The sequence below is a fragment of the Arachis duranensis genome, chromosome 6 (assembly GCF_000817695.3).
Source record: "Arachis duranensis cultivar V14167 chromosome 6, aradu.V14167.gnm2.J7QH, whole genome shotgun sequence".
Taxonomy (NCBI): domain Eukaryota; kingdom Viridiplantae; phylum Streptophyta; class Magnoliopsida; order Fabales; family Fabaceae; genus Arachis; species Arachis duranensis.
Window position 1 is genome coordinate 15,544,176 of NC_029777.3, and position 68,944 is coordinate 15,613,119.

General features: G+C 32.5%; 7 protein-coding genes, 1 non-coding gene and 1 pseudogene across 11 annotated transcripts in view; 2 read left to right on the forward strand and 7 right to left on the reverse strand.

Annotated features, from left to right (window-relative positions):
• LOC107493089 (lysine histidine transporter 2-like) overlaps positions 1-1,796 on the reverse strand; it is a 1,839-nt pseudogene extending 43 nt beyond the window's left edge.
• Positions 1,797-3,406: 1,610 nt separating this feature from the next.
• Positions 3,407-5,210, reverse strand: LOC107493088 (lysine histidine transporter-like 2). Of its 3 annotated transcripts, none has more exons than XM_052262825.1 (6): positions 5,143-5,210; positions 4,303-5,064; positions 4,102-4,207; positions 3,766-3,864; positions 3,607-3,702; positions 3,407-3,505 (listed from the first exon to the last, which is right to left on the reverse strand). In XM_052262825.1, the coding sequence occupies exons 1-6, from the start codon at positions 5,193-5,195 to the stop codon at positions 3,407-3,409; spliced, it is 1,215 nt and encodes a 404-aa protein (XP_052118785.1). In that variant the 5' UTR covers positions 5,196-5,210. The 3 variants fall into 3 exon arrangements, with proteins under 3 accessions (XP_052118785.1, XP_052118786.1, XP_052118787.1); XM_052262826.1 differs by having other exon boundaries at positions 3,766-3,839; positions 4,098-4,207; XM_052262827.1 differs by having other exon boundaries at positions 3,607-3,674; positions 3,765-3,839; positions 4,098-4,207.
• Positions 5,211-6,855: 1,645 nt separating this feature from the next.
• LOC107493087 (lysine histidine transporter 2-like) lies at positions 6,856-9,101 on the reverse strand. Its single transcript, XM_052262829.1, has 8 exons — positions 9,084-9,101; positions 8,656-8,792; positions 7,956-8,577; positions 7,770-7,924; positions 7,565-7,674; positions 7,215-7,306; positions 7,056-7,124; positions 6,856-6,954 (listed from the first exon to the last, which is right to left on the reverse strand). Exons 2-8 carry the CDS (start codon positions 8,706-8,708, stop codon positions 6,856-6,858), a joined length of 1,200 nt encoding a protein of 399 aa, XP_052118789.1. The 5' UTR covers positions 8,709-8,792; positions 9,084-9,101.
• An 8,058-nt stretch (positions 9,102-17,159) lies between these two features.
• On the reverse strand, positions 17,160-18,070 carry LOC127748438 (uncharacterized). The gene is made up of 3 exons (XM_052262966.1): positions 17,914-18,070; positions 17,472-17,542; positions 17,160-17,237 (listed from the first exon to the last, which is right to left on the reverse strand). The coding sequence occupies exons 1-3, from the start codon at positions 18,068-18,070 to the stop codon at positions 17,160-17,162; spliced, it is 306 nt and encodes a 101-aa protein (XP_052118926.1).
• A 3,559-nt stretch (positions 18,071-21,629) lies between these two features.
• On the reverse strand, positions 21,630-23,468 carry LOC107493151 (lysine histidine transporter 2-like). The gene is made up of 6 exons (XM_052262828.1): positions 23,401-23,468; positions 22,546-23,322; positions 22,341-22,450; positions 21,991-22,082; positions 21,830-21,898; positions 21,630-21,728 (listed from the first exon to the last, which is right to left on the reverse strand). Exons 1-6 carry the CDS (start codon positions 23,451-23,453, stop codon positions 21,630-21,632), a joined length of 1,200 nt encoding a protein of 399 aa, XP_052118788.1. The 5' UTR covers positions 23,454-23,468.
• Positions 23,469-31,201: 7,733 nt separating this feature from the next.
• Positions 31,202-35,692, reverse strand: LOC107493150 (putative uridine kinase C227.14). 2 transcript variants are annotated; one of them, XM_016114238.3, is made up of 12 exons: positions 35,581-35,692; positions 35,293-35,426; positions 35,021-35,064; positions 34,816-34,893; positions 34,163-34,355; positions 33,733-33,763; positions 33,595-33,653; positions 33,425-33,498; positions 32,742-32,828; positions 31,793-31,854; positions 31,642-31,670; positions 31,209-31,503 (listed from the first exon to the last, which is right to left on the reverse strand). In XM_016114238.3, exons 1-12 carry the CDS (start codon positions 35,624-35,626, stop codon positions 31,417-31,419), a joined length of 924 nt encoding a protein of 307 aa, XP_015969724.1. In that variant the 5' UTR covers positions 35,627-35,692; the 3' UTR covers positions 31,209-31,416. The 2 variants fall into 2 exon arrangements, with proteins under 2 accessions (XP_052118784.1, XP_015969724.1); XM_052262824.1 differs by lacking the exon at positions 31,642-31,670 and having other exon boundaries at positions 31,202-31,503.
• A 45-nt stretch (positions 35,693-35,737) lies between these two features.
• Positions 35,738-35,809, forward strand: TRNAD-GUC (transfer RNA aspartic acid (anticodon GUC)). Its single transcript has one exon. It is a non-coding gene; the product is annotated as a tRNA-Asp (tRNA).
• A 13,238-nt stretch (positions 35,810-49,047) lies between these two features.
• Positions 49,048-53,577, reverse strand: LOC107493149 (F-box/LRR-repeat protein 17). Its single transcript, XM_016114237.2, has 11 exons — positions 52,877-53,577; positions 52,400-52,501; positions 52,007-52,151; positions 51,705-51,889; positions 50,899-51,003; positions 50,580-50,677; positions 50,277-50,494; positions 50,121-50,187; positions 49,916-50,001; positions 49,609-49,710; positions 49,048-49,353 (listed from the first exon to the last, which is right to left on the reverse strand). The coding sequence occupies exons 1-11, from the start codon at positions 53,488-53,490 to the stop codon at positions 49,288-49,290; spliced, it is 1,788 nt and encodes a 595-aa protein (XP_015969723.1). The 5' UTR covers positions 53,491-53,577; the 3' UTR covers positions 49,048-49,287.
• Positions 53,578-67,266: 13,689 nt separating this feature from the next.
• LOC107493059 (disease resistance protein RUN1-like) overlaps positions 67,267-68,944 on the forward strand; it is a 3,816-nt gene continuing 2,138 nt past the window's right edge. The window contains exon 1 of the mRNA XM_016114137.1: positions 67,267-67,336. Coding sequence (XP_015969623.1) covers positions 67,267-67,336 — 70 coding nt within the window. The remainder of the gene's footprint in view (positions 67,337-68,944) is intronic.

Genomic DNA, 68,944 nt, shown 5'->3' on the forward strand with positions numbered 1-68,944 from the left:
CTCAAAGCACCAATAGGTGATAGTGTCATTATCAATACTCCAATAACAATGCAAATCTGAAATTCAAGGATGGAGGAAAAAAATTGGCTAGTATCCTCATTGATAATTTGCAAAACTGAAGATGAACTTATTAGTAGTTGAATCCAAATGAACTTACCCAATTAATTGTCCAAGACAAGCCATATTTTCTAGGTTTCTTGAGCTTAAGCCATATGATGCATGGAAGCTGCAAGTAGCCATAAAATAAGACCAACTAAGCATGTATATACATATATAGTGGTTTGGATAAATATTTATAGTTACTTATATATAACTTACAAAGTATGAGGTGGGAGCAAAGTCAAATCCACCAAGAAATCCAAGAAGAGAACCTAAAAATAGGATGCTGATTCCTATTCACATTGTGATTCCTGCAAAACAGGATTTAAAATTTGGCTAGAAATCAATCGAAACCACTAGTGGTATGAACTAAGATTACTAAACTAAATGATCATGGCAGGGTTAAATGGTAGCTACTACATACACAAATCTTAAAATTATGTACCCGCAATGATTTACATTAAAAAATTATAACAAGAATTTATTTAAGACAATATAATAATAAGAGGTCTGTTTAATTTATTTTATTTGAGTAAAAAATCATAATAATAATCATAATAATCACATACCAACAAATAGAGTGCGAGTTATGACACATAAGGTGGAAGAAGGTGAGAAGTTCAATCGTGTTACCAAATAAGTTTCAATCATATCAAAGACTGGCATTGCAAACACTTGAGTCATAAAAAAATGGAGTTATGAAATGGTCATTCCTTGAGAGTAGGTCTAATAACGGGTGAAACTAAATAATAGGAAGAAAAAGTAGTGACCTGATAGCCTCCAACGACGTGGATGACAACAAAGAGATTAGCTATGGCAATAAGCTAAGCAGGGTGTTCGAGTGTGATGAGGATATTATCATCCACCATGTTTCCAAACATGTAGTAGCCAACAAATGCAACAGGGAAGTAACATATTACAACTCCAATGTATGCCCAAATACACCCTTTCCACATTGGTACCTTGGAAGGCTTCTCTGCCGTTGAAGGCATTGTTGCTTGAATCTCTAGCACCACATTGTGTCCTGCATATGCAAATGCCACATCTCCCAATGCAGAGAAGAAATTGAGCACACCATCACTCGTGCTTTTCATCTTCACGTTATAGGACACGTCTGGTGTAATCCCTTTCTTGATGGATGCACCCCAAGCGATGAACGAATAAGTCAGAGACATCACTGCTGCACCGAGAGAGATGGAAAAAATAGAGTTGAAGTTGGGGAGCTGGGCAAGAACGAAATTGACGGAAGCAAAGACCATGATCCAATAACTGGTCTTGATTGGCGTGCATTTAGGGCAAAAGATTTCGTGAACCTTTTTTATTGACTTGCCTCCGGTCACCATGTAGACGATGCATGTTCCAACTTCAACCAGCAGTTGTTGGGGAACCACAATCCACAGACCAAGCTTTTCCCCAAATGCTTCTTGACCTAGTTCATGGTACCTATCAAGTCTCTTCCCTCCCGGTACCATCTCATGCATCTCAACCATTTGCCAGAGCATGTACAGCATGATAACCCATGACAAGATCATCACCGTGATTCCAAGACCCCTGCATTCATGCATCTTCAATCAATTTCTTATTCGTATATTTACTACAATAAATATAGTGTGTTAAGAATCTACGTACCATCCCATATGTGCCATTGCATACGGAAGGCTCAGAACACCGGCGCCCACCATGGCTATCAGATTGTGAAATACAGAATACCACCATTTTGCATTTCTTGAAGCAGTGATCGAAAGCCATTCTTCAAGGCTCTTTTGCTTTGATGCGGATGCTGATGATGCTGAACCTTCACCACTTCCTTCTTTGTCGAAACCCATCTCTTTTTAGTTTCCAAGTAAATGTCACCACCTTAACCAGTTATAAATAGCTCGCGGAAAAATGGTTAACCCAATTTCAGCGTTGAAACTATTATTTCCATAGACATTTACGGACAATCTAAGACTAAGATTAGCTTGAAATTAGCTATATATTATTACTGTTGCTTTCTTTAGAATATTATAGTTGTAAAAACCGTTGCAATTTAATTTGAGAACAACAAAAGTAAACGCTCGTTTGTCAACTTCATCTATTTTTGTACTTTTAAGAGATATGATATAAACATATTAATAAGGTACAAACAAAATAATGGTGAACAAATAAAGAATATAGCGAAGTGTATTATAACTCATGTTTGGATTAGTAGATTAAAAAAAGGTTATTAATTAGAATGAATATTGTTTGGTTAAGTTAATAATAATAAATTCCAAATTCCCTTTGAATGTATAATTACTAAAATTGAATACAATATTGCACCTTTAGTCCATTTTTATTTTTAAAATATGTTAATAAATTATGCGAGTATTGTTATAAACAAACGGTCTAAACTTTTACATGTGTTACATAAATGTTATATATAAGAGGCTATTTATAAACTAGCCAAAAAAAGAAAAATTACAAAAAAAAACTATTTGTAAAATTTCTTAAAAAAATTTTAAACTCACAAATTGCGCTCTATTTTGTTTAAGAAAACTTATTCTCTTCAATTTTAGTGATCATATATGGAAACTAAAATTGAGAAGCTCTCTTTTTAGTTTGAAGTCTACTATTGAAAAACCTAACAAATAAGCAACATTTTCTTGTTTTGAGTTTTCACATGAATTTTGTTAAAAAAAATGTAAGAGAGCAATAGAAAAAGAATTTTGTATGTATTCAAGTTGTATGAAATAATATAATATAAAAGAGTATTTAAAACAAGTGACAGCATTCTCAACTCCCTTATCAATGGTATAAACAAAAATTTGGGTAGCTTGTTTAATATCTATTATACAAATAGGAAAAAGAGAGTTTACTTTCAATGCCTCTAGCCCACTATCAGTCGGAGAATGTCATTTTCTCTAAAAGAAAAGAAATGCTTATTTACAATCATTTATATCAGCTGCAAAACAATAATTAAGGAAGCCAAATATACATGGCCGATTATGCAGATTGTATAGTTCTAACAAACATAATCATCACCCAAATTTTTTAAAAACAAAATAATGAAACCAACATTGTTCAATACAAAGCAAACATGATCCAAAACATATAATTAAACATTATCCAAGTCTCTAATCAACCAAACATTGTCCAAATTATAACTTAAAGTACAACAAACAACCATTCTAAACACAAACACAAAAATAACATTCTGAATTCAATCATAATCTTTAAGGCAAAAACCCACTCGACAAGCCCGCCTCAAAAGTGCTTAATTCCATTCTTGTTGTGCATTCCCATCAACCAACATTGAGCACAACAAAAAATTAATGATTGCATAAGCTCATGAAAAAAACTTGTAGTTCTTGGCTGAGACAATGATATTCCTCAAAGCACCAATAGGTGATTGTGTCATTATCAATACTCCAATAACAATGCAAATCTGAAATTCAAGGATGGTGGAAAAAAATTGGCAAGTATCCTCATTGATAATTTGCAAAACTGAGCATGAACTTATTAGTAGTTGAATCCAAATGAACTTACCCAATTAATTGTCCAAGACAAGCCATATTTTCTAGGTTTCTTGAGCTTAAGCCATATGAAGCATGGAAGTTGCAAGTAGGTATAAAATAAGACCAACTAAGCATGTATATACATATATAGTGGTTTGGATAAATATTTATAGTTACATATATAACTTACAAAGTATAAGGTGGGAGAAAAGGCAAATCCACAAAGAAATCCAAGTAGAGAACCAAAAAATAGGATGCTGATTCCTGCAAAACAGGATTTGAAATTTGGCTAGAAATCAATCGAAACCACTAGTGGTATGAACTAAGATTACTAAACTAAATGATCATGGAAGGGTTAAATGGTAGCTACTACATACACAAATCTTAAAATTATGTACCCGCAATGATTTACATTAAAAAATTATAACAAGAATTTATTTAAGACAATATAATAATAAGAGGTCTGTTTAATTTATTTTATTTGAGTAAAAATTCATAATAATAATCATAATAATCACATACCAACAAATAGAGTGCGAGTCATGACACGTAAGGTGGAAGAAGGTGAGAAGTTCAATCGTGTTACCAAATAAGTTTCAATCATATCAAAAACTGGCATTGCAAACACTTGAGTCATAAAAAAATAGAGTTATGAAATGGTCATTCCTTGAGAGTAGGTCTAATAACGGGTGAAACTAAATAATAGGAAGAAAAAGTAGTGACCTGATAGCCTCCAACGACGTGGATGACAACAAAGAGATTAGCTATGGCAATAAGCCAAGCAGGGTGTTCGAGTGTGATGAGGATATTATCATCCACCATGTTTCCAAACATGTAGTAGCCAACAAAGGCAACAGGGAAGTAACATATTGCAACTCCAACGTATGCCCAAATACACCCTTTCCACATTGGTACCTTGGAAGGCTTCTCTGCCGTTGAAGGCATTGTTGCTTGAATCTCTAGTACCACATTGTGTCCTGCATATGCAAATGCCACATCTCCCAATGCAGAGAAGAAATTGAGCACACCATCACTCGTGCTTTTCATCTTCACGTTATAGGACACGTCTGGTGTAATCCCTTTCTTGATGGATGCACCCCAAGCGATGAACGAATAAGTCAGAGACATCACTGCTGCACCGAGAGAGATGGCAGAAATAGAGTTGAAGTTGGGGAGCTGGGTAAGAACGAAGTTGACGGAAGCAAAGACCATGATCCAATAACTGGTCTTGATTGGCGTGCATTCATGGCAAAAGGTTTCGTGAACCTTTTTTATTGACTTGCCTCCGGTCACCATGTAGACGATGACCAGCAGTTGTTGGGGAACCACAATCCACAGACCAAGCTTTTCCCCAAATGCTTCTTGACCTAGTTCGTGGTACCTATCAAGTCTCTTCCCTCCCGGTACCATCTCATGCATCTCAACCATTTTCCAGAGCGTGTACAGCGTGATAACCCATGACAAGATCATCACCGTGATTCCAAGACCCCTGCATTCATGCATCTTCAATCAATTTCTTATTCGTATATTTACTACAATAAACATAGTGTGTTAAGAATCTACGTACCATCCCATATGTGCCATTGCATACGGAAGGCTCAGAACACCGGCGCCCACCATGGCTGTCAGATTGTGAAATACAGAATACCACCATTTTGCATTTCTTGAAGCAGTGATCGGAAGCCATTCTTCAAGGCTCTTTTGCTTTGATGCGGATGCTGATGATGCTGAACCTTCACCACTTCCTTCTTTGTCGAAACCCGTCTCTTTTTAGTTTCCAAGTAAATGTCACCACCTTAACCAGTTATAAATAGCTCGCGAAAAAATGGTTAACCCAATTTCAGCGTTGAAACTATTATTTCCATAGACATTTACGGACAATCTAAGACTAAGATTAGCTTGAAATTAGCTATATATTATTACTGTTGCTTTCTTTAGAATATTATAGTTGTAAAAACCGTTGCAATTTAATTTGAGAACAACAAAAGTAAATGCTCGTTTGTCAACTTCATCTATTTTTGTACTTTTAAGAAATATGATATAAACATATTAATAAGGTACAAACAAAAAAATGGTGAACAAATAAAGAAGAGGTACAAACAAAATAATGGTGAACAAATAAAGAATATAGCAAAGTGTATTATAACTCATGTTTGGATTAGTAGATTAAAAAAAGGTTATTAATTAGAATGAATATTGTTTGGTTAAGTTAATAATAATAAATTCAAAATTCCCTTTGAATGTATAATTACTAAAATTGAATACAATATTGCACCTTTAGTCCATTTTTATTTTTAAAATATGTTAATAAATTATGCGAGTATTGTTATAAACAAACGGTCTAAACTTTTACGTGTGTTACATAAATGTTATATATAAGAGGCAATTTATAAACTAGCCAAAAAAAGAAAAATTACAAAAAAAAACTCTTTGTAAAATTTCTTAAAAAATTTTTAAACTCACAAATTGCGCTCTATTTTGTTTAAGAAAACTTATTCTCTTCAATTTTAGTGATCATATATGGAAACTAAAATTGAGAAGCTCTCTTTTAGTTTGAAGTCTACTATTGAAAAACCTAACAAATAAGCAACATTTTCTTGTTTTGAGTTTTCACATGAATTTTGTTAAAAAAAATGTAAGAGCGGAGTAGAAAAAGAATTTTGTATGTATTCAAGTTGTATGAAATAATATAATATAAAAGAGTATTTAAAACAAGTGACGGCATTCTCAACTCCCTTATCAATGGTATAAACAAAAATTTGGGTAACTTGTTTAATATCTATTAAACAAATAGGAAAAAGAGAGTTTACTTTCAATGCCTCTAGCCCACTATCAGTCGGAGAATGTCATTTTCTCTAAAAGAAAAGAAATGCTTATTTACAATCATTTATATCAGCTGCAAAACAATAATTAAGGAAGCCAAATATACATGGCCGATTATGCAGATTGTATAGTTCTAACAAACATAATCATCACCCAAATTTTTTAAAAACAAAATAATGAAATCAACATTGTTCAATATAAAGCAAACATGATCCAAAACATATAATTAAACATTATCCAATTCTCTAATCAACCAAACATTGTCTAAATTATAACTTAAAGTACAACCAACAACCATTCTAAACACAAACACAAAAGTAACATTCTGAATTCAATCATAATCTTTAAGGCAAAAGCCCACTCGACAAGCTCGCCTCAAAAGTGCTTAATTCCATTCTTGTTGTGCATTCCCATCAACCAACATTGAGCACAACAAAAAATTAATGATTGCATAAGCTCATGAAAAAAACTTGTAGTTCTTGGCTAAGACAATGATATTCCTCAAAGCACCAATAGGTGATAGTGTCATTATCAATACTCCAATAACAATGCAAATCTGAAATTCAAGGATGGAGGAAAAAAATTGGCTAGTATCCTCATTGATAATTTGCAAAACTGAAGATGAACTTATTAGTAGTTGAATCCAAATGAACTTACCCAATTAATTGTCCAAGACAAGCCATATTTTCTAGGTTTCTTGATCTTAAGCCATATGATGCATGGAAACTGCAAGTAGGCATAAAATAAGACCAACTAAGCATGTATATACATATATAGTGGTTTGGATAAATATTTATAGTTACATATATAACTTACAAAGTATAAGGTGGGAGCAAAGGCAAATCCACCAAGAAATCCAAGAAGAGAACCAAAAAATAGGATGCGGATTCCTATTAACATTGTGATTCCTGCAAAACAGGATTTGAAATTTGGCTAGAAATCAATCGAAACAACTGGTGCTATGAACTAAGATTACTAAACTAAATGATCATGGCAGGGTTAAATGGTAGCTACTACATACACAAATCTTAAAATTATGTACCCGCAATGATTTACATTAAAAAATTATAACAAAAATTTATTTACGACAATATAATAATAAGAGGTCTGTTTAATTTATTTTATTTGAGTAAAAAATCATAATAATAATCATAATAATCACATACCAACAAATAGAGTGCGACTTATGACACGTAAGGTGAAAAAAGGTGAGAAGTTCAATCGTGTTACCAAATAAGTTTCAATCATATCAAAGACTGGCATTGCAAACACTTGAGTCATAAAAAAATGGGGTTATGAAATGGCCATTCCTTGTGAGTAGGTCTAATAACGGGTGAAACTAAATAATAGGAAGAAAAAGTAGTGACCTGATAGCCTCCAACGACGTGGATGACAACAAAGAGATTAGCTATGACAAAAAACCAAGCAGGGTGTTCGAGTGTGATGAGGATGTTATCATCCACCATGTTTCCAAACATGTAGTAGCCAACAAAGGCAACAGGAAAGTAACATATTACAACTCCATTGTATGCCCAAATACACCCTTTCTACTCCAATGTATGCCCAAATACACCCTTTCCACATTGGTACCTTGGAAGGCTTCTCTGCCGTTGAAGGCATTGTTGCTTGAATCTCTAGCACCACATTGTGTCCTGCATATGCAAATGCCACATCTCCCAATGCAGAGAAGAAATTGAGCACACCATCACTCGTGCTTTTCATCTTCACGTTATAGGACACGTCTGGTGTAATCCCTTTCTTGATGGATGCACCCCAAGCGATGAACGAATAAGTCAGAGACATCACTGCTGCACCGAGAGAGATGGCAAAAATAGAGTTGAAGTTGGGGAGCTGGGCAAGAACGAAGTTGACAGAAGCAAAGACCATGATCCAATAACTGGTCTTGATTTGCATGCATTCAGGGCAAAAGGTTTCGTGAACCTTTTTTATTGACTTGCCTCCGGTCACCATGTAGACGATGCATGTTCCAACTTCAACCAGCAGTTGTTGGGGAACCACAATCCACAGGGCAAGCTTTTCCCCAAATGCTTCTTGACCTAGTTCGTGGTACCTATCAAGTCTCTTCCCTCCCGGTACCATCTCATGCATCTCAACCATTTGCCAGAGCATGTACAGCGTGATAACCCATAACAAGATCATCACCGTGATTCCAAGACCCCTGCATTCATGCATCTTCAATCCATTTCTTATTCGTATATTTACTACAATAAACATAGTGTGTTAAGAATCTACGTACCATCCCATATGTGCCATTGCATACGGAAGGCTCAGAACACCGGCGCCCACCATGGCAGTCAGATTGTGAAATGCAGAATACCATCATTTTGCATTTCTTGAAGCAGTGATTGGAAGCCATTCTTCAAGGCTCTTTTGCTTTGATGCGGATGCTGATGATGCTGAACCTTTACCACTTCCTTCTTTGTCGAAACCCGTCTCTTTTTAGTTTCCAAGTAAATATCACCACCTTAACCAGTTATAAATAGCTCGCGGAAAAATGGTTAACCCAATTTCAGCGTTGAAACTATTATTTCCATAGACATTTACGGACAATCTAAGACTAAGATTAGCTTGAAATTAGCTATATATTATTACTGTTCCTTTCTTTAGAATATTATAGTTGTAAAAACCGTTGCAATTTAATTTGAGAACAACAAAAGTAAATGCTCGTTTGTCAACTTCATCTATTTTTGTACTTTTAAGAGATATGATATAAACATATTAATAAGGTACAAACAAAATAATGGTGAACAAATAAAGAATATAGCGAAGTGTATTATAACTCATGTTTGGATTAGTAGATTAAAAAAAGGTTATTAATTAGAATGAATATTGTTTGGTTAAGTTAATAATAATAAATTCAAAATTCCCTTTGAATGTATAATTACTAAAATTGAATACAATATTGCACCTTTAGTCCATTTTTATTTTTAAAATATGTTAATAAATTATGCGAGTATTGTTATAAACAAACGGTCTAAACTTTTACGTGTGTTACATAAATGTTATATATAAGAGGCTATTTATAAACTAGCCAAAAAAAGAAAAATTACAAAAAAAAAACTCTTTGTAAAATTTCTTAAAAAAAGTTTAAACTCACAAATTGCGCTCTATTTTGTTTAAGAAAACTTATTCTCTTCAATTTTAGTGATCATATATGGAAACTAAAATTGAGAAGCTCTCTTTTAGTTTGAAGTCTACTATTGAAAAACCTAACAAATAAGCAACATTTTCTTGTTTTGAGTTTTCACATGAATTTTGTTAAAAAAAATGTAAGAGAGCAGTAGAAAAAGAATTTTGTATGTATTCAAGTTGTATGAAATAATATAATATAAAAGAGTATTTAAAACAAGTGACGGCATTCTCAACTCCCTTATCAATGGTATAAACAAAAATTTGGGTAACTTGTTTAATATCTATTAAACAAATAGGAAAAAGAGAGTTTACTTTCAATGCCTCTAGCCCACTATCAGTCGGAGAATGTCATTTTCTCTAAAAGAAAAGAAATGCTTATTTACAATCATTTATATCAGCTGCAAAACAATAATTAAGGAAGCCAAATATACATGGCCGATTATGCAGATTATATAGTTCTAACAAACATAATCATCACCCAAATTTTTTAAAAACAAAATAATGAAACCAACATTGTTCAATACAAAGCAAACATGATCCAAAACATATAATTAAACATTATCCAAGTCTCTAATCAACCAAACATTGTCCAAATTATAACTTAAAGTACAACCAACAACCATTCTAAACACAAACACAAAAGTAACATTCTGAATTCAATCATAATCTTTAAGGCAAAAGCCCACTCGACAAGCCCGCCTCAAAAGTGCTTAATTCCATTCTTGTTGTGCATTCCCATCAACCAACATTGAACACAACAAAAAATTAATGATTGCATAAGCTCATGAAAAAAACTTGTAGTTCTTGGCTGAGATAATGATATTCCTCAAAGCCGCAATAGGTGATAGTGTCATTATCAATACTCCAATAACAATGCAAATCTGAAATTCAAGGATGGAGGAAAAAAATTGGCTAGTATCCTCATTGATAATTTGCAAAACTGAAGATGAACTTATTAGTAGTTGAATCCAAATGAACTTACCCAATTAATTGTCCAAGACAAGCCATATTTTCTAGGTTTCTTGAGCTTAAGCCATATGATGCATGGAAGCTGCAAGTAAGCATAAAATAAGACCAACTAAGCATGTATATACATATATAGTGGTTTGGATATAACTTACAAAGTATAAGGTGGGAGCAAAGGCAAATCCACCAAGAAAACCAAGAAGAGAACCAAAAAAATAGGATGCTGATTCCTATTAACATTGTGATTCCTGCAAAACAGAATTTGAAATTTGGCTAGAAATCAATCGAAACCACTGGTGGTATGAGCTAAGATTACTAAACTAAATGATCATGGCAGGGTTAAATGGTAGCTACTACATACACAAATCTTAAAATTATGTACCCGTAATGATTTACATTAAAAAATTATAACAAGAATTTATTTAAGACAATATAATAATAAGATTTTTGTCCTTGAAATCATAATTATCAAACCCGACTTGACCCGGCCGGTTCGACCGAAAACTCGGTCACCCGATCACCTGGCCGGGTCGAGCCATATGTTGAACCGGCCTTGCATTAGACCCGGTGGAACCCGCTTCAACCCGGCGGGTTTTGATTAAAATCAGTGATCCGGCCGGGTGATGTGACCCGGTCCGGGTGGTACAATTTTTTTTATCCCTAAACAAAACGGCGTCATTCTAATGATTTTCCCCTCCCCAAACTGAAATGAAACCCTAATGGCTATCCCCCTTCCCCCATTGCCTCACATCTCCTGATCTCCCTAATGGCATCTGAGACAGATCTCTTGAGAGTTGAGTTCTCTGAGACTTTGAGAGTCTGAGTTCATCAATCGACCTCACCAGTCACCGCCGATACACCCCCCACCGGCCAACCTCGTCGTCGTCACTCTCAGTCTCGCGTGGTCCTCGTCGGCGCTGTTCATCAAGTCTCGGCCTCAACTCTTGTCGTCACTCTCAGTCTCGGGTGGTCCTCATCAGCGTTGTTCATCCTCGTCCTCATCACTCACAATCTCTGTTCCCTCAGTCTCTGCCTCAGTTCCTCTGCTCCCTCAGGTCAGTGCCTCTGCTATTGACCTATTGTTATGAAATCTATTGATAAATTTGGTTTTTTAGAGTAGTTCTTGAATTGTATTGTTGCTGGTTGCTGGTTGGTAATTTGGTCTCTGTTGAATTGAATTATATTGTTGTTGGTTGTTGGTTGGTAATTTTAGTCTCTGTTGAATTGTTCTTGAATTGTATTTTTCCTGTTTATTGCTAGTTGCTGCTGTTGTTGGTTGCTGTATGCCTGTTGCATTTTTATGGGCCAAGTCATCTTGTTCAATCACATTTTTTATATTTTATTTTGATTACATATATCACCAAATATATGATAGAATATTTGATTATACAAGGCCTTAGTTTCTGGCCCCCTACTTATAAGAGTTTGGATCCTTCCCTAAACATACCAAACTCCATAGTTAGTGAGACAGTGTAAAAGTTATTTGGCATAGAAGAAAACTGGAATACAATTCCTAATTATAAATTGCAGCTTTTCATGCTCCATTAACAATAGTAATTAATGAAGCTTCAACTATAGTTGGAGAGCTAGACTCACTCCACATCAACTTCAAAAGGGTACCATTATTATTCTAAATAACCAACCATCATAATGTGTCTATGCATTCAAACCTCAAGCAATGAGGGAAAAACAAAATAAAAAATAGAAATAAAACTGAACCATGGATAAACTTCAAACAAATAGTTTAGTCCTTTTTCATAATTTAATTTTAACTTATAAATCCCTCAACTTCCATAGATGATGCTTAAAGTGAGGGTACAATATCAATCCCAAATGCCGAACCAGCAAAAAATTAAATAAATAAATAAACCAAAGAAACATGAGTAAATTTCTTAATTTAGATGCAAGTCACTTAGTACCCTCCATAATAAATGCTTATCAATGAGCAAGAAAGAATATCATTCACTATTATGAGTAAACTAATGGCCGATACATTGTAAAATCAGTTGTACACATTTAAAATGATAACTCTTTATCATTGAGTCTCTATTCAAACGTCTAAACATCCAGTCACCACAAGAAGCAGAATATTTGCATGAGAATCAGGTAAAAGTCCTAAACAAAAAATAGAAGAAAATACTTAAGAGTCAGAAATCTTTTACCACAATAGGTCTACATGATTATTTATGATTGAATAAATGAGTGCCACCACTTCAACTTATCCAACAACCATCCCCAAATCTTAGTACGTTAAGGCTAAAGTTTTCCCCTTTTTTGACCAAGTAGTGTAGCATTACTCATTGTAGGTTGATCAATGAGTTTAATTTATATGCCCCTATAATTTTGGGAATATTAATAGTTTTACTCTAACATCCAATCATGAGGTGCCGCATAAGGATAATTGGTTTCTTTTAAAGATAGTGAAACATGAGATATAGCTATTTTTTGCTTGTATGACAATATATGATTGGATTGCAGTGGCAGTTTATAGAAATTAAACTCTTAATAGGTTAGGTCTTATTATAAACATAACAGGAGAATATAAAGAATATGATGCTGAGACTAGCACAATTATCGAAATTAACACTAATTTTGTGTGAAACCACCACAATACTAGCTGAATTTCTAGAATCTGAATATCATTTCCTTTTCACCCCTTGGACCTGATTTAATGATTGTGTTATCTTTAACTTGCTCTTGTTGATTTAAATTGAGAATATATTTTGTACTAAAAACTAGTTTATTAACTCTTCTTTTAGATTATTAGTTATGTTTAAGACTTGATATTTGATTATTAAGGTTTGTAAGACTCGCATTTTAAGTTTTAAGACATTATTTCAATTTTATTAATATAATTTTATATTTTTTTAGTTATAACCGGGTTAACCGGGTGAATTAGTGACCCACCGGTTGAACCAGTAACCCGGTGACCCAGTCATATGACTGGATTGATTACCGGTTCGATTCTGATAACTATGATAATAATCACATACCAACAAATAGAGATGATTCTAGTGAGAGTAATAATTTTAGAAAAATATCGAAATTGGTAAAATAAAAAAAGAGAGAGAGAGAAATTGATCTAATTTTATATTTGAACCATACAATATAATCAAATACCAAAACATTATATAGAAAATCACAGAAGAGTCACTTAAGTTTTGTTTTGATATTGAGTATTAAAGGAAAAGATTAAGATAATAATTTCTTTTTAAGTTATGAACTAGCTCTTATTATATTTTACCTGTGTTGGTCTTCTTTCTCTTGAAGTATTCTTGAACAAATTCATGCTGAGATTCATCATCATCATCATCATCATCATCGCTCTCAGTTTCATCAATATCTTTGTTATTCTGAACAACATCATAATAAGATACCCTTAAAGTAGTGGTATCATATACTTTGACTTCAAAACGAGACCTTCCATTGTAGTCAAAAGTCAACAACCACTCATAACTCAAACCACACAACTCCACAACCTTTTCCCAACCTTGTTCCAACCAAATCTTTTCTCCTCTTTTGGTCCAATTCACTTTCTTCTCAACACCATAAGGTAACACCAACTTTATAGGGTTTGACATTCTTTTCCAATATTCATTTGCACATTCAGGAATCATCTATAACAATAAAATAAAAATAAAGATAGTTAATAACTATATATATGTAACAATTCACATATACATGATAATTAATAAGAATTTTTTTTCTTAACAGTTATGCCACATACATTTTTTAGCTTCTTCCTTTTAACAAAAATTAACATATGCATATCAAACTTTAGAATGTTTAAAGTATCATGTTTAAGAAATTTTAAAACATAAATTTGCACATGATTAATTACAAGTTTAATTTAAGAGGCCAGGCATACAGTAAATTTATTTTGAACCAATAACAAATAAATAAAACTAACAAGAACAACAAACAATATTATTTTTATATTCTTATTAAATAATATGTATATTGTCTATTCAATTTCTATAAGTAAAAAATATTAAAAAAATTCACTAATATTTCTTAGTTCTTATATAACAATTTAGTCAATCTATAAAAAAAACACAAAAAAATATATATCAAGAGAGTTTTCAACCTCGGTGGAAAACAGTTACACATCTTATGACTTTGCACACTGTACCAAATCAAATCTTTCACAAATAACATATGATCAAAACTGTTTGATAATTGTGAGATTTTAACAATCAATGGAAATGCAAGTCCCTGAGATGGTTGAGCTGTCAGTTCTGCTGATAAAGGGATTGATCTTAACCCAAACAAGAGAGAAAACTAATGCCAACAACACTTACCAAAGTATAACAATGGTTGGTGTTCTGTTCTGGCGACCCATGAGACCTTTGAGGAATGGATAATTGGATACAGATAAAAAATAACCCAAAATGCAAATAAAACTTTGCCAAATAAAGGCCCCCCAAGACTCATAGCCTCCATTGAGTGCATCAGAGAAACCAGCAACATATCTTTAAATTAAAAAAAAAAGGAATAGTAATTACCATCTTTTAGTGAAACTTGTTGTGAACAAATATCTGAAAGAAACATATTTGATGATGAGGAATCATTATCTCAAAATCATTCTTGGGATATATTTTGACTTCAAAAAAAGACCGTCCTTTATAGTCAAAAGTCAAGAATTGAAATGTTTTAAGCCAAAATCCTCCACAACTTGTTCCCAATCTTGTTCCAACCAAACTTCATCTTCATTCTTTTGAATCCAATGTACTCTTTGTTCAAGATTATTTGGTAGCTTTAACACTATATGATTTGATACTCCTCTCCAATATTCTTTCACAAAAACTTTAGGAATTTTCTGTAACCAAAGCAAGCATGTAAATAATAACTAGTTAATATTATCTATATATTATGAAAATAGAGAATAATATAAAATTAATTAAAAAATTAAGGAGGAAAAAAAGAAAAAGAAAACTTAGCAACTCATGCTAAAAGTTAAGAACAAGAACTTTAAAGAAACCTCTTTCATGTAAAGGCATTGTGAGTAGTTAAAAAGAAGAAGTAAAAGAAGTTAGATGGAGCTGAAGAAGAAGAAGAAGGAGAAGGAGAAGGAGAAGAAGAAGAAGAAGAAGTAGAAGAAGTATATTGATGTATACCAGAAAAGAAATAAATATTATAAAAATCAATTAATTAATAAACCAAAAATTACATGAGATTGGATTCTGTTGTACTATTTATCTTTTCTATGCACTTTCCATTTTAGAGTTAATGGGTTATCTTGTTTTTTTGTTTCAATCATAATAGTAAAAACTAAACCAAATTAATTAGTTCCATGGAAAAATTGATGAACGGAACTATAAATCTTGACTTTCAGCAAGTTCGCATAATTACTATTTCTAACTAAAATTGAAGGAGTCATTTTCAAAATATATTTGCACTTCTTTTGGTATATAATGTATGTTTATTGTATTTAGTATTACTGATTTAAAGCTATAATTTATAACTCACATACCATTCCTTATTAGTTGGGGCTCTTATGTTTTACTGTTAGTAAAATAATGCTCATTCTATCAATAAATTTAAACAATTAAGACCTTGATAACTAAAAATATTCTGATTATTATTGAAAGACATAATTCATCAATTTACTTGCATTGTTATTCCACTTAACCGTATACGAAAAACCTTGTTAACGACAGTTGAGTTTCACTATATAACATATTCTTTTTCAAATTACTGATTGCCAGAACAATAAATTAAGTCTATCTATGGATGTAGATATATTCCAATTAAAAAGAAGGAAAATAAAAAGAGAAGAAAAGTCTAAATAAGGCTATAAATAAATAAACGTTAAAATTGACGAGTTTAACCCAATTAATCCTAAAACATAACTCCTAAAAGTATACCGAATTGTTGATTTCAAAGCCAAATGGGGAAGCCAAACACTAACTTGGATAAAATCTACTTGTAAGCGGGGGATTTAAACTATTTTTAATGAGAATTGCAATTGTAAATAATAATTTTTACATGATCATATTCAATTTAATTAAGTTCTGTGAAATTACCAAACACATATTAACTAAAAATATGTATAGATTTGTCTAAATTATTTATGTGGGATGTGTAAGTATGTAGCATGTAGTTTGGGTGGGAACCATATATAATTGGAAAAGAGTGATGCTAATGTATAACCACTTTTAGAATTACTCAAATGTACAGGAGACTCTACAGGGGAAGAAGAGAGGGGTATTAGGCAGGAAATTAATTAAAACGGGAATAGCATAGTGAAGAGCCCCTTTATACCAAGGCTATTTTTCTTAAATTTACAATATTCATAAGTGTATATACTGTACTAATACACTCTACATGCTTCTGAGGTTGAATTCCTCACTGGAATAACACCTCCACATTAGTACACACCAGTTTTATTTTATATCTTGTAGCTGATACCTGGTTCCTATTGAAACAATGGAGTTCACATGGATTTAAATATTGGGTCATTTTTCTTAAGGGTGGAGATAATTCATTAAACTTTATTTTCTAATCTCATCCATGATGATCATTTCTCTTCTTTTACGCGTAAGCTTTAAATTATTCATCATTTAGCCTTGTCCGAAATCATGTCTCATGTCAAAAATATATAAAATCCTTATCATTGGGACTCATCTTGATGTAAGATACTCACTGAACATTCACAAAGATATCATCTTCCACTGGGTCCCCAACCCCATGGTCAAATGATGGAACATAGACGAATCCCTGAAGATATTGTTTCCGAACAAATTTGGCTTAGTAAATAACCTACATAGTTAGATATAATCTACAAAAGATAACCCATACAAAGATAAACCTTACATGAATTTTAAGATTCTTAAAACACGCAAGTAGACGTGATGGATTGAATGTCCATGGAGCTGAAATACCAATTGAAAGATCAGTGTTTTCTCTACAAACACAATGTCCGACATTTGTGCTATAAAAGAGATTCCTTACCTCCCCTTCTGGCATGTGCTTCCTCTGGATTCTATTATCAAAAACACCATTCAGAAATATAATTTCCCTTGCTATTAAACAAAAGCAAAGAAGCTCATTCACTATACTCCAAAAATTCAAAAAGAAATTCTGTTTCTTGGTAAAGGTGATACTTTTGTTTTATGTAATCTAATCTCCCTTTGGTTGGAAAGTAAGATCGATTTTGGTTCTACCTCCAAAAAATCAACAAATAAGAATGTCATGTTCATTTTCCAATCTTTGCAGACTACCTATTAGATATTGTAATATGCAAATCAGCACTTTCGACTTTCAAGCACACATTTGACTATCTTCAAGCTTACAATTTCAAGCAGTATTATGGATGATGTGAAGAGATGAAATGAACTATGAATGAAAATTCATATCGACAACAACCAATGGTAAGCACAAGAAAGATGGAAACCATCCATGGGAACTACAATAGCAACATCAGGAGGTTGAACCTGGGAGTCCATGGAAGAAGCTCTCTCTGGGCAAAGCTTGTTTAACCGGCTGACTACTTCATGTGCAAGAGTGCTTTTTCCAGCACCTGGCGGACCAGCCAGGCCAACAATGTGCATGTACGGTAACATAAAAATAACAAAGACGTGAATATAAATGGAGCCACAAACAAAAGGATGACAGGATCAAATTTATTCTGATGTAGGAGACATACGTAATACATTTAACTGAAGAAGATAATTAAGATGTTCTTGTAATTGATTATTGATAATTTAATGCAAAATGGCAAGTAGAGTATCAGAAAAGTAAAACAGCAGCTGTGAACAATGAGGCCTTCCTAACAGAAGAAAAACTTTGCCATAACTCAAATTTTAAGCAATAAATTATAGCCAGGATTTTGATATACCTAGAATACTTCTTTAACATAGAGTGAACAGGACCAACAGTATAAACCTTCAACCGTAAAAGGATTTGGCACACAGTACTAACATGCAGAGATGGATGTACACGAGTCTGTACAATTGTGGTAACATTCAGAACCAACTCCACTAGTTTTCAGAATTCCACAAAACAAGAACTTACTTAAAATTAGGGCTTGATGACACTGATGCTGAAGGCAGAAGGCGTGCAGCCAATTCATCATATAACTCTTCAACTCCACTGCAAGGGAATAAAAGTAACTAAATGAGTTCAATTCATCGCTATTTCTCCCTCAGAAAAAAAAAACATTTCAGATAATTTGCAGTTTCAAATGACACCCATTCATACTATTACCTTTTCTCTACTATATGAACCTGCCCCTTCTCAGCAGATAAAACCTGTGAGAGCACAAGTTGATTATTATTTGTTTTCAATTTTTGACTATAATTGAAAAGATGAAAACAAGAACCTTAAAGAGAGCAATCTTGCTACTGCCATAGCCAGTTGTAGCAAAAGGCAGCGGAGAAAACTTGTTATCGCGCGCGACGGGTAGCAAAAACCGGTTCTGATGGCGAGCTCCGACTGTTCTTAGCAACAATGGTTCTGTGGCAACGATAAAGCAAAAGTGAACCAATTACACTAAAACAATCACAAAAACAAAGGTATTCTTGTTTACTTATACATTTCTAAATGCATGCAAGATGCGATTGATAAAAACAATCAATTGAAAAATCAGAGACTGAAAATAGAAGCACACCAGCACGAGAAGATCTCTGAAATATTGAACAGAAGGTTGCTTCCATATTACTCTCACATTCAACAATGGAGAGTTGGAGACACTACTCACTTTTTTTTAAACTCGCGAACAATTGTAAAGGCTACATAGATTGTAATAACAGCTTGAGAGGAGATGTAAGGAATAATAACAGCTCAGCATCCCAAAAACAAGAATTGACTCATTCAAATTCTATTACTATCTAATAGCTTTCTTTATTTTAACTTTCTATCACCAAACTTTAGCTATAAAATAGCAGTACATTGTTCTCTCTATGTAACACACTTAATAGCATATAACAACTATATACTCAGTCAATATCACTCTCTTTTTTCTCTCTTGTTCTTCATCATATTCATTCTTCTTGAATATTCTTGACATGGGACATTAAACAAACAAAGATGCTTTACTTAACAAAATGTGATACAGGTAATTGATGCACAAAATCAAATTTAGATAACAATGGCTACAGTGCATGCAAAATATAGAGATAGCTTCCAACTAATATACCAAAAAAAATAAGGTGAGGTAGACTAAACTTGCTGTTATTGTTTTTAACTCGTTACTGAGTAAATGATGAGGAACCCGGACCCTTTTGGACCCATCAGGTAAACGCTTACAAAGTAAAAGATTTTCCATGGCTGTATAAGCATTGCGGACCTGCAAGCAAATTTAAAAACAACATATGGAAGAGAACGCTCGATATTAGAAACATTCAATTATAAAAGAATCAAGACATTATGTAAATACTCTTTAAACATGAACTATTGGCTTCCTGTTCACAATAAAATTGACAAAATGAAGATTCTAACTCAAATGAAACATAGAACTAGAAAATACAGGAGGAAAACTGATATGCTACCTGATTTTGGATGGCCATACTTAGAAGATCTTGAGAACAAGATGCATGCACATTTTCCAAACCAGGGCATTGAAGTAACAACCTCTCTAAATGATTCAATGATGGAAAAAAATCAGTCACTTATGTAAATACTAAAAGTTGTGTCAAATTTCAGCTAAAAAAGTATTGACCACAAAAGAACATGGATATGAAAGAGGTGCCTACCTGGATGCAAATTTGAACAAGAATTTAGGTTGAGATCAGTAAGATGTGGGCAGTTTAAACATAAAGCATGTGTATTAAATAAAACAACAAATTCTAAATATTAGATGCTTGAGAAATAACATGCAGCAAAATAAACTCTTAATTTATAAAACTCACATCCAAACCAGAACAACCCCACAAACTAAGTTTCTTTAAACGGCTATGTTTGATGATTAGCTTTTGGTTTGTTAGGTGACCATTAGCAATAGATCTGTGCTGTAATTCACAACTATTGTCGTCTGTAGTCGGACCGTCGGAATTAGGATCACATATGGTCATACCACAGTCCATAAGTTCAAGGTTTGGTAACTGAGCCATAGCTAATTGAATACCACCTGAAACACGTGACAGCATAGGAGCAAAGAGATTTATATTTGTCAGGTAGCTGAATTAATAAAATGTTCCTTACTTGAAGACACATAGGGGCAAAGAGCAAGAAGTAGTCTTGTCAATGTTTCACCGAATACATTGCAAATCATTCCAATGCCACTGTCACTTATGCCAGATCTGAGATATAAGTTACAATTAAACATACTTTCAGAAACAGATAGATAACGCAGAGAGTTATATTCACACAAGCATCTTAACCATGTGTCTCTAATCATTTGGTTTCCATTATCTTTATGTACATTGTCGAGTTGCCAAGTATTTTAACTGTCTACAAGGCCAATGCATTTCATATTTCCTATAGAGAAACTTGAAGACAGTTAGCATGAAGGGACACATGCCCACTGAGATCAAGTAATTCCAAATTTGGGTAGCCTGAAGCAATTGCAGCAACAGATGCATCAGTTATTTCAGATCCAAGAACAAGTGACAGCATTCTCAACTCCCTTATCAATGGTATAAACAAAAATTTGGGTAGCTTGTTTAATATCTATTATACAAATAGGAAAAAGAGAGTTTACTTTCAATGCCTCTAGCCCACTATCAGTCGGAGAATGTCATTTTCTCTAAAAGAAAAGAAATGCTTATTTACAATCATTTATATCAGCTGCAAAACAATAATTAAGGAAGCCAAATATACATGGCCGATTATGCAAATTGTATAGTTCTAACAAACATAATCATCACCCAAATTTTTTAAAAACAAAATAATGAAACCAACATTGTTCAATACAAAGCAAACATTATCCAAAACATATAATTAAACATTATCCAAGTCTCTAATCAACCAAACATTGTCCAAATTATAACTTAAAGTACAACCAACAACCATTCTAAAGACAAACACAAAAGTAACATTCTGAATTCAATCATAATCGTTAAGGCAAAAGCCCACTCGACAAGCCCGCCTCAAAAGTGCTTAATTCCATTCATGTTGTGCATTCCCATCAACCAACATTGAGCACAACAAAAAATTAATGATTGCATAAGCTCATGAAAAAAACTTGTAGTTCTTGGCTGAGACAATGATATTCCTCAAAGCACCAATAGGTGATAGTGTCATTATCAATACTCCAATAACAATGCAAATCTGAAATTCAAGGATGGAGGAAAAAAATTGGCTAGTATCCTCATTGATAATTTGCAAAACTGAAGATGAACTTATTAGTAGTTGAATCCAAATGAACTTACCCAATTAATTGTCCAAGACAAGCCATATTTTCTAGGTTTCTTGAGCTTAAGCCATATGATGCATGGAAACTGCAAGTAGGCATAAAATAAGACCAACTAAGCATGTATATACATATATAGTGGTTTGGATAAATATTTATTGTTACATATATATAACTTACAAAGTATGAGGTGGGAGCAAAGGCAAATCCACCAAGAAATCCAAGAAGAGAACCAAAAAATGGGATGCTGATTCCTATTAACATTGTGATTCCTGCAAAACAGGATTTGAAATTTGGCTAGAAATCAATCGAAACCACTAGTGGTATGAACTAAGATTACTAAACTAAATGATCATGGCAGGGTTAAATGGTAGCTACTACATACACAGATCTTAAAATTATGCACCCGCAATGATTTACATTAAAAAATTATAACAAGAATTTATTTAAGACAATATAATAATAAGAGGTCTGTTTAATTTATTTTATTTGAGTAAAAAATCATAATAATAATCATAATAATCACATACCAACAAATAGAGTGCGAGTTATGACACGTAAGGTGGAAGAAGGTGAGAAGTTCAATCGTGTTACCAAATAAATTTCAATCATATCAAAGACTGGCATTGCAAACACTTGAGTCATAAAAAAATGGAGTTATGAAATGGTCATTCCTTGTGAGTAGGTCTAATAACGGGTGAAACTAAATAATAGGAAGAAAAAGTAGTGACCTGATAGCCTCCAACGACGTGGATGACAACAAAGAGATTAGTTATGGCAATAAGCCAAGCAGGGTGTTCGAGTGTGATGAGGATGTTATCATCCACCATGTTTCCAAACATGTAGTAGCCAACAAAGGCAACAGGGAAGTAACATATTGCAACTCCAATGTATGCCCAAATACACCCTTTCCACATTGGTACCTTGGAAGGCTTCTCTGCCGTTGAAGGCATTGTTGCTTGAATCTCTAGCACCACATTGTGTCCTGCATATGCAAATGCCACATCTCTCAATGCAGAGAAGAAATTGAGCACACCATCACTCGTGCTTTTCATCTTCACGTTATAGGACACGTCTGGTGTAATCCCTTTCTTGATGGATGCACCCCAAGCGATGAACGAATAAGTCAGAGACATCACTGCTGCACCGAGAGAGATGGCAGAAATAGAGTTGAAGTTGGGGAGCTGGGCAAGAACGAAGTTGACGGAAGCAAAGACCATGATCCAATAACTGGTCTTGATTGGCGTGCATTCAGGGCAAAAGGTTTCGTGAACCTTTTTTATTGACTTGCCTCTGGTCACCATGTAGACGATGCATGTTCCAACTTCAACCAGCAGTTGTTGGGGAAGCACAATCCACAGACCAAGCTTTTTCCCAAATGCTTCTTGACCTAGTTCGTGGTACCTATCAAGTCTCTTCCCTCCCGGTACCATCTCATGCATCTCAACCATTTTCCAGAGCGTGTACAGCATGATAACCCATGACAAGATCATCACCGTGATTCCAAGACCCCTGCATTCATGCATCTTCAATCAATTTCTTATTCGTATATTTACTACAATAAATATAGTGTGTTAAGAATCTACGTACCATCCCATATGTGCCATTGCATACGGAAGGCTCAGAACACCGGCGCCCACCATGGCTGTCAGATTGTGAAATGCAGAATACCACCATTTTGCATTTCTTGAAGCAGTGATCGGAAGCCATTCTTCAAGGCTCTTTTGCTTTGATGCGGATGCTGATGATGCTGAACCTTCACCACTTCCTTCTTTGTCAAAATCCGTCTCTTTTTAGTTTCCAAGTAAATGTCACCACCTTAACCAGTTATAAATAGCTCGCAGAAAAACAGTTAACCCAATTTCAGCGTTGAAACTATTATTTCCATAGACATTTACGGACAATCTAAGACTAAGATTAGCTTGAAATTAGCTATATATTATTACTGTTCCTTTCTTTAGAATATTATAGTTGTAAAAACCGTTGCAATTTAATTTGAGAACAACAAAAGTAAATGCTCGTTTGTCAACTTCATCTATTTTTGTACTTTTGAGAGATATGATATAAACATATTAATAAGGTACAAACAAAATAATGGTGAACAAATAAAGAATATAGCAAAGTGTATTATAACTCATGTTTGGATTAGTAGATTAAAAAAAGGTTATTAATTAGAATGAATATTGTTTGGTTAAGTTAATAATAATAAATTCAAAATTCCCTTTGAATGTATAATTATTAAAATTGAATACAATATCGCACCTTTAGTCCATTTTTATTTTTAAAATATGTTAATAAATTATGCAAGTATTGTTATAAACAAACGGTCTAAACTTTTACGTGTGTTACATAAATGTTATATATAAGAGGCTATTTATAAACTAGCCAAAAAAAGAAAAATTACAAAAAAAAACTCTTTGTAAAATTTCTTAAAAAAATTTTAAACTCACAAATTGCGCTCTATTTTGTTTAAGAAAACTTATTCTCTTCAATTTTAGTGATCATATATGGAAACTAAAATTGAGAAGCTCTCTTTTAGTTTGAAGTCTACTATTAAAAAACCTAACAAATAAGTAACATTTTCTTGTTTTGAGTTTTCACATGAATTTTGTTAAAAAAAATGTAAGAGAGCAGTAGAAAAAGAATTTTGTATATATTCAAGTTGTATGAAATAATATAATATAAAAGAGTATTTAAAAATACTAAGAAAAATCAAAATAATAAAGACGTAATATTCAGTAATAAATATTTATATATGTTAAATAATTATAATAAATGCTAAATTGCTAATTAATCCTAATATATTCTAATATTTCCTGTAAATACAAGTGACAACTTAAATTTAAAAATTATTTGAAACAATGAAATAAAGAAAAAAGATTGCATAAACTGATGAAACGGATATAGACAAAAGTGGTGGAAGAAAGTGTATTGTAAAGAAGCACAAAAGCGCAGACAAAACTATCAAAAAGATGTCGAACTGTCCAAAAATTGCCGATCATGTAGCACGCTACGAAGAGATGGTAAAATGCCAGATAACGAACTGCCAAAAAAGTGACAAAAAATATAAGTTTTTCTATGAGAATAGGTAAGTAACAAATGATAATAGTGTTCGATTCATTATACTCAGACATAAGACAGATAGGATAGACTAATCAGTAAAGTGAAAAACATCAAAAGAATTGAAAAAAATACCATAAATCTAATTCCATGTTAGAAAAGGTAAAAAAGAATAGTAAAATTTTTTTTATATGTATTCAAATTATATAAAATAATATAATATAAAAAGATATTTATAAGTATTAAGAAAATAATAAAAATATAATATCTTATAATAAATATTTATATATATAAAATAATTTTAATAAATAATTAATTTTAATATATTCTAACATAATGTTTGTACTCTCTGAGATGAGAGCAACCGAAATTGAATAATGAAAAAAGATGAAAAAACAAACAACAATGCATTCAATATAACACATTAATTATCAATGAGTAATAGCTTAAATGGCATAGTCTTTCCATATTCAATTAAGAAGTTGCGAGTTCGAATCTCTTATCTTTGGTAAAAAAAAATTTAACACATTAATTAAGGTTCGGGCATCTTAGTACCAAAGCAATCTTGCACTGAGAATAAGAAATTAACGAAAATTTTAGCTTATATATATCATTTACAGTTTATGGCGGCGAACAAAGCTAACGCTCAAATATATCCTTCACAAGGGGAAAAAAAGATTATGACAGAAAAAAATCATGAAACTAATTAAATTTAAACCGAAAATTCAAATTGTGGGAGAACAAAGTGCGTCACAAATTCCCAGGTTACCAACTCAAATATTTAACACAAAAAAAAAAAATTGTGATACTCCGTTCAAAATTAAATGATTACAAATTCTTGTAAATAAGAATGTTGATGATCATATGACAGTGAAAGAGAAAGAACGCTTTCATGAGAATGTGAAGCCCTAGCTATTGAGGCAGGCAAAGCAAGGAGCATTGGTATTAATCAAGCATTTTAAGATTATTAATTACTAATTAATGGATTGACTTTCGAATTAGTGTACAATGTTAACTTACTAATTGGAGTCAAATTGGTGGCGGCCTTCATTGTTTTGCGGATACATTATTAGAAGCAATTTTGATGTTATTGGTGTGACAAGTGATAACAAGTCTCCTTTTTTCTTTTGGTAGGGATGTATTGACCTGAAATATTGGGAGGGTGTGCCTTTATTTACTGAAATTAGCTTTTCGATTTTATTTAGTATTTCTCTCTTATTATTTGTTGTAATTTTAATAACTAGTAGGATATATTAAGCACTGCATAAAATAAAATGAGAATTTGTAAATTAAAATTAATGCCTTAATAAAATAATATACAATATATATATATATATATATTGTATTAATAAATTGATGAACTGCCCCTTAACTTGATGTTACTAGCTAGGATTTTGTGCAACTTCATTGCCAAATATTCATATATTAGACCCAAATTATACCTACTAATTTACACAGTTATATATACATCGTTTTGGATAAATACATAAATCTCGTTTTGGACAAATGCATAAATATAAAGTTAACTCATTTATACATATATACATACATGAGCTATGCATATATGGATATAACAAATGGACGTTAGGTCCAAATTAAAGAGTAACGCCAACAAGAATGGCCAGCGGAGCCTACGAAAACATCGTATATATGTCAAATGAGTCATCATTCTTTTTATAATGATAAATTAATACCACTGGGAGAATACGTATCTAACTAGCTAGCAACTCTTCCATAATAAGAACAACAATGACTACCATTTAGTTTAATTTATTAGGTTGTTCACTATTTTTGTTCATTATTGCCAGCAATGTCTTAGATCTTGTTATTTAATTAACTAACCTTTTGAGAAAAGAACAAATTAGTTAAAGTGGGAGTTAATTACTAGAAAAAGACTATGAAAGACACATTAGGTAAATCTGTGTCTCTCTAACTTTGATGATATACTTTAGGGTGTGAATGAATCATTTATATAGGTCATTGGGTCATAACTTTATACATAATAAATGTTAAGAAGTAAAAAAAAATATTGAGTAATCTCATAAAGCACACACGTTATGTGTTTATTTTTATTTCTTTAGAATTACATGTATTTTTGGTGTGACAAATATTAAGATTCTGAACTTTTTCTATCTATCCTTTTAATTAAGAGCCATCCAAATTATGGATGATGCATCCAAAGTCAACATATTTATTATCAATATTTAGGAGTACTGAATTATTTTGTAAAGAAAAATCTATTCCTAAACTGATTATTCCTTAACTTGTTGAACTCAAATTTAAGATAATTAATAAAAAAATAAATAATAAATATATGCCATCATATTTATAGTTTTTATAAACATAAACATAGATATAGACATTAACAAAAAAAATAATTAAGAATTTTAATTCATATTTTAATTATTTTTTTAATTTTAAATTAAAAAATTTGATTTTTTATCTTTTTATTAAAAACTAACCTATATATTTAAATTCTAAATATTAGAATATGAATTAGGCCTCCTAATAACCATTACTTCTAAGTCCTAACAAAATAATAAAAGAAAAAAACATTGTGGGCCTAGTGAGTAATGGCACACATGGGTAATGGAACTAGAGCTTTTTAGATGTTAAAGAAGGTAGGGAACGAGAGGCCAAAATTTAATTTCTTTGTAAGCAAAAACATCTAATTGCTTGCTTGCTTCCCTCCATGCCCAATTCTATTATACATGCAAATATGTAATTCCTCACTATTATGTTCTATCAATGCGCCTTCTTTTCAGATGTCTCACCTTTAACATCGGAGCAACCACAATTGTACAAATTAACCAAAGAATAATAATAGAATGTGTAATAAAAATATTATGTCTTTGCAAAAAATTAATTATTAAATTAGTTATTATTTATTTATATATAATACATAAATTATTTATTTAATTTTTAATTTATATTTTATTTTTTAAAATATATTTTATATTAATAATTAATTTATATATGTCTTAGCTTTTGGACTTTATTTAATATTTGGCTCATATTATTTGTTGTAATTTTAATAATTAATAGGGTATATATTAAACACTGTATAAAATAAATGAGATTTGTAAATTAAAATTAATGTCTCAATAAAGTAATATATAAAATATATATCTATATATTTAACCACAAAAAATGAATATATATTATATTAATAAATTGATAAATTGTCCCTTAACTTGATGTATGTTACTAGTTAGGACGTTGAGTTTAATGTCTTAATTAAACTCACATTGGAGATCTCAGTGTACAATGGGGAATTGGATTTTGAGGGTATGGTAGTGTAATATGTTTTTACACTTTCGGTAAACATAGAATTTAATTTTCACTTTTTTATTGTCATGTTTCGTAATAATTATCTTGGATCTGATCATGCAAGATCCAAAGAAAAGGAACCACTTTTACATATTCATAAAAGTAACCAGAATATAATTATTAATAATATACCACAGAGGTTTACTATAATTGCATAGTTAGTCATCTTAGTTATTATATATTAGTTTTAGTTTTTGTTCTATCACTGGACTCTGCCTTCTTGTTATATAATATTGTCTGTATAATGATCAAGAGCTTTATTACTTAGCTACTAAATTCAATCAATTCTATATTTATATTGTCTTCTTGTTAAATGATTATTACTGAAACTAACTCAAAAGACAATAATTTTAATTCATTATACTATGCACAAAAGTTTATCATAAATTTGAAATAGCATCAGAGATTAATATTTTAATTTAGTATAATATAATTTAATAATAAATTCAACTGGACAACTAACTATATTTTTTATTACTATCAACAAAATTTTAAACTCTAAATTTTAAATTCCAAATTTAAATATTAAATTATAATCCTCCAAAAAAGTAAAAATTTAAAAATAATTTAACTTTTTTATACTTAATCTCTACTATACATATTACAGTTGCCCAGTGCGATGATCATCATCATTTGTTATTCTTCATTGTTGATTCATTTATTTCTTTTTACTCTCCCCCTCTAAATTGCAATAATGTTAATAATTAAATTTAAGATACATATATAATACAAATGAAGAAAATAAAAAGATTAAAAGAGTAATGTGGGTGGCCTAGAGGACGCACATGGAATAGGGTTAGGGAGTTATATAAAAAAACCATATTTATCAGATAAATATCTTTGGGGTGCCCTAGTAGCTTGCTACCATAAAAAGAAACGCAATGATTCATCTTTGAAATTGAAGCAGTACAGCAACTTAAATTTATTACTACATTGATTAATAAAAAAAAATTGGAAAAGAAATTTGGTCAAAGATGATGTTTGTCAATTTTTGTGAACCATGACGATGACATTTGTCTACTATATATCTCCACAAATTGATGACATTTTTCTTTTGTTAGTATAGAAAGTGATAAATTTTTTTCATATTAACATGAAATAATGTTTTCATTATATATATAGATAAAAGTGATGTGCATATATGATATAACATAGTTTTAATTTCCTTTATCTCAATTAACCTTACCACCAGGATGTTTGTGAAATCATGCAAGCGTAAGAGGTTATTGGTGGTGGTTAGTATATATATCTTAATCTTTATATTACTATTTACATGTGATATACTAATTAATTAATTGTAATGATTTAATTTCTTTCAAGTATAATTAGATATGGTCTAACCACAGTGCATGCTATATATATTATAGCACATTTTAATAACAATAATAAAACTTGATTGATTTTCTTTCTTCATCAGCACCAAGAGCCCTGGAGAAATGCAAGAACAGAAATAATAATGACTCTAAATTATGTTGTTAGACTTGGTTTTATCATATAATTAGAAGTTTGAGAACATATAATAATAATAATGTATCTTAGCTTCTATCTGCTTGTATTGATCTATTGTAGCAATTGTATATATTTTCGTGTTCTATATATTTAAATAAAATTATCTTCAAACATATATTTCCAATAATAATGATGCTATTCCTTAACATATATAAATCAACTAGTATTTTATTATTCATTTTAAATAATAAAGAAAGCTAAGAAATATAAGAGTGATGAATAGATATTGCTGGAAATGTTCCCTGAGGATAGTGAATGGGAAAACAAGCTAAGAACATGTGCGTGGTGATGGAGCATTTATGCATGCCATTAAAAAAATAGGTTCTTTAAACTTATAATTGTATTTCATTTCATAATATGCTCAACGTTTTGTGGAATGGTGAGGTGGGGAGATATTTGTGGGAAACAAAAATGATGAAATGCGTACAACAGAAACTCATAGCTTGTGCTGCATGTTGATCATTAAACAGAAACTCATCGTGATGTCACTATCTTCATTGTTTAATTATTTTTCTCTTTTTATTATTAGAAACCAGTTAGTATTGGGAGCAATAATAATAATTAATAAAGGAGCAACACTACTCTCAAAAAGAGGACATAGGTTCAAATTTTGAAGAAAATTATTAGAAAGAATACACATATAAGAGGGAAAAAAAAGGTTTTATATTTAAATATGATTTGTATCGTATATTGTCTGATTTTCTAAACATAGAATAAAATAAAGCCTTAGATCCAATGTACCAATAAACTCAAGCTAATCGAAAACTAGAATTGGTTTGAAAAATTCTCTATGATTTAGTAGTGAATTGTCAAATTAACTATATCTAATCTTATTTGACAAAGATACTATTATTAGTTTATTTTCTTTTTTTTTCCTGTCATAATTAGCTTCTTCTAACTAGCTTTATGTTAATGTCATAACTAGCTTTATGTTAATGCATTTTAGAGGATTTTTGAACTTCTAAATATATGATATGCATCTGTTAAAAAAAATTAATTTCAATATGCTGGTAATATAAAATAATTTTACATTGTCAAATAACTTTTCTCATACCCTCTCTCTTATTTTTATGTGAAAATGAATTGTAACATTCAAATATCTTTTATTTACATTAAAAAAGCATTTTCTAGATATTACAAGCATTTTTATCACCGTTTACCTTCCTCCTTCTCTTTTATTTGTCAGGACTTCTTCTCTTTAATCAAGGACTCATTTCCTATATTGTTGATTTGTTGAGTACAAATGCGTGCATTAATCAGTATTTTTATAATACACCTTACCCCAATTAGACATATCATTTATAGTTACAGAGCAACAATCTTAATAATCGACTTCTACCAATAAAAAAGTTGAATTATATAGAGTTAACTCCAAATGGCAATCGTTTATAATTTCTAACATGAATTTAAAAATAGTAAATTGTCAGTGACAAGTGACAACAGTCCGCTGAGCTTGTAGCCAATTGATTGAGATGCATTTTGAAATAATTTTAGAAATTTATGTATATTTTTAAATAAAATCATCTTTAAAAGATGCAATTATTGACAAAACTGAGTAACGGATGATTTTTGTTGGATTCTATGAAAAATCAAAGGGATATAATACTACTCAATTACTCATGTCTCATGCGGCTTAAGAACCCGTTAATGATCAGATATGGGAAATTACAATACACTTTTGTTTCTTGAATCACATTCATGGCTTCTTCAAAAATCAACTGACTTGATTATTATATCAGCATTTTTCTTGGACTTCATTATGAGTTCTGCATTGAGCCTGTCGTTGTTCTCTATCTGCATCACAAAATTCAGTTGTATTGTATGTAAGTCTGTAACTTGTTACCAACAAAATACATCAAATAGATATATTAAACACTCGATTTGAATGGCCAAATAACATAATCATCATAAGTTATAAGATGTAGAATTTACCCGCTGTTTAGCAATGTCTGGAGGCTTACCTACGTATGGGGGCCCCAGGAAAAAGAAAAGAAAAAGAATTACATGTAAATTTAAAATGCCTTCCCAACTGGGAAAAACTTGGTACTAATCTATATATTATGAAAAAGTGCAATGTCCATACCAGTTGAAATATGCCTCTTTAAAACTCTCTGCATTGCTTTGTCAATGTCAATATCAATAAACCTTCAAAAGAACAGCAAGAACAAATTAGACAAACGGGTAGCCCTGATAATACGCTGACATAGCAAATACTGGTTTCAGATTTGGTTAGCAACTTTCATGATAGATCATAAGATAAATATGAAATTTTTTTTACAGATTATGGAACTGGGGAGCAAGTGTTCCACGAGTAATAGGTTGTGATTTCTCCCTGTGAAAGTTACACCCTGTTTCTGGAAGGGGCCAAATGACATGTACAACTATTAACGTACCTAATATGAAGAGAATGAGGGAAAAGAAAAAGTAAACTGAATAGAGTATCATAGTTTCTATGTAAATCATTATCTACTTAAACTTCAAAACCAAAAACCAATAGAAAACAATGATGAGATACAGCAACAGCTAAAGATCAGCTGGAATATGTGACTCAGTAATGTGGAAAAGAGTGATGCTAATGTTTAACCGCTTTTACAATTAATCAAATGTACAGGAGACTCTGCAGGGGAAGAAGAGAGGGGTATTAGGCAGGAAACTAATTAGAATGGGAATAGAAGGGTGAAGAGCCCCTTTATACCAAGGCTATTTTTCTTAAATTTTCAATATATTCATACGTGTATATACTATACACTAATACACTCTACATGCTTCTGAGGTTGAATTCCCCACTGGAATAACACCTCCACATTAGTACACACCAGTTTCATTTTTATATCCTGTGGCTGATCCATGGTTCCTATTGATGTAAAATCATCTTCAGAACAATTATTTTCACAGAAAAATTTCAACAAAGTTAAGGTCCCAACTGAATTTGCACAACAGCATTAACATACGACACTGGAAAGTTCAAGGTCAACAGAAGTGTACAAGAAGAAAAATATGCCTTAGCAGATCAAATAAAATAAAATACTTGCCATTTCTCGTCAAACAAACATGATATCTCCTTCCAAATCCCATCTTCCAAGAGCAAATAGTTACCTTCTACAATAACAACTTTGTGCCTAGATAAGTGAAGAAAACGAAAGAATCATTTCATGCAGTACATTTTATTTGAGATTAACTAAAATAAGTAGACAGTTTAACAAATAGTAACAACTTGAAAATCGGTTACCATGATTTGAAAAGTAAAGTTCATTAAAAATAAGCAAAGAGTTTAGGAAGATATCAAAATAGAACACCTTAGTGGCATCATTTACAAATTTCACAGTTATGTAATAAACAACAGAAGTGATGACTACCAGAGGCTTAAACAGTCCTTATTAAACATGTATAACATTACCATAAAGTTCTATTAGAGTTATTACATGTATTCAACAGAAAATTCATGAACATTTAGGTTTATCAATGTGATCAACTGGACTTACGATTACCTGATTTTGAAACAATGGAGTTCTGGATTTAAATATTGGGTCATTTTTCTAAGGGTGAATATAATTCATTAAACTTTATTCTCTGACCTCATCCATGATGGTCATTTCTCTTCTTTTACGTGTAAGCTTTAAATTATTCATCATTTAGCCTTGTCTAAAATCATTTCTCATGTCAAAACTATATAAAATGCTTATCATTGAGACCCATCTTGATGTAAGTTACTCACTGAACATTCACAAAGATATCATCTTCCAATGGGTCCCCAACCCCATGGTCAAACGATGGAACATAGACGGATCCCTGAAAAAATTGATTCCCAACAAATTTGGCTCATTAAATAACCTGTATAGTTGGATATAATCTACAAAAGATAACACATACAAAGATAAACCTTACATGAATTTTAAGATTCTTGAGACACGTAAGTAGTCGTGATGGATTGAATGTCCATGGAGCTGAAAAACCAATTGAAAGATCAGTGTTTTCTCTACAAACACAATGTCTGACATTTGTGCTATAAAAGAGATTCCTTACCTCCTCTTCTGGCATGTGCTTCCTCTGGATTCTATTATCAAAAACACCATTCAGAATTATAATTGCCCTTGCTATTAAACAAAACCAAAGAAGCTCATTCACTATACTCCAATACTTCAAAAAGAAATTCTGTTTGTTGGTATGTTTTATGTAATCTAATCTCCCTTTGGTTGAAATGTAAGATCGACTTTGGTTCTACCTCCAAAAAATCAACAAATAAAAATGTCATGTTCATTTCCAATCTTTGTAGACGACCTATTAGATATTGCAATATGCAAATCAGCACTTTCGACTTTCAAACACACATTTGACTCTCTTCAAGCTTATAATTTCAAGAACAGTATTATGGATGATGTGAAGAGATGAAATGAACTATGAATGAAAATTCATATTGACAACAACCAATGGTAAGCACAAGAAAGATGCTAACCTCCATTACATCTAGTTCAGAACGATAAAGATGGAAACCATCCATGGGAACTACAATAGCAACATCAGGAGGTTGAACCTGGGAGTCCATAGAAGAAGCTCTCTCTGGCCAAAGCTTGTTTACCCGGCTGACTACTTCATGTGCAAGAGTGCTTTTTCCAGCACCTGGTGGACCAGCCAGGCCAACAATGTGCCTGTACAGTAACATAAAAATAACAAATACGTGAATATAAATGGAGCCACAAACAAAAGGATGATAGGATCAAATATATTCTGATGTAGGAGACATACTTAATACGTTTAACTGAAGAAGATAATTAAGATGTTCTTGTAATTGATTATTGATAATTTAATGCAAAATGGCAAGTAGAGTATCAGCAAAACAGAAGCTGTGAACAATGAGGCCTTCCTAACAGAAGAAAAACTTTGCCATAACTCAAATTTTAAGCAATAAAATATAGCTAGGATTTTTATATGCCTAGAATAATTCTGTAACATAGAGTGAAAAGGACCAACAGTATAAACCTTTCAACCGTAAAAGGATTTGGCACACAGTACTAACATGCAGAGATGGATGTACATGAGTCTGTACAATTGTGGTAACATTCAGAACCAACTCCACTAGTTTCCAGAATTCCACAAACAAGAACTTACTTAAAATTAGGGCTTGATGACACCGATGCTGAAGGCAGAAGGCGTGCAGCCAATTCATCATATAACTCTTCAACTCCACTGCAAGGGAATAGAAGTAACTAAATTAATTTTCAATTCATCGCTATTTCTCCCTCAGAAAAAAAACACATTTCAGACAATTTGCAGTCCTCAAATGACACCCATTCATACTGTTATATGATATTACCTTTTCTCTACTACATGAACCTGCCCCTTCTCAGCAGATAAAACCTGCGAGAGCACAAGTTGACACCAAAGACAGTATCAATTGAGTGTGGAATCTCAAACAGCCAAATGAATAATTATTTGAATGACATGAGTTGCATAAAATAAAAATAAAAATCAATTCTCAGTCTTCGCGCTGTGTGAGAAGTTTTCAACTGAGTTTTTTCCCCATTATCATGATTATTATTTGTTTTCAATTTTCGACTTTATAATCGAAAAGATGAAAATGAGAACCTTGAAGAGAGCAATCTTGCTACTGCCATAGCCAGTTGGAGCAAAAGACAGCGGCGAAAACTTGTTATCCCGCGCGACGGGTAGCAAAAACCGGTTCCGATGGCGAGCTCCGACTGTTCTTAGCAACAATGGTTCTGTGGCAATGATAAAGCAAAAGTGAACCAATTGCACTAAAACGATCACAAAAACAGAGGTATTCTTGTTTACTTATACATTTCTAAATGCATGCAAGATGCGACTGATAAAAACAATCAATTGAGAAATCAGAGATTGAAAATCGAAGCACACCAGCACGAGAAGATCTCTGAAATGTTGAACAGAAGGTTGCTTCCATGTTACTCTCACCTTCAACAATGGAGAGTTGAAGACATTACTCACTTCGGTTTTTAAACTCACGAACAATTCTAAAGGCTAGATATATTTTAATTTAGACATAGAAAATCAAGTCGTTGTAGTATAGTGGTGAGTATTCCCGCCTGTCACGCGGGTGACCCGGGTTCGATCCCCGGCAACGGCGATGATTGTTTTTTATCTTCTGCCGAACTTATGGTAAAGATGTTATTGGCACTGAGTTTGGTTACTCATTTCAGCAAGGCATATATCACAACTTACAAGGCAAAGAGTACATACAGAAGTACATGGCTTGGAGTGGTTATATTTAGAATTCAATTAGAGAATAGAGAGTTAATTTTTTAACCGATATCAATTAATATTTTTTAATTTTAAAATCTGAATTTTTCAAAAATAAAGCTTAAAATAAATAATTTTAGAACAAAGAAAAAAATTAATTAATATTGATTACTTAAATATTCGTTCCAATAATGTTAGAAAATTAAGAAATTTTAGCTAACGTTACAACCAATAAATATATGGCTGACCGAAAAAATTCAATAAAACAAAAAAAAAGTCAAAAATAAAAAGTATATTTTTATAGAATTAGTGTTTATTTGGATATCATTAAATTGATAAAAAAAATATCTTTTTTAATTAAAAAATATTTTTTTATTTTTTAGTGTATTTGATAAATTTCTAATAATAAAAATAAAAATACTAAAAAAATAAAAAATATTTTTTTTGAGAAGTTACTATTTATATTTTTTTATTTTTTTCTTTTAAAAAAATAATATTTTTCGCATAATAAAGGAAAAAAAGTATTTTTATCTTATTTTGCCCAAACATATGTACTTGTTTGGATGTCATTATTTCGTTAAAAAAAGATCTTTTTCAATAAAAAAATCTTTTTTATTTTTTAACGTGTTTAGCAAATTTTTAGTAGTAAAAGTAAAAGTACTAGAAAAATTAAAAAAAATATCTTTTTTGAGAAGTTGTAATTTACATCTTTTTTTAAAAGATATTTTTTCTTAAAAAAATATGTTTTTCATGTAATAAATAAACAAAAAAGTATTTTATATTGTTATACCCAAATATAATTAATAGATAAAAAAATCTTTTTACATGAGATATCTAAACATAAAATCACTTTTACTTCTATAAAAGATCTTTTTAAAAAAATTATTGAAAAAATATCCTTTTAAAAAAAAATCCAAACAAGCCCTTAGTCTTTTATCAACTTTTTTTTTCTTTTTCCCGATATTATAATTTCATTCATCCATAACCTCCTGCTATCGTCGCAGTATGCCATCTTAATTCTAACTCTAAATTTTAAATAAATTTAAATCTTAAATTCTAAACTATAATTTTTAAATTCTAAATCTTAAATCGTAAATTTTGTTACTCTAAATTAATTTTACCTTGTCTCACTTTTAAATATTATAAAAAATTTGTCTCCCTTTTAAATGTTACTAGTTAGGACATTCAGTTTAATTTTGTGCAGTTTGACCGCCAAAACATACATATACTAAACACAAATTATAGCTACCAATTTGAAAGTAAGAGTTGCAATGATAGAAAGTAATGATATAGAAATTCAAAAAAAATAGTATATGTGTTTGCTTCTACAATTATATGATAGAAGAAAAAGTTGGCATGGTATAGAATAAACGGATACGATTAAGTGCGTAAAATGTGTTCTACATGTCTAGCTAGTTATAGAGACCAATAAAATAATTTCATTGTTTAAGTTTTTATGAATCTAGAAAATTCAATTATATACACTTTTTTTCTTGTCCTAATTAATTATAGTAAAGCATTTTTTTCTATATTTAAAATAGTAAAATTCAACCTAATAATAAATTAATAAATAAAGCAAAACAATTATTTGTTAATATATGACTCTGAATTATTAATTAATTAAGTTTTGTAATTAATAAATCTAAAAGGTTATCCTAATCCATAGAATATAAGTGATAAGCTGGCCACCAAAAAAATCGTATTGGAAGAATATGCTGGCATTGCAATAAATTAGTTATTATATTCAATTTAATTAACACGTGTTTTGATATTGGAGGCAAGTCCCTGAAGAATGTTCATGAAATATTTTGCTCTAAATATACGTGTTCTGATATATATTGGAAGTAAGTCCTTAATGAAATAAAATGTTTTGCCTTGAATGTACGTGTTCTGTGTTCTGATACTGGAGGCAAGTCCTTAAAGAAAGTTTAAGAAATGTTTTGCCGACTTCAACTACTATTTCTCTAGTGATCATGTACACAATGCAGGTGCTGAGTTCAACTAACAAAAAGCAAAATAGTGGTACTTCGCTTTTCAAAAACCTAACCGCCATGATTTGTGCGGGCATTCTGATACTTGAAACAAGTCCTTGAAAAAGGTTCATGAAATATTTTGCCCTGAATGCACGCGTTCTGATACTCGAGTTTTATAAGAGTGATATTTATACGTTTTTATAATATATTTTTTCAATATATTAAAATAGAGTTAAATGTAGCCTCTAGATTTATTCTTAACTTTCTAAATTTCTAGCATGATGCCACGTCAGCTTAAGTGGTTCTATATTTATTGTTAGTCTCTTTTACTCCACTTTCTTCATAAGTGGCTCTAATAAATTTAAATATTATTCTTCAAATACAATAAAAACCAAACATTACAAGGAATAAAATTCAATGTAATAAAATGACATAATATTACATTAGTCATTAGTCATTTATGGCTGAAAAAAAAATATTCGATAATTATAATTAGAATTATTTTCGGTAGTATATGTTAAAATAATTTATTTAGTGATAATTGACATAAATAAGTTGTAAGATTTATAAAGAAAGTTTAAATCGTTAGAATCTACTCTTTAATTTTTTTTTTTCATTAGCAACACATCATACAGTTGTAATAATAAAAAAATAATTATGTAATCAAATATTACAACAGTAACTATAATGGTCACTTTAATAGTCACAAATAACAAAAAAACAATATAACTCCGCGCATCGCGTGAGTCAAAATCTAGTTACATATTGATTCACATTATGATAGTAGTTGTTTAACCTTTTTTAAATGCATGGTTGAGTTCTTGTGTTATACATGGGTTGAAACTTGAAACTACATTTTACTCTGTAACGTGATAGTTGAAAAATTTTTTTAATTATAACTTTGGATACACACACATGACAATTCTACTAACACATGTTCATACTAAATACCAGCTCAAACATTTAATATTGATTAAGTACCAAATTGACAATGATTTAGTTTCAAGAATTTTATTCTATTTGCTCTAATCCAATCCCTCACACTAATGCATGTTTCATAGAAAATCTTTCTTCAAATACCATTTTTCTTGTCTTTATTGCCTGTAATATCAGACAACCAAATATTTCACAGCTTTAGATACAACTCTGTGAATATAATTAGATTTGTTTGCTTAACATCATTTCTTAAAATCAGAAAATATTACTTAATGAAAGAAATTAAGTGGTGTGTTGGACTATATCATTACAAAGAAACAAAAAAAAAACATATAACATGAAGTAACAACTAAAAAAATTTTTTATCAACAACTAATGAAATCAAACATAAGTTTTTGAATGATCTGGTCTTAATATCAGTGACCTCTATTGTTTTATTCCTTTCTGTTATGATACCATTCATCCTAAAAGTTTAAGCTAATAGAAGAAGGCAATATGAATTGTTATATTTCTTACATTTCTCTCAAGTAATAAGAGCCTTTTTTGGATTTGCTTGATTTTTGCATAGGCTTTGTTTTCTCCTTTTATTTGTTTGTCTTATGCTATTTTTCACTTTTGAAATTTACCAAAGATCGAATTCTAGACGTTTTGGACATAGAACTCTGGTATCATGTTATTAAACCACTCAACCAAACATTCTAAATAATAGAAAAGAAGCCAATCAATTAAACGGACCCTAAGAACTAGGAGAATGAGGACAAACCTATTTTTTTCAATTTGTATTTTTTGTAATGAGAGAAAGCAAAATTGTTTGGTAAAAGGTACCACTCAGTATTCCAATCCACAAGCCTTTTCCTCTCAACTGTACCAAAAAATCTAATATAGCAGCAAGTGAAATTCTCAAAACATAATAAGCTTCAGTTCATATGTTACTAACTTCTGCCAACCACATCCTCTAACAATACCTATATATTAACATGACCAAGTGTTACACTTCATAGAAAGACATGAATTGTGCATTGAATAATAATGCCAAGAGAAAAAAGAAAATTGCCAACTTGAAAAAATACCACGTAAGGTGTCTAATATAATAGAGACACATATCAAGGGAGCTATATCTGTGACATAATCCAACACGTCATGCTCATAGCTAAAAACATACTTAAAATATTTTGGCACCCAAAAAATGATTGATCTCACCAGAAGAGCCTGTAAGCCTGCAAAAATCATGGAAACTACAACCGCCACTTGTGTTTCTCCTGGACTTCCAGTTCCCAATGCATTTGAAACTCTAGTGCTAAAAGAATTATCCAGAAAGAACAACAAAGTTCAATGACAAAAAGAAAAAAAATGTGTAACTGATGAAACAATATGTACATGATCATAAAAGTAAAAACTTGCTGCTGAGCCAGTTGCTTCTGAAATTGTGTAGATTTCCTCCAGTGATCATGTACACAATGCAGGTGTCGACTTCAACCAACAAAATGCAAAATGGTGGTACTCCACTTTCCATAACCTGACCGCCATGGTTGGTGCGAGTGTTCTGATATTAGATGCAAGCCCTTGAAGAAGGTTTATGAAATATTTTGTTCTGAATGCACGTGTTTTGACACTAGAGGCAAGTCCTTAAAAAAGGTTCATGAAACATTTTGCTCTAAATTCATGTGTTTTAATACTGGTGGCAAGTCCGTGAAGAAATGAAATGTTTACGCTGAATGGACGTGTTCTAATACTTGAGGCAAGTCCTTGAAGAAGGTTTATGAAATATTTTTGCCGATTCCAACAACTATTGCCTCCATTGATCATGTACACAATGCAAGTGCCGACTTCAACCAGCAAAATGCGAAATGGTGGTACTCCACATTTTACAACTTAACCGCCATGGTTGGTGCGAGTGTTTTCATACTGGAGACAAGTCCTTGAAGAAGGTTCATAAAATGTTTTTTCCTGAATGCACGTGTTCTGATACTGGAAGCAAATCCTTGAAGAAATGAAATGTTTTATCCTGAATGGACGTATTCTGATAGTAAGGTAAGTCCTTGAAAAAGGTTCATAAAATGTTTAGGCGACTTCAATGACTATTGCCTCAGTGATTATGTACACAATGCAGGTGCTGACTTCAACCAGCAAAATGTGAAATTATGGTACTCCACTTTCCACAACCTAATCGTCATGGATGGTGCGGGTATTCTGATACTGGAGGCAAGTCATCGAAAAAAGGTTCATGAAATAACCGTTGAAGGCATTGTTGCTTAGATTTCCAGCACCACATTGTCCCCTGCATATGCATATGCCACGTCTCCTAATGCAGAGAAGAAATTGAGCATACCATCACTAGTGCTTTTCATCTTTACGCTATAAAACATGCTGATCTGATCCCTTTCTTGATGGAGGTAGCCCAAGCAATGAACGAGTATGTTAGAGACATCACAACTGCACTAATTGAGATGGCAGAAATTGAGTTGAAGTTAGGGAGCTGTGCAAGTACCAAGTTGAGGAAAGCAAAGACCATGATCCAATAAGTGGTCCTAATTGGCTGCATTCAGGGCAAAAGGTTTCATGAACCTTCTTCAATGACTTGCCTCCAATCACGTTATAGATAATATAGGTTCCAACTTCAACCAGCAGTTGTTGGAGAACAACAATCCACAGACCAAACTTGTTTCCAAATTCTTCTTGCCTTAAGTCATCATACCTATCAAGTCTCTTCCCTCCCTGTACAATCTCATACATCTCAACTATTTGTCATAGTGTGTATAGCATGATAACCCATGACAGGATCATCACTGTGATTCTAGGACCCTGCATTCATGCATCTTCAATCAATTTCGTATTCATATATACTACAATAAACATCGTGTTAAAAACCTACATACCATCCTCTCTAGTGATCATGTACATAATGCAGGTGTCGACTTCAACCAGCAAAATGCGAAATGGTGGTACTCTACTTTTCACAATCTGATCGTCATGGTTGATGCAGGTGTTCTGATACTAAAGGCAAGTCCTTGAAAAAGGTTCGTGAAATGTTTTGTCCTGAATACATGTGTTCTGATACTAGAAGCAAGTTCTTGAAGAAATGAAATTTTTTACGCCAAATGGATGTGTTCTAATACTGGAGGCAAGCCCTTTAAGAAGGTTCATAAAATATTTTGCCAATTTCAATGACTATTACCTCTAGTGATCATGTACACAATGCAGGTGCCGACTTCAACCAACAAAATGGTGGTACTTCGCTTTCCACAACCTGACCGCCATGGTTGGTGCGGGTGTTCTGATACTGGAGGCAAGTTCGTGAAATATTTTGCCCTGACTGTACCTGTTCTGATACTCGAGTTTTATAAGAGTGATATGTAGTTATATAGGAGTGATATTTATATGTTTTTATAATATATTTTTTTAATATATTAAAATAGAGATAAATGTAACATCTAGATTCAATCTTAGCTTTCCAAGTTTCTAGCATGATACCACATCAGCATAAGTGGCTCTATATTCATTGTTAGTCTTTTACTCCTCTTTCTTCATAAGTGGCTCTAATAAATTTTAATGTTATTCTTCAAATACAATAAAAATCAAATGTTACAAGGAATAAAATTCAATGTAATAAAATGACATAATATTACATTAGTCATTAGTCATTTATTGCTAAAAAAAATATTTGTTAATTATAATTAGAATTATTTTCGGTAGTATATATTAAAATAATTTATTTAGTGATAAATGACATAAATAAATTGTAAGATTTATAAAGAAAGTTTAAATCGTTAGAATCTACTCTTTAATTTATTCATTAGCAACACATCATACAGTTGTAATAATAAAAAAAATTAATTATATAATCAGATATTCGAACGGTAATAATAACAGTCAGTTTAACCGTCACCAATAACAAAAAAATAATATAACCCCACGCATCGAGCTAGTCAAAATCTAGTTATATGTTGATTCTCATTATAATAGTAATTATTTAACCTTTTTAAACGCATGTTTAAGTTCTTGTGTTATATATGCTGTATATTAGGGTTGAAACTTGAAACTACATTTTACTCTGTAACGTGATAGTTGAAAAATTTTCTTAATTATAACTTTGGATACACACACATGACAATTCTACTAACACATGTTTATACTAAATATTAGCTCAAACATTTAATATTAGTTAAGTGCCAAATGGACAATGATTTATCTTCAAGAATTTTATTCTATGTGCTCAAATCCAATCCCTCAGACTAATGCATGTTTCACATAAAATATTTCTTCAAATACCCTTTTCCTTGCCTTTATTCCCTGCAATATCAGACAACCAAAGATTTTATAGTTTCAGATGTAACTTTGTAAATATAATCAGATTTGTTTGCTTGACATCATTTCTTGAAACCAGAAAATATTACTTAATGTTTTACGCTGAATGGAAGTGTTCTAATACTTGAGGCAAGTCCTTGAATAAGGTTCATGAGATGTTTTGCCGACTTCAACAACTATTGTCTCCAGTGATCATATACACAATGCAGTTGTCGACTTCAACAAACAAAATACGAAATGGTGGTACTCTCCTTTTCACAACATGACTGCCATAGTTGTACAAGTATTTTCATACTGGAGACAAGTCCTTGAAGAAGGTTCAAGAAATATTTTGCCTTGAATACACGTGTTCTGATACTGGCTCCTTGAAGAAATGAAATGTTTTACGCTAAATGGACATGTTCTGATACTAGAGGTAAGTCCTTGAAGAAGGTTCATAAAATGTTTGACCGACTTCAACGACTATTGCCTCCAGTGATATGTGCACAATGCAAGTGCTGACTTCAATTAATAAGCAAAATGTGAAATTGTGGTACTCCACTTTTCACAACCTGATCGCCATGGTTGGTGTGGGTATTCTGATACTGAAGGCAAGTCCTTGAAGAAAGGTTCATGAAATAGCCGTTGAAGGCATTGTTGCTTGGATTTCCGACACCACGTTGTTCCCTGCATATGCATATGCCACGTCTCCCAATGCAGAGAAGAAATTGAACATACCATCATTAGTCCTTTTCATCTTTACGCAATAAGACACGTCTGGTCTAATCCCTTTCTTGATGGAAGCCCCAAGCGATGAACGAGTATGTCAGAGACATCACAACTGCACTAATTGAGATGGCAGAAATTGAGTTGAAGTTAGGGAGCTATGCAAGCACCAAGTTGAGGGAAGCAAAGACCATGATCCAATAAGTAGTCCTAATTGGCTGCATTCAGGGCATAAGGTTTCATGAACCTTCTTCAATTACTTGCCTCCAATCACCATATAGATAATGTAGATTCCAACTTCAACCAGCAGTTGTTGGGGAACCACAATCCACAGACCAAGCTTTTTTCTAAATGCTTCTTGCCTTAAGTCGTGATACCTATCAAGTCTCTTCCCTCCCGGTACCACCTCATGCATCTCAACTATTTACCAGAGTGTGTACAACGTGATAACCCATGACATGATCATCACCTGATTCTAGGACCACTACATTCATGCATCTTCAATCAATTTCGTATTCATATATACTACAATAAACATCGTGTTAAACACCTACATACCATCCTCTCTAGTGATCATGTACACAATGCAAGTGTCGACTTCAACCAGCAAAATGCGAAATGGTGGTACTCTACTGTTCACAACTTGATTGCCATGGTTGATGCTGGTGTTCTGATACTAGAGACAAATCCTTGAAAAAAGTTCATGAAATATTTTGCCCTGAATACATGTGTTCTAATACTAGAATCAAGTTCTTGAAGAAATGAAATTTTTTACGCCAAATGGATGTGTTCTAATACTGGAGGCAAGTCCTTTAAGAAGGTTCATAAAATGTTTTGCCGATTTCAACGATTATTGCCTCCAGTGATCATGTACACAATGCAGGTGCCGACTTCAACCAGCAAAATGGTGGTACTTTGCTTCCCACAACCTGACCGCCATGGTTGGTGCGGGTGTTCTGATACTAGAGGCAAGTCTGTGAAGAAAGTTCATGAAATATTTTGCCCTGACTATACCCGTTCTGATACTCGAGTTTTATAAGAGTGATATTTATATGTTTTTATAATATATTTTTTTAATATATTAAAATAGAGATAAATGTAACCTCTAGATTCAATCTTAGCTTTCCAAGTTTCTAGCATGATGCCACATCAGCATAAGTGGCTCTATATTCATTGTTAGTCTTTTACTTCTCTTTCTTCATAAATGGCTCTAATAAATTTTAATATTAATCTTCAAATACAATAAAAACCAAATGTTACAAGAAATAAAATTCAATGTAATAAAATGACATAATATTACATTAGTCATTAGTCATTTATTGCTAAAAAAATATTCGTTAATTATAACTAGAATTATTTTCAGTAGTATATATTAAAATAATTTATTTAGTGATAAATGACATAAATAAGTTGTAATATTTATAAAAAAAGTTTAAATCGTTAGAATCTACTCTTTAATTTATTCATTAGCAACACATCATACAGTTGTAATAATAAAAAAAATTAATTATATAATAAGATATTCGAACGGAAATAATAACAGTCGGTTTAACCATCACCAATAACAAAAAAATAATATAACTCCACGCATCGAGCTAGTCAAAATCTAGTTATATGTTGATTCTCATTATAATAGTAATTATTTAACCTTTTTAAACGCATGTTTAAGTTCTTGTGTTATATATGTTGTATATTAGGGTTGAAACTTGAAACTACATTTTACTCTATAACGTGATAGTTGAAAATTTTTCTTAATTATAACTTTGGATAAACACAAATGACAATTCTACTAACACATGTTCATACTAAATATCAGCTCAAACATTTAATATTAGTTAAGTGCCAAACGGACAATGATTTAGCTTCAAGAATTTTACTCTATGTGCTCCAATCCAATTCCTCAGACTAATGCATGTTCCACATAAAATATTTCTTCAAATACCATTTTCCTTGCCTTTATTGCCTGCATTATCAGACAACCAAAGATTTTATAGTTTTAGATGTAACTTTGTAAATATAATCAGATTTGTTTGCTTGACATCATTTCTTGAAACTAGAAAACATTACTTAATGTTTTACGCTGAATGGACTTGTTCTAATACTTGAGGCAAGTCCTTGAATAAGGTTCATGAGATGTTTTGCCGACTTCAACAACTATTGTCTCCAATGATCATATACACAATGCAGTTGTCGACTTCAACCAACAAAATACGAAATGGTGGTACTCTCCTTTTCACAACCTGACTGCCATGGTTGTACAAGTGTATTCATACTGGAAACAAGTCCTTGAAGAAGGTTCAAGAAATATTTTGCCTTGAATACACGTTTTCTGATACTGGCTCCTTGAAGAAATGAAATGTTTTACGCTAAATGCACGTGTTCTGATATTAGAGGTAAGTTCTTGAAGAAGGTTCATAAAATGTTTGGCCGACTTCAACGACTATTGCCTCCAGTGACCATGTGCACAATGCAAGTGCTGACTTCAACTAATAAGCAAAATGTGAAATTGTGGTACTCCACTTTCCACAACCTGATCGCCATGGTTGGTGCGGGTATTCTGATACTGAAGGCAAGTCCTTGAAGAAAGGTTCATAAAATAGCCGTTGAAGGCATTGTTGCTTGGATTTCCGACACCACGTTGTTCCCTACATATGCATATGCCACGTCTCCCAATGCAGAGAAGAAATTGAACATACCATCATTAGTCCTTTTCATCTTTATGCTATAATACACGTTTGGACTAATCCCTTTCTTGATGGAAGCCCCAAGCGATAAACGAGTATGTCAGAGACATCACAACTGCACTAATTGAGATGGCAGAAATTGAGTTGAAGTTAGGGAGCTATGCAAGCACCAAGTTGAGGGAAGCAAAGACCATGATCCAATAAGTAGTCCTAATTGGCTGCATTCAAGGCAAAAGGTTTCATGAACCTTCTTCAATTACTTGCCTCCAATCACCATATAGATAATGTAGGTTCCAACTTCAACTAGCAGTTGTTGGGGAACCACAATCCACAAACCAAGCTTTTTTCTAAATGCTTCTTGCCTTAAGTCGTGATACCTATCAAGTCGATCTCTTCCCTCCCGGTACCATCTCATGCATCTCAACTATTTACCAGAGTGTGTACAACGTGATAACCCATGACATGATCATCACCTGATTCTAGGACCCCTGCATTCATGCATCTTCAATCAATTTCATATTCATATATACTACAATAAACATCGTGTTAAACACTTACATATCATCACATACGTGTTTTTTGCTGAAGGTTCATGAAATATTTTGTCCTGAATGTATGTGTTCTGATATTAGAGGTAAGTTCTTGAAGAAATGAAATGTTTTGCTCTGAATGCACGTGTTCTGATACTGGAGGCAAGTTCTTTAAGAAGGTTCATAAAATATTTGCCATGAATGCATGTTTTCTGATACTAAAAGCAAGTCCTTGAAGAAGGTTCATGAAATGTGTTACCCTGAATGCATGCATTCTGTTACTGAAGGCCGTGAAGATAGTAAGAAATTTGATGTATAGAAGATTATGGTTTCGTTATATTAAATCCAATGTCTCTCCCAAGTGAGATGGCTGACAACACAATTAAGAAACCGTCCATTATCATATGTTGTGTTTTATTTGATCTTTATAGTCATGAGCATCCAACATTAGAGAATGAAATTTAATTGCATTGCAATTCTAAGGGACATGCATCATGTTGGATCTAGCACTTCAACTAATGTGTTTTTTATCTACTTCGTAAATTTGGAAAATCTATAATACATAAACCATTAGTTGAATTCTATGTGTATATTATATGAGAAAAAAATTGATGCATCTAATTATTATTAGGAACACATTAATATTGGGAGCAATAATCATAATTAATAAGTGAGCAACACTACTCTTAAATAGGGGACATATGTTTGAATTTTCAAGAAAATTATTAGAAACAATATACATATAAGAGAAAAAAAGTTTTATATCCAAATATAATTTGTATTGTGTATTGTCTGAGTTTGTAAACATAGAATGAAGTAAAATTTTAGATCTAATTTACCCATGTCTATAAACTCAAGCTAATTGAGAGCTAGAATTTGCTTGAAGAATTCTACCTGAATTAGTGAATTGTCAAATTGATTATATCTAACCTTAGTGGATCAAGATACTATTATTAGCTTAATTTTGTGCAGCTTCACTGCCAATTACAAAGCTATACATTTTTTTGAACTACACTAACAAAACCACAAATGCATGAATCTAAAGCCAACTCATTTATACATATATACATATGTGAGACATGCATATGCATATGATAAATGAAAGGAAAAATTGCAATGATGGAAAGCAATGATGTAAAGAGTAGAGACTCAAAAAAAGTAATATATGTGTTTGCTTCTTAAAAAAGGAATTCTCTCTTATTTAGTGAATTGTCGAATTGACTATATCTATCCTTAGTGGATAAAAATACTTTTATTAGTTTATTTTTTTTTCAGTCAAATTTTTATTTTCTAGTCATAACTGACTTCTTCTAACTACCGTTTATGCTAATGTATTTTAAAGTATTTTTGAACTTCTAAATGTATGTTGTGCAAATGTTAAAAAAATCTTATTTCAATATGTTAATAATATAAAATAATTTTATATTATCAATTTATTTTTTTCATTATCTAATAGAATTCTTAAAATAAAATATAAAATAGAAAATTAAAAAAAACATGAATAAAAAGCCTATGAAATAGCTTTTACTTGATAGTGAGGCATTCACGTATATACTTAAGGGAACATATGAAAAATATTTGTACAATGTGTACAATGGAAGTTTATGAAATATTAGAAATATAATTATTAGTGCTACATTTTTCCTATCAACTAAAGTTTTTGTGATGAGTGGTATTATGACATGATATTAGAGCGCTAGATTCGAAAGGTCAAGAATTCGATCCTCGATGGAAAAATGTTTATTATCCCTAATACTCGGATATGAAAGCTTCATTCACCACTACACTACTAGTCCTCTATCCATTTACAATTTATGAGAAAAGAAACTATTTTGTTCCAACACCATGGCATTAAATTTTAAAAAATAAATTTTACTATCTATTTTACAAATAAGAAAAAAAATTTACTTTTAAATTTTAATGCCTCTAACTCTCTATCAAGTAGAGAATGTCATTTTTCCTAAAAAAAATGTTTATTTAATGCACTAATAGTTAGTTCAATATTGAATCATTTATATCAACTAAGCCAAATATACATGGCTGATTATGCAGACTGTATAGTTTTAACTACAATACTAGTACAAGAAAACCTTCCAATCTATTGCTCTTAGCTTATATGCTCCCCAGCACCAATTGGAAAACCTAACTTAAATATTTTGGGTACATAGTAGAGTTCAAATTATATCATACAAGATATTTTTCGTTATACATTACAATTAGTCAGTACGAGCATCAGTCCACAACCACATTACAAAGCCGTCTCTCAATTTTTCTCCGTTTATTATCATCTTCAAGTGACTGCAATATGAAATCAAATGTGGCTAGTTAGTTACCAAATAAAGAGTCATTCAAAACGAAAAAAAAAATGCTCTGCAAATTTTGGGACATCAAGCAAAGATGTTTTACTTAACAAAACGTGATACAAGTAATTGATGCACAAAATCAAATTTAGATAACAATGGCTACGGTGCATGCGAAATACAGAGATAGCTTCCAACTAATATAACAAAAAAACAAGGTGACATAGACTAAACTTGCTATTATTGTTTTTACCTCGTTACTGAGTAAATGATGAGGAACCCGGACCCTTTTGGACCCGTCAGGTAAACGCTTACAAAGCAAAAGATTTTCCATGGCTGTATAAGCATTGTGGACCTGTAAACAAATTTAAAAACAACACATGAAAGAGTACACTCAATATTGGAAACATTCAATTATAAAAGAATCAAGACATTATTATGTAAACACTCTTTATCCATGATCTATTGGCTTTCTGTTCATAATAAAATTGACAAAATGAAGATTCTATCTCAAATGAAACATAGAATTAGAAAATACAGGAGGAAAACTGATATGCTACCTGATTTTGGATGGCCATAATTAGAAGATCCTGACAACAAGATGCATGCACATTTTCCAAACCAGGGCACTGAAGTAACAGCCTCTCTAAATGATTCAATGATGGAAAAAAAAATCAGTCACTTGTGTAAATACTAAAAGTTGTCAAATTTTCAGCTAAAAAAGTATTGATCACAAAAGAACAGGGACATGAAAGAGGTACCTACCTGGATGCAAATTTCTACAAGAATTTAGGTTGAGATCAGTAAGTTGTGGGCAGTTTAAATATAAAGCCTGTGTATTAAACAAAACAACAAATTCTAAAAATTAGATGCTCGAGAAATAACATGCAGCAAAATAAACTCTTAATTTATAAAACTCACATCCAAGCCAGAACAACCCCATAAACTAAGTTTCTTTAAACGGCTATGTTTGATGATTAGCTTCTGGTTTGTTAGGTGACCATTAGCAATAGATCTGTGTTGTGATTCACAACTATTGTCGTCTCCAGTCGGATTGTCGGAATTAGGATCACATATGGTCATACCACAGTCCATAAGTTCAAGGTTTGGTAACTGAGCCATAGCGAATTGAATACCACCTGAAACACATGACAGCATATTAATAAGCAGAAACTAAACCAATGGAAATTTGTCAGGTAGCTGAATTAATAAAATGTTCCTTACTTGAAGACACACAGGGGCAAAGAGCAAGAAGTAGTCTTGTCAATGTTTCACTGAATACATTGCAAATCATTCCAATGCCACTGTCACTTATGCCAGATCTGAGATATAAGTTACAATTAAACATACTTTCAGAAACAGATAGATAAAGCAGAGAGTTATATTCATACAAGCATTTTAACAATGTGTCTCTAATCATTTGGTTTCCTTTATCTTTGTATACATTGTCGAATTGCCAAGTATTTTAGCTGTCTACAAGGCCAATGCATTTCATATTTCCTATAGAGAAACTTGAGGACAGTTAGCATGAAAGGACACATACCCACTGAGATCAAGTAATTCCAAATTTGGGTAGCTTGAAGCAATTGCAGCAACAGATGCATCAGTTATTTCAGATCCAAGAACAAGTGAAAGCATTCGCAACTCCCTGATCAATGGTATATAAACAAAAACTTCGTCAAACTTATCACACTGGAGGATGTTACCAATATAAAGTATGGCAACAAAATAAAATTACAATAATTGCAACTCAGATCATACTATATAATCCACTCATAGATAAGATTTTGAGAATTCAATTACGCAGCTTAAATGTGGGCAAAGTTGAATGTCCAAGTGGTGATTGATTGCTTTTAATTGGCATCTACTTCAGCCTTTTTTTAAGTGCAATAATGATTTTGTATAACTGTAGTTATAATTCCATGTGTCAATATGAGAAAACAGGTGAAATGAGACTTTTTAGTCATATTAAAAAATCATAGTCACCTAGTTCAGCGTATATGCAAGAGCCTTAAATAGACAACAAAATTTATATATTCAATTAGGGAAAAAATTGGAAGCCAACTTTTAACAACCTATAATTAGTTACTATTTCACCATTCTTTGAATTTTCCTTTCTCACCCTTATCCTTTGACCATCCACTGCTTTATTAGTTGATTTTAAGTTTTTTCTAAAAAAAATTATTCCTTAGCAAAACCGATTCCATTAAATGATGGCCAAATGATGTCATAAATTGATTTTATAGTCATTATATTGCATTCAGTTTTCACTTTTGTGTAACAAATGTTATTTCACGAATCTGATGCTATTAAAGAAACAGGTGTCCAGATCCCCATATTTGGACAAACCTTAAATGCGCAGCCGTAATAGCAAGCACAACAGCATGAGAAAGGTGCATTGAAGATATATGTATGTTCTGCAAACTGGGGCAACTTCTTCCCAAACCTTCCATCAAAGTTTTGAGATCAGTACCATCATTTTCTTGACGAGAGAACTCCAAGGAAATCTCTCTTAACTGGGGACAATTAAAGACCTACCATTTCAAAGTATCTGTTAGTAACTGAATGTTAACTCAAGGAGAAGTATCATTTGAAAAAAAAAAATCACCGCACCATGCAAAATTAAAAGAAAAATAAGAGAAAGTAATCACCATCTTTGAAAGAGAGAACAAATCTGACAGCCAAAGCGTGGAAAGACTAGATGAACAAAGAACAAGACGGCCTAGATTACAGCAACCTTCCATCTTGAGGCTCTTTAGACTTTTCTTTTCCGAAACAAATCGACTTAATTCATCCCTGCATTTCATACTAATAAAAAAAAAAAAAAAACTTTTAGCTCTTAATATGTATTGTACTGAACAGAACAGATATAACAAAGTAGATGTTTGTCTTTCTTTACAAGAAAATACTACAAGCTTAAGTGCTTAAGCACCAACACAAGACACATTATATACCATACATATGCTTACATAATCAAACCACGTATAGCAAATCAGCCACAATCCTGGTGGGAAATGTATAAAGGTTTAGAAAATGAATAGTACCCATTGATCCGATTGATAGCAGTGTCAGTGGTCGAGATCTCCATGTACTCCAGATTGGGGCATGAGAAGGCAATGCAAGCCAACATGGTTGAATCCACATCACTAGAAACCAACGAAAAACACAGCTTAGACTTATAACCTCAATCATATTATCACTCTTTTGGATTAACAGATTCACATGGTTTCTCCTCAAATCAAAAGCATGGATTTTTTTTTTCTTTTGTATGTTTTGATTAGGTCACGGTTCGAATTGTATCAGCACTCTTAGATTTATCCTATTCTTCCATCAAATAATCTATCCATCTCAAATATTAAAAATTTCAAAAAGTATATGCATCTTTGTGCCACAAGAATAATTGGCCAAAAAAAGTTTTTGGTTGAATCTTCGATGATTTAGATTAAGTTCTGTTCCATTTAAACAGTATCAACAACACAAAACTGAAGATCTTGATAGAATCCAGTGAATTGAATCCACACCTCTCCATTTTAATAGAGAGCTTCACAATTCCCGGGCACTTCTGCAACATCGACGCAACAGAACCCACCTGAACTCTCGCCGGAACCCTAACATTCAACTCCTCTGCTGCCCTCCACAACCTCTTCGTCGTCTCCCTCCAAACTCTACTCACCCTTGCCGCAGACAATAGCCCCGCCGGCGGCAGCCTCCTCAGCACTTCCCACAGAAGGCTCATCGGCAAACCGCTAGAATCTAAATCCAGATCCAGATCGAGATCGGATTCGGGAAATGCACCTCCAGCATCTCCTCCGGCAAGGTCCATCAGGTCGTCATCGAAGCCACCGCCGGCGACGGCGTCTTCAAACGAAAGCGCACGGCGGAGGTTAGGCGGGGGCTGGCGCACCAGGGAAGCAGAAGAAGGAGCTGCGGAAACGGCAGAGAAGGTGGAGAGAGAAGAATGAGAAGGGGACGTGGGGGTTTTGACGTTGCAGTTATGTCCCTTCTTGGGGAGACCGCAGCGGCCGCAGTTGTAACTGCCGCGCTTCTTGCCGCGCTTTGCGTCCGCGGATGAGGCGTCGTATGCGGCAGATCCATCGGTGGGGGCGATGTGGGTTTGGGGGCGGAGGTGGTTCATTGGTGTGTGAAAGTGTGGTTTTGGTTGGCAGAATGGAAAATGGAGGGAGGTGAGGGTAAAATATTAACACGTAGCGCGGGAGACTTGCCGCGCATTCTTGTTTTGTTTCCCTCTTGTTTTATGTTTTACTTTTTTGTTTTAGTGTTTGAAAATTTTATTCTGGAGCTTCTTTTGTCGCATGTCATAAGTTATCTATCTAATTATCTATTACTAATTTTACTATTGGGAAGTAGTGAGCAATAAGAAATATAAAAATGATGATTTAATAATAGTCTTCCTTCCAACTAAGTCTTAGAGTAATTTCTAAAATTCACCGCTTGTAATAAATTTTTTTTGATATTTTGATTATACCACACACAATTTTTAAATTAAAAAAATTACATTTCATTAGCCACATTTTTTTTTGTTAAATTATTTTTTCATTCAGTGAATTACCTAACACATCCTTTTCATATTAGATTAGACAAAATAATATTATTTTAGTTTTAATATTAAATACTTGATAAAATGACATCGATTAATTTTAATGGTCATATATTTTTCATGAAGATAAGATATTTTGCGATTTATTAAAATTAAATGTCATTGTTTCATCAAATATTTGAGGTCAAAATTTAAAATTAAAGCAATGATATTTTGTTTAGTCTAATATAAAAGAACATGTGTCAAACTACTCACAATATGACAAATAACTCTAGAAAAAAGAATAAGAATTAATATGGGCAATTTACTAAAATAAATAATTTAGTTTTCAATTTTATTAGAATATACATTTTGTAAAATAAATTATTAAAATATTTTTTTTCATAAATTATGTAAACCACAACAAGAGACCCACGGTTTACAAATGAACGTAAATTGTTATAGGGGTCTCGTTCGAAGCCAAACTGCATATAATTCGCGGTAGGAGTGTCGCGGTTTATGTGTGAATTGCAAAGGTTCATAAACCGTGACCTTTTTTGCTTCTGTATCTCCATTTTTTTGTTCTGCATCACCATGATCACTATACCCCTCGTATTAGTATTGCTTGATTATCCCATCATGCTCCCCAATTCTCAAGTTATTCCATTTTCTCTTTTTCGATCCTTTTTAGTATTTTGTTTCAATTTTATCAAAATATCAATTTTTTTTGGGCTTGTGATGTTGTGTTTATTTATTTAGTTTTTTTTTTTTCCGGGCTATGTCTTCTCTAACTATTGGCTCATTTCATTAGCTAAGTTCTATTTCATTTTATCAAGGGAATCTCAATGATGCTCCTGATTCTTACTTCAAGTTTAAGAATAATTTATTTTTATATAATATCAAATATGAAATAAATTACAATCTTAAAATAATTAATTGCATTTATCCAAGTCCTTTCTACTTTACGCCCCACATACTCGTTTGTGTACACGCGCCTAATATAACGTATATAACATAATCCTTATTTTGCGTAATCAACCTTTCTCAACGTAAACCTTTCCATACAATGTCAACCTTTTTTGCGTTCTTCTTCTTCTTCTTCAACCTAATTAAATTCGTTGCTCTCCTTTATTCACTTTTTTCTTCTTTGCATTATCGATTTGGATTGACTTCAACGTAATTTCCTTCGTCGTTCATCTTTTTCTTCGTTTTCTTCTTCGATCTGCACTTTTGAATTGAAACAATGAATGAATCAACTTCAAATCAGTTGAATGAGTACGATATGGATAATTCTTCTTAAACGTATTAATTTGATGAGGTTCGGACTATTGAATTTTGAATCTAATTCAATGGAATGAAATTGCTAATTTTATTTAAAGTGAATTGAATGGACTGATGTGATCTATATCTGAATTGAATTGAATTGATAATTTGTAACTGTGAGTGTGAGTAACTGTGACTAACTCTGAGTAATTGTGAGTAATTTTTTGGTTCGATAAGTACTAAAGAGTTGATTCACCATGTGCATGTGTTCGGTTTGGTAAGCAGAAAGGAGTCTAAAAAAATTAGACGAATATATTCTGTTTTGTTTCCTAAAAACTATATAATTATTTCACCGTAATTAAGATTTCGGTTCACCATAAATAAGATTTCGGTTCACCGTGCAGACCAGCTGTGTTGTGGATGAAAAATTTGTCCCAAAGGTGGGAATGATTTTTAAGACATTAGAAGAAGCTGGAAAGTTCTACAAACATTATTCCAAACTTGCTGGTTTTTCTACCAAAATAAGGAACACGACTCGAGACGAAGACAAGATTAAGAATCAACTAATTGTATGTTCCAGAGAAGGGAGGTGGAAATCAAAGAGATCTCCAACTTTGAAGGCAAACCCTTCAGCTGGGTTAAATTGTCCAGCCAGAATTTACGTACACATAATGAAGGATGTTGGTATTTAGACAATTTCTAAAGTTGTTTTGAATTACTCACATCCTTGTTGTGCAGACTAGGCTGAGATGCTCAAACAACACAGGGAGCTTAGCATGTTCATGCATCGCACCATCGAAACCCACGAGGAAGCCGGAATTAAACCGAGTAAAACTTACCAATCATTTGTGGCAGCAGCTGGCAGCCACCGTGAACTAGGTTTTATAGAAAAAGACGTCTGGAATTACATCACAAAGGAAGTACGGAATATTTCCGAAGAAGACGATGCCAAAGAATTTGGGAAGTACCTAGTTAGAATGAAATAGAAGAACCAAAATTTCTTCTTTGAACTCAACCTTGAAGGCGATCACTGCATTAAACATGCATTCTGGGCTGATGTAAGAAGCAGGGCTGCATTTGATTATTTCGGAGATGTGGTTTCATTTGACACCACCTATAACAGAAACAGGTATTCGGTTCTTTCAAAACATATTTTGGGTGTTCAGTGAGTGTATATATTTCGGTTCACCACCTTGTGGTTGTTATTTATGCAGGTACAATTTGGTTTTAGGTTCTTTTGTTGTCGTGAATCACCACATCCAGTCGACACGTCTTAGATGCGCGCTGATGAAAAATGAGGACATCCAATCATTCAAATGGCTATTTGAGTGTTGGCTACATTGCATGGGATGGAAGGCACCAAAACGTATTCTTACCGATCAATGCGCATCGATTCAAAGGGCAATTGAGCTGTGCATGCCAACAATAATTCACCGCCGGTGCATCTGGCACATTACAACGAAGATTCCAAGCAAATTAAATGGCTACAAGGGATACAACGAAATTGAACAAAAGATGAGCCATGTTGTTTGGAACTCGTACACAAAAGAAGCATTTGACAGAAAGTATGGCCTTGGAGGCAACAAGTGGCTTTCAAGTAATTGAGATTTCAATTCTAATTATTTTTATGCTCATATCTTTTTTTTCCCAAAGCATGAACTGTTTTTGGTTCACCAGACCTTATAGTTTCAGTTTGGTATACAGAGTTGTACGAGGATCGCCATATATAGATTCCGGTTTACTTGGATCACCACTTTTGGGCCGGGATGAGAAGCACGCAACGGAGCGAGAGTATGCATTCATTTTTCAATAAGTTCATCACACGGAATAGATCCTTGAGACAATTCGTGAAGCAATACGACAATTGCCTAGCAAGCAGAGAGAGAATTCGATGCTGCAGATTTTCACACATGTGATACCGTGTGCAAAAAAATCAGCAATAGAGGCACAGTTTCAACATGTATATACCCATGAGAAGTTCAAGGAAGTTCAAGCTCAATTCAGAGGTAAAGTGAACTGTATCACAAGATCAATGCATTCCATCATAGGTTTCACAACATATGAAGTAATAGAGCAGGTTTCCAACTCTACATTCAATAAGTTTGTCATCACCTTCGACGCAGTATCACAAGATGTAAAGTGTCATTGCTTGCTGTTTGAGTCTAGAGGCATATTATGCAGCCATTCCCTAAGTGTCCTAAGCTTTGAGCGAGTGGATAACGTGGCATCGAAATACATATTGAAACGTTGGAGCAAGAACATAAAGATGAGGCATACACACATCAAGAGCAGCCAAGATGAACCTCTACTGGAGCCAAGAAGTAAGAGATTTGATGAATTGGTATTTCGGTCACACAATATATATGAATTTGCATCTGAGTTTGAAGAGTTGATCGAAATTTTGCACCGAGCATTTGACAAGGTCATGGCGGAGATGGAAGAATATCAAGGGAGAAGCAAAGGAAAAAGTTTGTTAACCCACGAAGAAGTGACATTAAGCAATGTGAATGACCTTCAAAGCCCACCACGTGTCAAAATAAGAGGTCGACCCAAGAACAGACTTGGATTAAACTTGGAAAAAAATATTTTAAATGCCATGAAGAAAAAGAAAAAGATAGCTCCAAGCGAGGTAAAATTGACTTGCTTTTGATTAGTTAAAAATTCAAATGTTCACTTTGTTAATACACAATTATGTCTTTTGTAGTTGAACCTTTTAGACTCCAGATCATCGATTCAGTCAAGTTTCACTCTTTACAATACACCAGATATGAATTATCCAAGAGAGGATTGTACAAGTTTTAGTTTTTATTAATGTAAATTCTTGTTCACCCATGAGCGAATTTCGGTTCACCATGGTTATAGCAAGTTTAATTTCTGAATGTTGATAGTCTTTACTGAATAGTCACTTTTTTTGTGAAATTCTATATTGATATATGAAGTTTTTTTATTCGTCTAGTCTATTAATTTCTAAGTTGAATAATTATAATTTGTTTTTTGGTTCATGGTAAAGAGTTCAGAGTTCAGGGTTTAGGGTTTCATGGTTTAGGATTTTAGGTTTTAGGGTTTATGGGTTCAGGGTTCAGTGTACAGGGGTTTAGTGTGTTTCAAACTTTCGATTCGCCCCGTGTATTAATTTCGGTTCACCATGTTCATGGTTTAAGGGTCTAGGATTTAGGATTCAGGGTTCAGGGTTTTAGCGGTTTAGGGTTTACGATAGGGTTCAGGGTTTAGGGTTTAGGATTTAGGGTTTAGTATTCAGGGTTCAGAGTTCAAAGTTTAGGGTTTAGGGTTTAGAGTTTAGCATTCAGGGTTCAGAGTTCAGAGTTTAGGGTTCGGGTTCAAGGTTTTAGGGTTTAGATTTTAGGGGTTTAGGGATTTAGGATTTATGGGTTCAGGGTTCAGTGTTCAGGGTTATGGTTTTAGTGTTTAGGGTTTAGGGTTTAGGGTTCAGTGTGTTTCTACCTTTCGGTTCACCCAGTGTATTCATTTCGGTTTACTATGTTCTTTTGGAGTTCGAATGTATTAGTAATATAGTGATTGCAATCACTGAGAACCTGGAATAAAACAGCAGCCAGACAGTTCCAACATATATATAAATTAACATCTCAGATGAGTAATCCATCTTGAATCAAATATAAATATTAACAATTTATACATACATTGATATTAATAATAGATATATACATTAACATTGACATATATACATTTGAAAGAAGCATTGTTTGCTTTTTTAACAAGTTAAACAAAATATATACAACTACTATATGCATTGTTTGATACATATAGTGACATATATACATTTGAAGTAAGCATTTTTTGTTTTTTAAACAAGTTAAACAAAATATTGTTAATTACAACTATTATATGCTATTTGCTATCTAAATCGCCAGATGTGTATTTACAATAAGAGCTGGTGAGGAAAGCAGATGGCTTGGTGAGTCTTATTACTTTAGATTCCCAAATCACTTGGTCTCTGATTTTGTTCATTTCATGAAACAGAAGATTTGGACCATGTTGGTATCTGAACTCATCAATATCTTTCTACATTTCAATTGAAATGAATTTGTTACATAAGAAATAAACCCAAATGAAATAAGAACAATATCATTCAAAGCCCTAATCATACTGTAAAAATGCAATCACAATAACCCTAGACCCTAAACACATTAAATATCAATTAAATCAAAATCACATTAAATAACAACAAATTTCATTCAAAGCCCGAGTTATACTGTAAAAATGCAATCACAATAAACCTAAGCCCTGAACAAATTAAAAGGAGGCCACCAAACCGAAAAACATTCACTTGGTGAATCAAAATTATAAGAGCCACCAAACCGAAAATTATTTATGTGGTGAATAAATGGTGATCAAATTTCAATCAACAAGAATAGTATTTCTGCATGGAAAAGAACTATTGAACAGAGTAACAACCAACTTCAAAGCTCTAGTTACAATATCAACTTAACTGAGTGAAATAAGAAAAGAAAGAAGTTTATTAATTTAGAAAGTACGTACTTGTGTCCAAGCTTTATATTTATATCTCTTCCCGCTTTTTATTTTTTGTGGATATATTGTTTCGAGCTATTTCATCACGTATATTCCACAATCATAGCTAAGCAAGAATTGAGTATAATACGATCAATAGTATACAAAATAAATCACATTAAAAATAGCACTATAGAAGAGAAAGATTCTTACTTTATACGTTGACCATTTAATTGGATATACTCTGCTTCCTCTCCCAGTCCATCCTCCATTAAGGGTTCCGCCCCAACGTACACCCTCATCTGGAAAATTACTAAACCCTAAAAGAAACAAAAAAAAGTAAATAAATAGAACCAACAACAGTGAACCAAACTCCTCTCATGTACAGAATAATTTGAATAATTTACAAGAAAATAACTTACAACAAATTTGTTCAGTTGCTTTCTCGAATCAGGTATATTTTCTGGCTCCTTGTTGATAGGGTCAAGGACATAGAATTTCTTTTTGTTTAAATCAGCAATCCATAACCACCAATGCCCTCCATTGCAAATTCGGACAAATAACTGAAGTTTCGGAAAATTATAGAATATTTCAGTCGAAACAATAGCAAACAAGAGAATTATCAAAGAATTTTTAGATATTACAACTTACAAATGGATGCGATGCAGGTTTCCTTTTGTCAAGAAACTGACGGTGGTGGGCATACTGCTCAATATCAAACCTGTAGGCTTTGTTTATCCTCTTATCAGTGTACTTCACGCCATGTGTTTCCAACATAAAATTCTGCAAAATAAACATCAGTTAAATCACATTTCTACCGAACCGAACACAAACCATATGCTGAATAAAACGTGAAAAATATTTAATCATCAAGAGAAAAGTTTTCTTAATGCAAAAGAACTCAACAAAAGACATAAGAATCAGGTGAACCAATATTAACATTCTGACTGAACCAAAAAGTAATCAGCAGCAAATAAGAAATTTAGCTAACCACAATATCCAGCTGCACAATGTATATTTGTTCCTGATACTGCTTAGTTTTTATTTCGTTGAGAATCATGTTGTGTATATAAACCACCTACAAGATGAAAATTTATGAGATATACTATATAAGAGTGTTTAGAAAAACTAGTAATGTTAACGCAATTGGCAAAGGATTTACCGCCGCATGCACTTGTTCTCTGGGCATTAGAGACATAAAATATTCTCTTAATCCCTTGTAAAGTGCCTCATGTTTCAAGACAAATATGGCATCAAATTCATTGCTACCATCTTTTGTTTGTTTTACATGTGTCATCCAATGATAACATTTTCAATTAGCTAGTTCGTGATTTTTGTCTTTTTCTGTGGGATTTTATAAACTTGAGCTGCTGGTAAGGTTGGTTCTGAAGATATTCCTTCAGCAAATTTTAATGCTACTGTCACTCCAGCATCTACCACCACCTCTGCTAGGATTTCAAGCTGTGAAACACTCTTTTGAGAGGGCTGACTTGGTTGAGATGCTGTGGACTTATCCCAAGGCTAAAGTAAGGCCTTTCATCTTTCCTTTCCCTAGGTTGAGCAGCACTGCAGGAAGATAGATATTTAACAATGATATTAAACAAAATTCATATTAATCAATATAATTAACCGAAATCCAAACAAATAGTGAACCTAAATCCAAACTTACAATGAACCAAAATGATATTAAAAAAATGATATTAAAGAAAAGCAAGTAACATACCTATCAAATGATGACAAGATTATAGTTTCTTTTTCTGATTGCCGTGCCACCGGAGGTTCTAGGGATTGTTCTTCATCAGAAATTTAATAGACATCGGCATCCTTGAAAAACTCTTCAATAACAGAGCTTATAAGAGACCCCGTAACACCCTGTTTTTTGGGTTCTGGAGGACAGCTATAAGAAACAGAAGAGAGTCCAAAGTCAACAACACATTGAATTCATTTTTGGTTTTAAATGAACCATAATTAAACCATGTATAAGCAGTAAACGTTATCTATATTTATATAAGCAGTAAAACTTACACATCAACAGGTACTTCTTGTTTGGATTGTTTTGTTGTTAGTTCTTCACAGGGCTGTTGTTGCTGTTCCAGAGATCTGCTGCATTAAACAGTAAATATTTCTATAATTATCCCAAACTATTATCATATTTAACAATGATATTTAACAGAAATTACATTAATCATTATAGTGAACCGAAATCCAAACTTATAGTGAACCTAAATCCAAACTTATAGTGAACCGAAATTATATTAAACAAAAGTGATATTAAAGAATTCTATGCTTACACATTAACATGTGCTTCTTGTTCTGATTGTTGTTGCACCGGTGGTTCTTGGGCTTGTTGCTGTTGTTCTTTGGCAAGGCTGTTGCATTAAATAGAAAACAGTTCAATAGCAACTATTAAAATTAATAAAAAGAATTTTTATGTGAAACTTACTCTTCATTAGAAACTTCATACACATAGTCATCTCTGAATAAGTCATCAATTACAGAACTCGTAAGAGACACTGTAACACTATGCTTTTCAGCTTCTTGAGGGCAGCTATAATAAATAGAAGAGAGTCCAAAGACAAGAACACATTGAATTCATTTCTGGTTTCAACTGAACCATAATTAAACCATGTATAAGCAGTAAACATTGAAGATTTATGTGGTGAATAAATATTTATTAACTTACTCATTATTAGAAGTTTGTTGTGTTTTCTTTTGTGGAGGGACATAGATGAAGTCATCCTTCATCAACTATTCCTGAATTAAACTTGGAAGCGACAATGCAAGAGGAGGTCTAAGGAATGTAAACAAGGATAAAGTTAATGTTGAATAATTAGAATTTGTTTTGAAAAATAGGAATTTTCACATTGAAAAACTCACACTTCCAAAGCTTGAGAACGAGTTTGTTCTTAAAACTCAACGATTTGTAGGTCAGAATCAGGTGTAGCTTTAGTGACATTTAAACACAATTTTCTTGTGATTAATTAAACAAAAATTATTAACTAAATCTAAAAGAGTAACATAAATATTTTTAACTTACACTGGTGGAGTTTTAAGAGTCTTTCTTCGGAAGATTTTCTTTTTTCTAAAATATTTAACCCTGCTTTTCGGAGGATTTTTCCTTAAAAAAAAAGATAACAAATTAAAATTAGAAACTAAGATTAAAAGGAGGTCTAGAAACACATTAAATTCATTTTTGGGCAACCACCAAACCGAAAATACAATATGCATTGAACCAATTTACCTCGTATTGCTCGACGCATTTACAGAAGGTATAGAGCTTCCTTGAGTCTATAAGAGTTGCTCACTATCCATATTTACAGTTGGCACTCTAAGCAAGATAAATAAATATTAGTAATTGAATCTAGAGAAATTATAAAAGGTTGTAGCAAAAGGAAGCAAAGTAAGAAAAAGAATTCGGGAATAATAAAATGAATCTTACGTCTGAGAGAATTCATTTTGTGCATGTGGAGAGTCAAACTGATCCAGAGCAATGTTTGCTGACTGAGCTCTATCATTTCTTTTCTTTGATATTTTTTCTCTTATCATTTCCAATGCTCGCTTTCTTCTTTCCGCAACATTGTCTTTTGCTTGTTCAGTTCTGAAAGTTCACAAAATAAGTATCAAAGAATCTAGAACGTAAGTATCAACAAAAGAAAATATGATTCGAGAAACTTACCCTTATGAGGTTGGGCTGGTGTTTTTGCCACCCTTTTTGGTTGTTTTCTTTTTATTACGGATGTTTTCTCGATTTCATTTTCTCTGTAAAATAGATAAACACATTGAATTTATATCGGAGACAAGACACTAACAATGAAGTCAACCAAACTCACAGACACAACCGAACGGAAATAAATTAAAGTGATAACCCGAAAATTAGAATCCCACCGAACCAAAAATAAATCATTTGCTGAATAAAACGTGATATATATGTAATCAACAAAACGTCTCACAGAAATTATGCAATACTTACTCGCTTTCAGATTCGCTTGTGCTCTCTGAATCAATCAGCACATGCTTTGTTTTTTTGGTTTGTTTTTTAACCACCGAAGTTTTTTTTGTTCTGATTTTTTTATTTCTTCTTCTCTGAAATACATAAGAACAAGCGCATAAGAACATATTTAAGCAAATACAAGTTAAATGAAATCAATATGAAAATTAAACTTACTGGCTTTCGGATTTAGATTTGGAAAGTGTTTCCTCTTCTGAAGAAGAATCTGCCCCAACAATTTTCTTTTTTATTTTCTTTCCTTTTTCTTTCTTGTCCAAGTTACTTGTTTTTATTTTTTCTTTTTTTTTTCTTTCTGTACAGAAGTCCCTAAAATAGAAATAAGGACTCAATTATTTAATCATCAAGAAAATACATTAACAATCCGGTGAACCAAATGAAACAATCCCACCGAACCAAAATATGTTTATATGCCGAATAGTACATGACAACTATTTAATCATCAATAAAAATGTTTCTTAATGCAGAAACTTTCAAATCAACAAACTAACAATAGCAAGTAGGAAAAATAAATTAATTATAACCTAAAACAGAAGTTTATTTAGCTAGTAGAGTATTTTAAAAGCATTTGAAAGCAAATTTTTCGGGAAATTTTAGTAGAGTATTCACCAATGGTTATATTGCTTTGGATGAAATCCGTTCAAGTATCATTTGCCTTGTCCAATGGGCCACCTATGGTGCAAGGGGAGCATCAGGTGCAAACGGGCGGGAGAACTTGGTTTCGTGGAAGTATATCAACATTAATACAAAAACACAGCCATCAACATGTTGTTTCTTCCCCTTTCTCTTATTTTCATCTCCTTTCATTAAGAAGTTGAGCACATTCTTTGCCCAATCCCATTCCCGAATGTTGTCCACATGAAAGGTCGGTGGCTTATGGATTAGGGAGGCCACACTTATTGATGTGGGGAGCAAGAAGCACTTTTGTATGAAAACAACAAAAGTCCTCTTGAATTTTTTCCGGTTCTCCTCCCCTGCTACACTCATATCCAGCACATTCCTTGCCAAAGTAGCCAAGGAAATATTTTTACGTTGTCAAATATTTTCTTGTCTGCTGGATTCAGGTTGTTGTAATCAACCTTTTCAGGAAAAAGATTCTGTATAATATTTTAATAGCAAAAAATTAGACAAAAACGGTCAGTTTAATTTTTCGGACACCAATGAACTGAAAATAAGCAGTAAGTGAAAATGTATTACCTCCGTTGGTTATGCCGAGGGTAGCTGCTACTTTCCAAGGAGTTATGTATATTCTCCCTGGAGAGTTTTCAGGCATCCTTTCTCTTCATCAAACCGATCAAACAATTCTTTCAATAGTGTATTAAAAACGTTCATTTCTGGGACATTTGCCAATGCACCAAATCCCATTTCTTCCACAATATCTTTCTTTTCTTGAGTCATTTTTCTGTACACTATTGTTATTGCCTTTGTTTGGCATCTGCAATAGTGAGTTTTCTACAAGTCTTGAAACAGAATGTGAGGATATATTTATAATACAAAATAGATATTATTCGAATGAAAGCGGATAAATATATTTAATTTGCTTACGTTATAATGTGTCTTCTCCTTCATTGTTGCCATTTTCTTGTTGTGTTTTGCTGTAATGAAAAATTTTAGTCAATATTTCATTCAATATGTCAACAAGCACAAGCATGTATATCTTAATCAAGTCAATTAAAATGCCACAACTCACCGAACCAAAAATTGTTCACTCACAGAACCAAAATTACAAAGGCTACCGAACCGAAAAATGTTCATGTGGTTAATAAATGATGATCAACTTTCAATTAACAAGAATACTATTACTCCATACAAAAGAAGTATTGAAAATAGTAATAATCATTTTCAAAGCTCTGGTTAAACTACCCACAAAAATAAGAACAATCACGTATATATTAATCAAATCAACATCTTCCAAAAAAAAGTTTTTCAAATTTCATGAATTAGGTGTTCTTTCAAAATGACATTTGAAAATTGGCTTCTTTAAAAACTCTTACTGAAACTTGTTATCTTTCTTTAAGTATCAAGGTCAACTATCATTCGTGCTGAAATCTATCCAATATAATGAGACAATTTGACAGTAGCATGACTTATCAAAGTGAAAGAGTTGTCTCTAATATGAATTGTCCTAAACAAAACTCATTCAATACATCATTAACCACAAGCATGTATATATTAAACAAGTCAATTAAAATGCCACAACCCACCGAACCGAAAATCGTTCACTCACAGAACTAAAATCACAAAGGGTACCGAACCAAAAAATGTTCATGTGGTTAATAAATGATAATCAACTTTCAATCAATAAGAATACTATTCCTCCATGCAAAAGAAGTAATAATGATAGTAACAATCATTTTCAAAACTCTAGTTAAACTATTCACACAAATAAGAACAACCACATATATCTTAATCAAATATAATGAGACAATTTTACAGTAGTATGGCTTATCAAAGTAAAAGAGTTGTCTCTAATGTCAATTATCCTAAACAAAACTCATTCAATACATCAACAACCACAAGCATGTAGATCTTAATCAAGTTAATTAAAATGCCACAACCCACTGAACCGAAAATCCTTCATGTACAGAACCAAAATCACAAAGGCCATCGAACCAAAAACGTTCATGTGGTTAATAAATCATTATCAACTTTCAATAAAAAAGAATAGTATTCTTCAATGTAAAAGAAGTACTGAAGATAGTAACAGAGCACTAGTTAAACTATCCACACCAATAAGAACAAGCACGTATATCTTAAAGCCCTAGTTATACTGTAAAAATCATTCACAATAGTTCAATCTACTAAACGAAGCAAATCAAACCAGTAAAACTAAAATGAAACTAGGCGAAATGCGACATTGCAAGATTTTAAATGAACAGTAGTTTTCTCATACCTTTTGTAGTCTTTGTTGCTGTTTTCGTTTGTTTTTGGTTGTTACTTGCGAAATCTTCTTCCAATTTCTTTGCAGTAGTGGTTTCTGCAAAGAATATGATTGAAGTTTGAGTGATGTTCAGAGATATTTGAAGAGAATGAGTGTATGTTTTGGTGTATTGGTTTCGTGTTGAAGATGTAACGTTCTTTCATAATGAAACGCGAATGAAAAAGGAAGGGTTTTTTGTGTCTGGCGCATGTTTTTCACTCTCCATTTAATGTGCTTGAATTTATTTGGGTTTAGGCCAATTTGGTTATATGGTTATATGGATGTGTAGCAGAAAAAATAAGACTAGTAAGTTAATCTATTATTCACCGTAACTCTTTTAATTCAGGTAGTACATACTCAGAACTAAATAAAAAAATTTAACAAATATATTTTTTCAATCCTTAATTTTAGAACTAAATTGACTATAAATTCAATAAATGTATTTATATTATATAAAAATAAATTGTTAACTTAATAAAAAATTATGCTAAAGTAGAAGCTGGTGCAGGGGCTTTCCACTAATAAGATGTCACACATGACTACAACACTAAAGCTGGTGAAAACTATGCTAAAGTTAAAGGTCCAGGTTGAAAAAATATTCAGCAAGAAACACATATACACAGAAACCGCGAGACCCTGCTGCGGTTTCTAGCCATTTTTCATATCAACATAAATCACGACAGGGGTGTAGCGGTTTATGGACGTTTGTAATTCACACACAAACCGCGACACCACTATCGCGGATTATGTGCAGTTGGGCTTCGAACGTAATCCGCAAAACCTTTTAACAGTTTACGTTCATTTGTAAACCGTGGGTCTCTTATCGCGGTTTACATAATTTATAGAAAAAGTACATTTTGGTATCCGTTTTGTAAAATATGTATTATGGTAAAATTGGAAGCCAAATTATTTATTTTGGTAAATTGTCCTTTTTAAAAATTAGATTTTAAATTAATTAGAATTAGATTTTGAATTTGAATAATTAGGATTAATCAACATAATCTTATATAAACATACACTCACAATACGTCACCTTTTTCTTTCATCACGTCATCACTCTACAGCTTATTCGTCCGTTCCTCTGCCACGACAGTGCGCCATCACTACTAATCAGAGCTCTCGTGCGAGGTGTGCGTGGTTTCCTCTAGGTCGTCCGCATTGCTGCCTGAAGAAGCCTCGTTAGTGACGCAACACTGTTGCTGTCTCGTGCACGTCTCCCGCGGCGCCGTTTCTACTGTCTCGCCTCCCTTCCTCCGCGACGCCACTACTGCCCAAAGAAGCCTCGTTAGTGACGCAACACCGCTTCTATCTCGCGCACGTCTCCCGCAACTCTGCTACTGCTATCTCGCCTCCCTCCCTCTGCGACGCCGCTGCTGCTGTCTCGTCTCCCTCCACCCGGGGTGTCATTGCTGCTATCTCGCCCCATCTCCCCACGGCTGTGCTGCTGCTGTCTTGCGCACATCATGGATGTGCCGAAGGCCACCACAAGTCGTCTTCTTCTTTGTTTTAAATGATTCTTTTAACTAGTTTTGGATGCTTTTTTTCTAGAATTCAGAAGATTCTTTTTATTAGTTCTGGATGATTCTTTTTACTATGTTTTGGATGTTTCTTTCTAAATTTCGGATTCTTCTTTTTACTAGTTTTGGATGATGCTTTTTTCCTATGTTTTAGATGTTCCTTTTTTTATTTGGATGCTTTTTTTTAATAGTTTTAGATTTTTTTCTTAATTTTTGGATATTCTTTTTTCAATAATTTTTTATTATCTCATTTTATTAGGTTTTGAAATTTTAAAAATTATTGGATATCTCTTTTTTATTAAGTTTTAGATGCTTTGAAATTTTTAAAATGGTTAAATATTTTTTTAGATTTTGGATGTTTCTTTTCTGTCGCAAGTAGTGGACCAGTGGTGCACGAAATTGTGATCATCAATGGCGCCATCAACATGGTACGCTCAATTGCAATCTCAACTCTTTATCACAACTTCGCACAACTAACCAGCAAGTGCACTGGGTCGTCCAAGTAATAAACCTTACGCGAGTAAGGGTCGATCCCACGGAGATTGTTGGTATGAAGCAAGCTATGGTCATCTTGTAAATCTCAGTCAGGCAGATTCAAATGGTTATAGATGATTTATGAATAAAGTATAAAATAAGGATAGAGATACTTACGCAATTCATTGGTGAGAATTTCAGATAAGCGTATGGAGATGCTTTGTCCCTTTCGTCTCTCTGCTTTCCTACTGTCTTCATCTAATCCTTCTTACTCCTTTCCATGGCAAGTTGTATGTTGAGCATCACCATTGTCAATGTCTACAGTCTCGTCCTCTTAGTGAAAATGTTCAACGCGCTCTGTCACAGCACGGCTAATCATCTGTC

Coding starts and splice junctions, on each gene's coding strand:
- LOC107493088 (XM_052262825.1), bottom strand. CDS start 5,195: ATGGTGGGCGCCGGTGTTCTGAGCCTTCCGTATGCAATGGCACATATG. Junction 5,065..5,142: donor GCAATGGCACATATGGGATG/GTACGTAGATTC, acceptor GCATGAATGCAG/GGGTCTTGGAATCACGGTGA. Junction 3,506..3,606: donor TGTCTTGGACAATTAATTGG/GTAAGTTCATTT, acceptor CTTGAATTTCAG/ATTTGCATTGTTATTGGAGT.
- LOC107493149 (XM_016114237.2), bottom strand. CDS start 53,490: ATGAACCACCTCCGCCCCCAAACCCACATCGCCCCCACCGATGGATCT. Junction 52,502..52,876: donor CTCTCTATTAAAATGGAGAG/GTGTGGATTCAA, acceptor GTTGGTTTCTAG/TGATGTGGATTCAACCATGT. Junction 52,152..52,399: donor GCTATCAATCGGATCAATGG/GTACTATTCATT, acceptor TATGAAATGCAG/GGATGAATTAAGTCGATTTG.
- LOC127748438 (XM_052262966.1), bottom strand. CDS start 18,070: ATGCACATTGTTGGCCTGGCTGGTCCGCCAGGTGCTGGAAAAAGCACT. Junction 17,543..17,913: donor TATTGTAGTTCCCATGGATG/GTTTCCATCTTT, acceptor TTTGTTTAATAG/CAAGGGAAATTATATTTCTG. Junction 17,238..17,471: donor AGCACATGCCAGAAGGGGAG/GTAAGGAATCTC, acceptor CAATATCTTCAG/GGATTCGTCTATGTTCCATC.
- LOC107493087 (XM_052262829.1), bottom strand. CDS start 8,708: ATGGTGGGCGCCGGTGTTCTGAGCCTTCCGTATGCAATGGCACATATG. Junction 7,925..7,955: donor AAGGGTGTATTTGGGCATAC/ATTGGAGTAGAA, acceptor ATTTGGGCATAC/AATGGAGTTGTAATATGTTA. Junction 6,955..7,055: donor TGTCTTGGACAATTAATTGG/GTAAGTTCATTT, acceptor CTTGAATTTCAG/ATTTGCATTGTTATTGGAGT.
- LOC107493151 (XM_052262828.1), bottom strand. CDS start 23,453: ATGGTGGGCGCCGGTGTTCTGAGCCTTCCGTATGCAATGGCACATATG. Junction 23,323..23,400: donor GCAATGGCACATATGGGATG/GTACGTAGATTC, acceptor GCATGAATGCAG/GGGTCTTGGAATCACGGTGA. Junction 21,899..21,990: donor TTGCTCCCACCTCATACTTT/GTAAGTTATATA, acceptor GCCTACTTGCAG/TTTCCATGCATCATATGGCT.
- LOC107493150 (XM_016114238.3), bottom strand. CDS start 35,626: ATGGAAGCAACCTTCTGTTCAACATTTCAGAGATCTTCTCGTGCTG. Junction 35,065..35,292: donor GCAAGATTGCTCTCTTCAAG/GTTCTCATTTTC, acceptor GTGCTCTCGCAG/GTTTTATCTGCTGAGAAGGG. Junction 33,654..33,732: donor AGCACATGCCAGAAGAGGAG/GTAAGGAATCTC, acceptor TTGGTTTTTCAG/CTCCATGGACATTCAATCCA.